Genomic DNA, 72,089 nt, shown 5'->3' on the forward strand with positions numbered 1-72,089 from the left:
ATGCTAATACAGTACATAGCCCGCAGATGTCATTTAGGCGCTGTTTCCACGTAGCTGGATATTTTTATATGTGGATATTTTTTTCTCCTGGTTGCATTGGTTTTGCATTGGTTTTGGCCTTCCGTTTCCACTAGCAGATATTTAAAATCCAGGAGAGAAAAAAAGCAGGAAAAAAAAAAATCCTGTTTAGGGGGCTGAAACGCATTTGTTACAATGGAGGATTTATTTTTATCCACAAGTTGCGTTTACACCTGAACAGGAGAAAAAAATACCCTGCTAAAAAAATATCCTGCTACGTGGAAACAGCACCTTAGTTAAGAAAATGAGCACTGCAGGCTCTAGACAGCTAATATTGTAGCATTACCTCACGGTTAACTTAACTTGGTTAACTACTGAGCCAGGTTCTTGGAATACCGTGCTTCCTTGGGAAGCAACCTTGCCAACAACAAATGTGACTAACCACAACATGGCATGTGATGATTGCAGATGTAGGCTACTGTATTGCTTAAGCTGTGAGTTACTGTGAGATTTGTATTGCTTTGCATCATCATTGTCGTGTTGACACTGCCACAAAGACGTCGCAGTTTATTTTTGTTTCGGTGAGGAGATTACTGTCAGTTGCTGTGATCACATAGCACACACAATACAATTCACTTCAGTCTGTTCAGAGTTCAGTCTACCTCAGTCAGAGATGAGAATGGAGAAGAGCTATAGATAGATTAGGCTATTTATTTGTTTTCATCAAGCATCACACTTGACACAGCCGAAAAGTATGGATACTGACAGACATCAAGACAACACCACCACTGAACAGCAATAACAAATAGCCTCCACATACGCTCAGACACCATCAGATAGCACAAACACAAGAATGTTGACAGCCAGACACCATTTACGCATTCCAGAAGAGGCCAATGCAACATTACTGGAGAAGGTTGTTCAGAGTAGGGCTGCACAATATATCGAAAATGTATCGAAATTGCGATATCAAGAGTGGCGATATGTGTAAAACATTTCTGAGCAGTCCAATCACTTGCTGAATGTCAACAAATGTGCAAGACGCCTGCCATGACCAAAGCCACGGCCCTCACACAGACTAACAAATTAGTGAGAAGAAAAACACTCGGCTATATTTCTAAATATTGTTTAACTATCATTATGGAGGTATTACATGCTGTTATCGAGTATCATTTTTTTTTCTGATATCGTGCAGCCCTAGTTCAGAGCATAGATGGCAGGCGGAACAAAGCTTTTTCTAATATGTGCCTGTTGCCAGAGCACTGGTAATGTGCCCCCTCCCCTCCCTTCCCCTACCCCCAGGGACTTGACCCCAATGATCCAACTCCTTAACCACAAGCACAGGGGTACAGTTAGGTTATGGTGTGTATGCAGTGACTTTATGAAGACAGTTAATGGCTCCTTATACATGTTTTTTTGTTCATAAACATGGTGTTGTGAGGAGGGGAAAGACACTAGCAGCCAACCATGTGAGCGATTTTTTTTGACCGACAGTGGTTTCCAACAATCAGAGGCTGAGTTGTGCGCAGCTAGTTTCGCGCAGTTAGGAGAAAACAAAAATGTAGAACCCATGTATATATTTATCAGGAATGCAACATCATGCTGTGATCCAGGGGTGTCAAACTCAGGCCAAGGGGCCAAATCGGGCCCACGGAGTCATTGTATTCGGCCTGCGAGATCATTTCAAGAGTGCATTATTGTTGACCCACATACACTATTAATGTATAGCCTAACAAGACTTGAACAGGAAATGTGGTGTGTCACAGGTATGTAAGTGGGCCCAGGCCAATGAAACAGCTCACACTCATGCAACACACTTTGTGCATCCCATAATGGGGAAGAGAGTGAAGTTGAACTACGAGTATAAGTGCATGCACACATAATTTTAATCCATTTCTTTAATGTATTTTATTTATTTTTTAAATGCATGTGAGTTTGACACCCCTGCTATAATCATTGTCTGGCAAGAGAAGGTAATGGTGGCATCACCATGTTGCCTCTCCACCTTATATGCAGAGATTCTTTAAGTATATAGTGATATGCCAATGTAATAGGTTGCTATGGGCACCTAACATGACCAGGTTCCGGTTTGCCTAAAGGGGCGTGTCATAATACTCCTAGCATTGAATAGAACAGTCCTTAGGTCTGCCTAGGTCTGCCTAAAGGGGGATTTCCCCCCCACTCCCCCTTGCAATAATAGAACCCGGAAACAATGGGCCAATGGAACCTCTCTCTACTCTCTGTTATATGTGCATCTCAGGTGCTGATTACACATAGCCGGCTATTTTGATAAACTAACCCCCGCCCCCCTCCTCTATCTACACTCTAATCTACACTTTTGCTGTGTCGCAGAGTTTTTTGGAAGATTCGTTTTCAGAGGAAAAAACTCCGTTTGTGTGTAAACATAAGGCACAAACGAATGGAAAAGTCTTTTCTTTTTAAAAACACCAGACAATGTGTAAACTGTATGTCAGTCATCAATCAGTAGGCCTAGTGTTAGTAGAACTTTTGGAAACAACCGACAGATGCTACCAAAAGTAAAGGTAAGTTAGATTAACACAGTTAGACACACACACACACACACACACACACACTCACATACACACACACACTCACATACACACACACTCACATACACACACACACATACACACACACACACACACACACACACACACACACACACAGACCATTTGAGCAGGATTATATTGCACAGTCCAGGAAAGCAGGGGTCACGTCACATTGATCACACTGGACAGACACCCCAGCCCACACACACACATACACACACACACCCATCCCACATAGCACGCACACACCCTGGAATGCACGCACGCGCACACAAACACGCACGCATGAAGGGCCTTCTTCAGTGTATGCAGGAAGTGTAGCCTTCTTGGCTATTGCCTATTGGCCCCTGACAGGTCCCGGCTGATGTGCACTCCCAGAAACCTGAGGCTCTGCACCACTTCCACTGACTCCCCTCCGATACGGACGGGCAGGGAAGCCGACAGGGGGGGGGGGGTCACAAAAGGGTCACTTGTCCCAGGCCCAGGGAGAGAGGGGGCCCAGAAATGGATCCTCATTATTACATTGTATTGATTGGGTTTGGGGCCCTTTCAGATGTCTTTGTCCCGGGCCCAGTTAAAGCTGTCAGCGGACGTGCTGATGGGTTGGTGGTGGTCTCCCTGGCCGTGCCGCCTGACGTCCAAGATCACCTACTTCATGTTCATGGTCACCGATTCCAGGAGGAGAGAAGTGCCGCACACTCTCCAGTTAAATAAACAGTTTTTAATGTGACAACGTTTCGGCCTGTCGGCCTTCCTCAGGTCACAAAACTGTTTATTTAACTTGAGAGTGTGCGGCACTTCTCTCCTCCTGCAATTGTATTTTCTGGTTGCCAGGACCTCTGTTTCTGGTGTGCGTTTTGCACCTCCACTCATCATGGTCACCGATTCACCATGTGATATCACTTTAAGACCCATCTACAGTACATAAGTGTTGCTGCTCTCATGGCGTGGCTGACTAGCAATGTACACACCAATATGGCATGGCTTTTCTTATGAAATAGGCTATAGGAAGCCTAGAGAGTTACAAAAAAACACCAGATGACATTGAACTTCAGTATGTTTTTCAACTCCATTTTCATTCCACAGAGTAAATGTGTCTGCGTTAATTCAACACTTAGAGAGTCAGGTTAACACCTTATAGATTGTATTGAGTCCCAGAGTAGGCTATACTCTCTTAGTGTTGATTGAATATGCATGCATGGTATGATATGACGCCCATGTCATTTTATGGCCCAGCTACCACCCTAATCAAATGCCAGTTTGATTTTCCCTGCGTCTCCATCCATACGGCAGCTGCCTGCCATATTCATTTCCCCAGATAAAGGCAGCGTTTCGGGTAAATGCCTCCTCCCCTCCCCTCGCCCCTCCCTATCCCTATTGGGCAGCATATGCTAGTGACTACTGAGACTTCGGCAGGTGGAATGGGAAATATCGGCAACAGTGGTGTATCAGTCTACTGTATGTGCTTGCGTGCGTTAGAGAGGGAGAAGATAAAAAAACAAAGACCATCCACAGTACTCGTGCGCAATCAACAGATCAAAGGCACGAGACGTCCGAATCTAAACAGCAATTAAGACCAGACCCAATAAGGATTAGACTTACTTGAGCTGCCAAAGGACCTTAGGTGAGCATGACAACCTACTACTGAGATACTTTCAATCAAGATCAGCCTGTGTTGCCTTCTGAATTGTTTTTGGTACGCTATTTGTGTTGTGCAACAGGTGGAAGTTGTTCTAACATTTCCACCTGGGAAGAACCTCTGCATCACTGCTCTTGCACCTACCAATAACAGGTGTGTTTGCTTGTAATAGGACTTGTTTAGCAAATATGTTTTCTGAGGGAAAAGTAGGATTGCGCTACTGTAGCCTATGTTAAGACCGCTCGAGACCTGTCAATTAAGCTCTGTCAGGTTTCTCCCGTGCGTATCGGCAGCGCATCAAGCAGTCTTCTTCATTCGATTGCACCCGTATTGTTTCACGGTGGCTACAGTTCGCCTATATAGATATATCAGACTATGGCTGTGTCTGAAGAAATAGGATGAGAAACGTTATAAGACAGGGCAGATATGCTAACTGTGAATTATGGGGTCACCGGCCAACGCAATAGTGTATATTTTGGCACACAGTGTAGAAGTCGCTTAGACGCAGCGATAAGGATTATTTTCAATTTGTATTTTTCCCCCTTCCAAACTGAGATTCTGGTAGGCTACCATATGCAGCTTGCTGGGGAGAAAGTGAACAAGCTACAGTTGTCTTGGAAACCGTCAGTGGCACGCAGTCATTGGCTTTTCCCCCCCAAGACCCAACCACCAGGCACCTGACCCGCTAGCCTAGTGACTTTCCCTCAAATTCATAATTTGTGTTTTTTAAAAGGGGCTTGTCTACATCTTTACTTATTACACATTATTTCTCAGTCGAGAATAATGCTTTACTATATTTTTTGTATAATATAGGATACCTTTGCGGCGCTTGTCTCAATCACCCCGCAATGCTGGCGAGGTCTTCACTGGAGAACGCTGCCATTTGGTAGAGCTGTTGTAAACATTGCCGAGACATGCGGCGTCCAATTGTAACATTGCCGTCAGGGGAGTCTGCACAGAGCGGCATTAGGCTGTATATCTCCATCTCAACTGTAGATCCATGGCGCAGATAAAAAGCTGCCAGATGTAGCTTTATCACCCGTGTCCACCCATATAAATGCCAACTTCCGTCTTTAGCTTGCAGAGGGGCCATTCTAAACTGATTTCTACATTATGCATTGACTTATGATAGCCACAATAAAGGAATTGGCACCACAAAACCTATATAGAAGATAAGAAATGAATTGGCACCACAAATGCCATAGAAGATAATATAATCATAGGAGAATAGAAATATTATAGAAATAGGCCTATAACAATATAATGTTAGTATAAGAAAAGTGTTTTTTTTGTTCTGTTTTTTTTTTAAATGCAATATAACCTTTATTAAATCTACTTAAAATGCTGACTGGTTTGCCCGCATTTAACCATAACAAATAAGCATTTCTATTTTTATTAATCTAAATTCAATTTAAAGAGGAGGGTATCCCAGAATGCTTCTAAGAAGGGCACATGATCAAGATAGGCTACCTCCACAACTATCATGACTAGGCCTATGTTATTTCATTACTATGTGTCTGGTAGTAGGAAATGGATTGCAGTCAATTTTTCTTCTTTCTTGTTGTTTTCTTTTTATTTTAACATTGCAGGGACTGACATGACAGACGTTTCGGCTGTCACACTGAAGAAGGCTCTGTGCAGCCGAAACGTCTGTCGTGTCAGTCCCTTCAATGTTAAAATGAAAAGAAAACAACAAGAAAGAAGAAAAATTGACTGCGATCCATTTCCTACTACTAGATTACTTCAGAGACGCACCAACAAGACGGGTGTGTTGAAGATAACCTTATTACTATGTGTCTGCAAATATTTTCCACATGGCACACATTCCACACAGAAAGATAAAAAAAATGTGATAAGGCCTTCTTTGTGGAATAGGCTGTCAATCACCTATTTAGAAAAACATAGCCCAACGTTGTTTCAACACACGCAAAGCAACATTGCTCTTTGTGTCAGTTGTTCCAGTGCTCCACCAAGGTCATCGTCAACATGTCAACGCTCTTGGGGGGGGGGGCTGAGTCATTAGTCATTAGTTTCACAAGTTTCACAAGTCATTAGTTTCCCTTTTTTCAGACATGTCAAGGTTTTTAGAGGGGGTTACTTCTGTCTTCATCATAGTGTCACCCTCTAATGATGATGGAAGTAGCAGCGTAGAAAAATGGCAGGCAATAGTAAAAAACGTAAACACTTCTGAAGCAAAAGAAATCGAATGACTTAATTCAACAAGAAGACATCGGTAATCCATCATGTGTTTCAGTGTTAGTCTTGAGTCGTGGTCATCACCATGTCTACGCTCCTGGGGCTGAAGAGCAGCGTGCTGAGGCAGGTTCAGAGGAGTCAATCCCTTTGGGAACGCCAGGAGCCCCCATCACCCACCTGCATCCCCGTGGCCAAGGCTGCCGAGGCCATCACCACTAATCCTGCTGCCACCACCCACAGGTGAGTCTGCTACTGTTATGGGGGGTGGGGGTTGCAAAGGGGTCAGTTGTCCTGGGCCCAGGGAGAAAGGGGGGCTACAATTGGGGCCTGACTGCTGCTACCACCCACAGGTGAATCAGCTACAGCCACTGTTACTGGTCTCGGGGAAGGCGATGGGAGGGGGTCAAAGGGGTCAGTTGTTCCGGGCCAAGGGAGATAGGGGGCCCAGAATTGAGGGGCTTTCAGATGAGTTTTTCCCGGGCCAAGCCACAGCTACCAGTGGCCCTGCCTGCTGCTCCCCATGGTGGAGCCTGCTACCACCGTTACTCAGTGGTGTAGTCTACTTTGTTATGGTGGGTATACTGTATATTTGAGCATTTTTTGAAGTGGGTATACTGTATATATTTGTGCCATTCAAAACAATGGATCAATCAATTTTAAGTGGGTATACTGAAATCCCTGAAATTTAGAAGTGGGTAGGCCTATACTCCGTATACCCGCGTTCTACGTAGACTACACCACTGCCGTTACTGCTACTACCCGTCGGTGAGTCTCAGGGGCGGAGCTATGGGGGGCAACAGGGCATTTGCCCCGGGGCCCAGTGCCCTCCCGTATTGGTAGTAGGGGGAGCCCTATTGACCATGGCAGGCTATATGAGGGGGGCTTGGGTATCGGTGGCTATCTGTGTTTTGCCCTGGGGCAGTGTGTGCAATTCTTCCGCCACTGGTGAGTCTGCTACCACCCCTTTCGCTGCTACCATCCATGGGGAAGGCTCACTCAGACTGTGCTTAGTGACCACTGTCAGCTGATGAAACGTGTTTGTGTTGGGCATGGCTCTTTGTGTAGTTTGTTCAACAGAATTATGATCTGTTGAAGAACCTCAGATTGCATTGGGTTGTTTTCCTTTGTAGAATTTCCGACAGAAAGGAGTTCTTCGTGCGAATGAATGAAATTCTTCTGAAGCAAGATCGCATACTTGACGACGGCCAGGTACATTCATATAGCCTATTATACCGCATTATATTTCGGTTATCAAAAAGCTGGAAGGTCCCAAGGCAACTCTGCGAAGTCCTTAGTTTGATTTGTGCAACACTTGGGACCTTCTCTGTTTCCGATGTCCTACATGCCCCTTTCCCCTTGAAGAGCACCAGTTTTTATTTGTTTGAGACCCAATGCAGTATATTTAGGTTTGCAGCATTTTTCTCTTAATTAAACAGTGATGCGCACAAATCACTTGCAAATCTTAGATTAGATTTGGTTTCACAAAATTAATTTTTCACTTTCGCTCTTCCTTTCTGCCCTTGGCAAGGGAGAGCATGTCCTGTTCCCCCCTGTCCTGGAGCATCCAGGCCCCGTGTTCCCTATCAGTAAAGCAAGCAGGCAAGAGGTGAGTGGACAGAATTGGAATTCACGTTTTTTTTTAAAGTATTGTTTCTTCAAACAGAACATGATGATACAAACATTTCAGCTACTTTGGACTGCATGTCCTTGTACTATATTAACTGTGGAAATATTGCTGCTTCGTGCCTGTTACTTGATTGACTGTACTGGAAAAACAGTTACCAACCCAAAGGTAAACATCTTAGCTCTGATTCAAACTGGGTTATTTATCTCTATGCACCAATGCTACTACCACTTTAGAATATCACACAATGTAAATATTGCACATTAGAAATTGCTTACTTTATATTTATTATTATTTCACAATGCTACTATCACTATGTCAGAATCGTCAGAAACAATAAATATCCGCAACTCTGTTCTGTGCTCCCAAATATTTAACGGTGCTCTACGCTCCTACATTTTTAATTCCACATAAATGGCATTAAATATTTGGGAGCATAGAGCAGGGTTGTGGATGTTTAATATTTCCTGTAAGTCTTAACTGCATGACAGAAAGTCAGCATTTACACAAGACATTTTCTTTACCATCTGTGTGTCCAGCTGGATCTTCTGTATGAGGAGGCAGTGTATACCATCCTGAATCAGGTCGGGCTTCCATCCCCAGACCACATCACCAGTGAACTAGACCTCTTCAACTATCTGCAGAAGGTAGGCACGTTTTAAACTCCACACTATTTTTGAACTTGAATGCTACAAGGTTTTTTTTGTCTTTAATGCAATTTTTCGGTTTTCATTATCTCACAGGAGCCTTAATACTGTACTGTATATACATAATATATCTGTTACATGTATGGTTAAGTTGTTCAAAAAGATTTCATGATTTTATTTAACCTGCCTGCCTTTTATCTATTTTCTCAATACACTTTAACCTTTCATCGCCTGTTTTCACCAAGGCCTAGGTTCCCAATCACCTTTTCCAACTTTCCATCTTTTTAAAGGTTTTTGATATTGGTCAGGAAGAACATGACATAATTCTACAAAAAGTCAAAGAGTCCAAGGTAAGGCCAGATCTCCATTTTAATCACAGCAGTATACTATACAGTATAGGCTACAGTACACCATGAGCTCAGTGCATGCCTTGTACAAGTCCTCTAGCTACAAGACAGAATTAGCCAAGGTTTGAGGTTGTATTTCATGAAGAATGAATGTCTTTTTTTGTCGACATTAGGCCATTAGGCCATTAGGCCAGCTTTTTTTACAGACTTGACTTTTGAAGGACAACCTTTCATGATCTGAACCACCGCATCAATAATTGGTTTTATAACATCTTTCTGTATTTCCAGAGACCAAGTTATGCACTCAGAGTTTCTGTCATGAAGGCGAAGAATTTGATGGCCAAGGATGCTAATGGTAAGGTTTTAAGTGAAAAAAGTTGTTGTTAGCATGTGGTTAATGCTGCATGCTTAGAAACGTGATAGACTCAGTTGCAGTCCTTTTGATAAAGGATTAACATTCTACAGTATGTATCCCATTGAATTGGATTCCATTGAAGCATAGAGTTTATGACATATTGCTCAGCACATTTCTGAAGGTTGTATAGGCACTGCGTGATTTGCTCAACTTACCAAAACCATTTCATTGGTTGGTGACCTTGTAAGAGAAACTTTTGAATTCCCATTCCCATGCTTCAATGAGCTGTCTCTCTGCAGCTCAAATCAGAAACTCCACTCCACCACCACCAACGTGTTGGACTCTTGAAAAATAAAAACTAGGCCTACAACAGTAGTTGTATGCATGCATGTTGCGGCCTCTTATACCGCTTCATGTAAACACCGAATGGCATGAGTGGTTATGAAAGCCATCATTACAGTTTGTTATAGCACCTCTATTAACTAGGCATCTGCTCTCCCCTGAAGTAGCTCCTGTGTTTTCATATTCCTGTTGCTCCAATGTCAGTAGTCATGGTTACCAATCAGCCTGTCAGGCATGTGTGGAGATATTGGTCAGTTTGTGGGGTAAAGGAACATGACACCTTCTTTTAAATAGAACATTGTGTGAGTCCAGGCTACTTTCCCTACTGTTATACATTGGCAAAGACTATTTGATCTCGGTGAACGTTTTATTCCAGTCTGGCAGCTCCTATCCTTAGCTTAATATCTTATTCTAGTCATTGGCCTGATGGGGGTGCCTGTCAGAGGAGCACAGTCTTTGAACACACTGCCAGCTCATGCTAGAAACTGTGACAACTACACCACCTTTAAAAAGACCCTGAAAGAGTGGTTAAATAAAACAAGTCAGACTTGCTCTCACGGAGGACGACCCGTTGCCGTTGGTGTTCATTTTATAATGTGAATCTAAATCTAAGACTTTTATTTTGTCGCTGGTAGGCAGAAACCCTTTGCCTCCCTTTGCAATGGTGGTATTGGTTTAGTATTGTCGGCATATTTTTTTCATTTCGATTTTAGGATTTAGTGACCCCTACTGCATGCTGGGGCTGCTGATCAGGCAGAGCCCTAAGGAGCCAGAGGACAGACGGGAGCGGCGGTTCAGCTTCCGTAAGCGGCGTGAGAAGCTAGACAAGTGTGGTAGTAGCTCCAAGGAGGTCCTGTCCACACAAATTCAAGCCACTGAAGTAAAACCCGAAACCCTTAACCCTGTATGGAATGAGCATTTTATTTTGTAAGTTTCTGGTTAATTTGCCATTTGCCTTAAAGGGGTATGCCACTATTTTGGGGCTTAATACCGTTAAAATCGTTGGCCAAGGTTTGTAAAGGTGGTAAAGTGTCTTATTTTTCATGTAAGCCGTAGTCTTGCTTTAAGACAAGTTAAAAGAGGGAGCATGTCGCTAAGCTAGTGAAAGTCAATGGATCCGTGTAGCATCCATTGACTTTCACTAGCTTAGCGACATACTCCCTCTTGTAGCCCCTTAATGCGCGCCGTACCTCCTGTGGCACGCTGTAATAGACATTGAGAGTTAACTACTATAGTACTACACTACTATGACAGTGCACAGGGCCTATAGTAATACATTACGACTTACTCATTCCCATTCCGGTAACAGATAATTTATAATGCTGTGCCTTAAGGGGTTAACTTGTCTTAAAGCAAGACAACGCTTAACATGAAAAATAAGACACTTTACCACCTTTACAAACCTTGGCCAACGATTTTAACTGTATTAAGCCCCAAAATAGTGGCATACCCCTTTAACATGTCCTATATTCTTTGATGATATGAATAACATACTTGACCCATTGTAATATGCTAATGTATGTATAACGACTACATTTCGTGCAGTGACATTAATGATGTATGTGGTGAGGTTCTTCATTTGGACATCTGGTAAGATGGAAACTCACTTATTTCTAAAATTAACATGGAGACACTTTATATGCACTACAGTACTTGAAACCTTTATGAATGACTGAGCCACTCATTAATCTTCCGCAGGGACCATGATGACGACGTGTCTGTAGTTGAGGCCTGCAAGAAGCTGAATGAGATCAGTGGCATCAGAGGAATGGGAAGGTGAGGCTGCTGGACAATAGAGCATTAGAATTAGCTTGGCCTTGCCATACGTACGTAAGCTCCAGTCCAAAAGGCTTTCTTCCCATCTTACATCTAGGCCGGGTGCACGTAAGCTCCAGTCCAAAAGGCTCTCCTCCCATCTTGCATCTAGGTGGGGTGTTCTTGTCTGGCTTTAGTCTTGATACCAGGCAACCGGCCAATCAGCCAACAGGGGTGGGAAGCGGGACGGGAGACGCACATTCCAAACTTCAACGGAGTTCACCCCACCCACCAGAAATCTTTCTTCGCTGTCATGACCAAATGTTAATGTATGGGTAAAATAAGACTCACATTTTAAATCTCGACAGAGTTCAACCCTCCCATCAGTAGTCGTTTCTCAATTCAGGCGTTCTAGGCCTTGTGTATGAGTTAAATTAGTATAAAGGTAAGGTAAGACCAGGCTACATTCAATTGACCATTCAATAAATGGGTTCACCATGTTTGTAAACACGATATTGTGAGGAGGGGCAAGACACTGGCAGCCAACCACATGAGCTAATTTTTTGAACGACAGCTTTTTCCAAAAATCAGAGGTTGAGTTGTGTGCAGTTAGTTTCGCGCAGTCAGGGGAAAACAAAAAATTAGAACCCATGTATAGCCTGGAACATTTTTACTGAAACAAGCTCATGTTTTCCTTTATTATTGAAGCAATTTGTTTTGTAACCAGTAACATTTGACGAAAGCAAGCAAATCCTTCCACAGATACTTTAAGCAGATTGCCAAATCTGTGCGGGCCAATGGTTCAGCCTCGTCAGGCAGTGAAGAGAATGCTGACGACTTCCTGGGCTGCCTCAACATCCATTTAAGCGTGCGTAACATGGTCACTGTTTTTCAAATTATGTTAATGCAACACTACTGACCTTTTTCTACTTTAGAATAATGTCTGTAGGCTATGTCTCTTTAGAGTATGCCACTATTTTGGGGCTTAATACAGTTAAAATCGTTGGCCGGGGTTCACAAAGGTGGTAAAGTGTCTTATTTTTCATTTTAGGCGTTGTCTTGCTTTAAGACAAGTTTAAAGAGGGAGTATGTAGCTAAGCTAGTGAAAGTCAAAAGCCTTTAAATTTAAATTGGATCACTGTAGCATGTGTGATTCATTGACTCTCACTAGCTTAGATACTTACTCCCTCCTTAAAACAAGCCAACGTCTAACATACAAAATAAGACACTTACCACCTTTATAAAACCAGGGCAACGATTTTAACCGTATTCAGCCCCAAAATAGTGCGTAGCAGAGGCCTATGCTACATTTACATGACGGTTTTAATTCAGAATTAACTCCATTTGATTCTGAATAAAGCTTGATTCCGCTTTGAAAACGTCATGTAAACACTTCTTAATTCAGAATTAAATGAAAGATCAAAGTAAATTCGACTGAACTATTTAATTCTGAATCATTAATTCGGAATTAAAACCGTCATGTAAACTTAGCAATAGTCACTGCTCTTCAAATGATGTTAATGCAGTACTACTCACTTTTTTTACTTTAAAATAATGTTTCAAATTGTAGCAACACATATATTAACACATACATTAGAAGGGTGAACTGCTAAATTCAGAGGAGCGCAGCGTCTGTCTGTATTTCTCTAAGTTTTCAGGTCACTCGGGATGGTGCCGGTGCCCATTCCGGTGCCGGTGCCCATGACAATAGCCTACAAATCATTTCTGCCCTGAGAGCAGGAGAGAGAAAGCATTTTGTTGAACTATGTTGCCCTGTGAACAGTGGAGTTATGACTCCTGCCCTGAGGGCAAGAGCAGTTTACCTGCCCTCACACAGGATGGTGGGAAACACTGGTCTCTGCCCTGGGACCAGATGAGAGTAAACAGTCATGACAATAGCCTACAACCCATTTCTGACCTGAGAGTAGGAGAGAGAAAGCATATTGTTCAGCTATGTTGAGAACAGTGGAATTATGACTTCTACCGTAAAGTGCTTACCTGCGAACCTCCTGCGTCCATAGGCCTACCTGTCTCTGAGCTTTTCCACATGTGACCATTTGTTACCTGGATTAACCTGCTAACGTCCATTTTGTTGTCACGGTTCGCAGACTAAAGCCAAGTATTTTTTGGTTTGCATCGTAGCCTAAACCAACCTTCTTGTTCCCGAACGCTCAGAATGGCGGCTTGAACACTCTGGCCGGATCAGGTGCGGGAACTGGCAATGGCACGGTTCTCTGTTGGCCTGAATGCGCCCTATGAGAGACAATTCCTTATAAAACCTAGGATAACTACGTACAGACATGTACAGACTACACCATGGCCAATGCATTTTCCAACCAGTAATCGTTCTTTTCCAATCTATGTTCTTTGGTAGTAATCCAGGTTAAATTAACCTCAAGGTTGTAGTTAATCATCTAATAGAAGAGTCTGACTACTGCAGGCTATCTATCATGAGGTTTACTACATCCTGTAGGATAACTTAGACAGGTTTATCACTTAACCATGTTCTTGGAATACCCCGTCCCTCAGTCTTAAAGGTTTCCCAGTCAATTATGGGTTAAACAGCAAAGAGTGAAATGTGTTTCTTTTCCAAGAAGTATTGGCAGCATATACCTTATAATTAAATAACGTGTGTTTCTCCTCTCCTTTCTAGGAAATCCCAGTAGGAGGACATAATGACTGGTTTAAGCTAGAGCCTCGCTCTACTGCCTCCAAAGTACAGGGAGACTGCCACCTCATCATGCGCCTTCTTACCAGTCAGGTAACGTGCATGCAGATCCTTATACAATTTACTGCTGCTGCAAGACCGTTCATTCTTTAAACCGTATACTGTAGGTTATCGTTCATGGCAGTCGGTGACAGCTCCCTCTACATGCCACTGCTGTCGGGAAAGAGCGCTTTTATTTCATTATTTTCCCTTTTAACCCATTGAAGCCTGATGCTACGTATATGCTGCATTGACCTAGGCGTCTGGAGCAACATACAGTAGAAGCTGCATTCAGGCTCTTGAGATTTGAGTTGTTTTCATTAAAATGTGGGTATGTTAGAGCTGAATGAACATATTCTAATGCAAGATGAGGGTCCTAGCTTTTAAATCCAACATATTTCATGTCTTATGTGCTGTAGAGGCTGAGATATTTAAGTTTTTATAGGCAGATGGCTCCTTTATGCAAAAAGGGCTTAAGCATTCAGCAAGCGTTTTTTGTTGGTGCCTTAGGCTTAAATGGGTTAAAACGTATAGGTTAGACTCCCTGTCAGCCTGTGACTTTTAGAGAGATTAAACAAGCAATCTACATGACCATGTGTCAAGACGTAATTACCAACTTTGACAACAACATGCTTAATTAAGAGAAAAAAACACCTGCATATTTTTTGTCAAATTGTGGAAAGCTTGTTTTGGACAGCTTGGTGTGACGTTTCCACCAGACAGCAAGCAATAGCTTCTTGCCACACTTGCTATAAAAATAAGCTACTGTGTCCTATGTTTCCACAGAGAGACACAGAGCTGAGTCGAACTGAGTCCAGCATGAACATCCACAAGAAGATGCTTTGTCAAATCCTGGACTATGAACACTCTCGTGCTCAGGTAATCCCAATCTATACGATCTACAGTATTGGTGGTATGTCTAATTCATTAGAACCTATTTGAAATACCATACATGCAGTAGTGGGTACGAAAGCATGCATGGATTCATCTGAAATTGTAACTGTACCCTGTGCACATCATGACAAAGATAAGAGTGTCAACTAAATGTAATGTAACATGATGTCATTTAATGTCATGTAATACAATAACTGGGTGTTGAGGCGCATTGCGGTAATGCACCATACCATGAACAGGGCTGCTTACCCATGGGGACCCAGGTTCGAATCCAGCCTAGGTCATTTCCCAACCCTACCCCACCTCTCTCCCACTTGCTTCCTGTCACTCACTCTTCTTCCTGTGTCTCTACATGAAATAAACCAACAGCAAAAAAACATATTTAATATAATTAAAGTAATAAAGTTCAAATTCCTTTTTCAGGTGGAGCCGTATAATTGGAATGGCAAGCTGAGTGCACCTGCAAGAACAGTCATCTGCCACCATGCTATGCAAGCAGACCTCTCTACACTACAGCAAACAATCATGTACATGTTTGTCATGGAATACGTGTTCTATTTTATTTCTATTTATAATGTAAAAATATATATAATAAGGCAAGGTGGCGAGGTGTAGACATTTTGGGGTGAGAAAGAAGTTTGCTCACTACTGTATTTTTTTTAATACCATGTTGGCTATGAAACCCAATTCAGATACCGTGATGTTGTGTTGTGTCACCTAATGGGAATGGGATATTCACTATTTCATGCATTCTCTATTTAAAAAAAGTCAAATGTTCAGCTTGTTCTGCTTGCTTTAAGCCGTGTGCTCTTATCTTCCAAGACACTGGGAATGCTACAGCAGCCACCACCGGTCCCAGAGGATGTGTTACTCCTCTCTACTGGAATTCCTCCAGACCATTGATATGGAATGGGACTATTCTGCTGTGCATGGGGACCTGGTAGGACAATGCATACATTTATTCATGTATTTATTTCTTTACTTTTTATTTACAATAGCAGTACGATTAAAAATCTGTACTGTATATATGTCAGTTCATCATACCACTTCCTGCCAGTCTTGTTTCGCACCCCTACAGTTCCGATGTTTGTGCAGTATGTGTGACAGTGTAGCCTGGGGGGACCACCAGGGGAATTTTTTGTGTTGCAGTGGATGTTCTGTTAATACGTGTCTACTCTGAGACTGGGGATGTTTACATGATGGTTTTTATTCTGAATTAATAATTCAGAATGAAATGCCTCGGTAATTTAATTCCAAATCAAGCAGGATTTGCATGAGGTATTCAAATGGAATTAAATTTTATTTAGAATCAAATGGAATTAATTCGGAATAAAATGCCCCATGTAACCGAGGCTATTATGTATCTTATATGTATCTAATCTACGCTGGCACTACTCCACTCTCCACTCCACTTTCTATATGAAGAGGTCTACACTCGCCTCCAAAAGAGTTGTCGCCTATCCATCTGTTTGGAATAACAGCTAATAACCTGACTTTCAATTAATCACTTGGCTTCAGAAGTCACTCAAATGAAAGCTACAATCCTCCCGAATGAAAATGTATGTACAAAAATAAATTTCATGCACCAAAGAAAGATTGACCCTTTATTGAACACAGATTTTCACAAATGTGAAATGTGAATATGTGGAGCTGCATGCATTCTGCTGGTGTGTGAGGGTTTTTATCATTGATTACATCATGAAGTTAAAAATGTATTGCTCTACGAATAGCAAATGTGTCACCATCTCTCATTGAACTCCATTGATTTTCATTGTGTTGCTTTCCATGATTACAATGACCCTAAACATACACCTAAGGCCAAAGTTGATTTTCTGGAGAGGTGTGAGTGAATCAGTGATTAAGTATGACACCCGATCTGCGTATTTGAAGTGTTTTGAAGTGACTTATCTGCTCATTTTCACATTATGTTCGATAGGCGACAAAACTTTTGTCTTGTCAAAATCTGCCCCGCCTGTGTTCATTAAAGGGTCAATCTTTCTTTGGTGCATGAAATTTATTTTTGTACATACATTTTCATTCGAGAGGGTTGTAGCTTTCATATGAGTGACTTCTGAAGCCAAGTGATTAATTGAAAGTCAGGTTATTAGCTGTTATTCCAAACAGATGGGTAGGCGACAACTCTTTTGGAGGCGAGTGTACATAACGGTGTCATGTAACTCTCGTAAGAATGACATGACACGTCAGGAACATTAATAACACATTGCTGATGTTAATGACTGCTGTCATAATTTGCCATTCATTTTTTTTATGGAATAGGATGACTCCCAAACAATGTCAACTTCATATTTCAAAAAACTGAATGACACATTATGTCAGCAGCCATACACATCAATAGTGTGTCATTGATGTTCCTGGTAGGCTCTGTGCAGGGCTGGACTGGCCATCTGGCATAGTGGGCATTTCCTGGAGGGCCCCACATCCTCGTGGGCCCCTATTTTCAGAATTTTCAGAATTTATTTATTTATTTATTTACATTTCTGGAAATAGGGGCCCACAAGGGTGCTGCAGGGCCCACTGGTGAGTCAGTTCTGCGCCGCTAATCATGAGGGAACCCTTTAAGCCATAAGTGCCTGGGCCCTATTTCTCCCCCAGCCCAGCCCTGGCTATGTGCCATGTCATTCCTTTGCAGGTGACATGACATCCATAAGGGGTCCCCTTCAAATAAAGTGTCACCACAAAAGGTGTTAGGGATATTGAAATGTGTGTTCATCCTGTGTATCTGATATGAAATGTGTATCTGATATAAACGTGACATGTTCAGTTTCTCCTGTACGGTAGATCTGATATGAAGTCTGTAATTTCAATAATTTGGATATGATTAGTCAGTAGTGTTGATCATCAGGATCTGATATAAAATATGCAATGTTTTAATCATATGGATCTGATAAGAAATGTACAATGTTGATCAATTGTACCTGATATTAAGTACGTAATGTTAATTTCATCTGGATGTGATGTAAAATCTCTAATGTTAATCGTTGGTGTTGTGCAGGAGGTGTTGCTGATAGATAGTTTGAGGCTGCATCGCGAGTACTGCCTCTTCCTCATAGAGAACCTGCATGAGGTCTTCCCCTGCGCCCATCCGCTGGCTGTCAATCACTGCGAGCTCATGCTGAGGTGAGACCTCATGCGGCGCCGCTCTGCACTGCACTACACCACTGCTTATGTAAAGGACACCTCTGTGATGTTCATTATAAATCATACATCAAAACAGTCATTTCCGAGCGTTGTTGTCATAGTGTGTCGTGTGTGACTTACTTGCCATTGACGAACAGCCTGCATTTCGCGCTGGAGTGTGACTAGTTTTATTAATCCAAAACAAGTCTGTGTCGCAGTCATGGCCATTTGACGGCAGTCAGACAGTATTCTTTGTCTTGTTTGATGACTGCATTTCAGTCTCAGTGGGCGGACTCAATTTCGACCAGTCAATAAATCCACACTATATAGCCATGCAACTACATATCTCAAAATAACATATAATATTGATTAATGTATATCAGTGCTGATGATATTGGTTTTAGTGGATTTCTGATACTCCTGCTGCTACAGTATATTCTGAATGGACAGTAAATATGGGACTAGTCTACACATACATTTCACTATTGCCACTTTTGACTTCTTGTAATGTTTTTAAACTGTCTCTCTGTGCAGAGGTCTGGGGTTCATGCAGACTATGGAAATATTCCATAAGGTGTTTCCTGCAACTCATGAAATACAACTGGAAATGGCGACATCCATAAAGGTACAGTGCACCTACAGTACAACAATATACTGTATTCTGGTTCGACGCCAGCACCAGGAGTTATCAAAATGGTTTTCATTTATCACAGGTTGTTTCAGTCTCATTTAAAAAAGATGGAAAATGCTGCTCATGCTGTATTATTGTTATATGTTTTGTTAGATATTTCAAGTCTGCCAAAGATATACTATACCATTTATCAAATGGTTCTGTTTTTTTTATAGAAAGGAACAATGAAATGGTATGACAGAATGGTTGCACAGTACAAGAATGAAGAAGTGGTGAGTAGGTGTACGCAATTCCATGAGGAAAAATATGTATGTTGTTGTTATATCCATATATTTTCTGTAATTCATATGAATAAAGTATTACTTAATTAGTATTACAGTGAAATGAATGTTACATAATGATATAATTATATTAACTTTGCAAGGAATTTAAACATCAACTGGCAAATAAAGGATAAAACTCAACCGCCACTTCACAGTAAATTATTATTCTTTGTTCTAAATACACCAGCCCCATTTCATATTTTACCAAAATGTGACTGTTAGCTTGAATATCCATCCTATGTATTGTCCATGAAGATTCGTCCAGGTCATCTTGGCCCAAAGAGCCTGCAGCTGAACTGATTAAACTTGATCATTGTATGTAGGCCTATTGTCCATGTTGTCTCCTGTGCTAGGCATTGGAGGAGGAGCTCCACCAGCTCATTAAGGTGGTGGACCATGTCTGTGCTGATGTACAGAGAGGGCAAAACATCTACAGCAAGCTCTTCCAAAGGTGGGTTACAGCTACACTGCAGAAGTCTGCACTCTGGTTGAGAGTTGCAGGTAATGTTTTATGTACAGTATGTGTTTGTTGTGATTGACAAGCTACTATTACTTACCTTTCTTTTTCTTTAACTGTACTACTGCATCTTGGCCCAGCACCATTAATGTGGACTTCTTTAACATCTCCTATCGCCAACTGGAGAGACTGGTGAGTGTTTGTCTATATACCTGTACAGTATATTACCGGTAGCTCATTTCAGCTCCTTCTTAGTCCTCATTTAAAAGTTAATACAAAAATTTGGATGATCAAGCTGCAATGAGTAGAACTGAAATTTTGTGCCGAACGATTACAAAGTCCTGAAAAGTCAATGGATGGTTGAGGGCAAAATATTGTGTTTTCCGGAATAACACTACCATCCTACTGTAATGTATTCAAACTATTCCAAATTACCTGGATTCACCTGCCCAGATGCTTTAATTGTTAAACCAGGTGATTTGGAGTATGTGGAACTGAATCCTACAGTAGTCCAGGTTCCTCATCACTGCACATACTGTACTTCTGACATGAACCATCAAATGATGTACTAGGTGACGGAGCATGTGAGCGTGGTGATGGAGAAGGTGTCTGGCACCTTGGAGCAGGAGACTACCAGACTGACCCAGGCCATGGGGGAAGCCCTCTTTGAACTCTACATATCCATGAAAATACTCAAACGATTTGGAGAATACCTGCCCCTGAAGTGAGGACCTTTTGACTTATTTATCAGATCAAATGTTTATCGGAACGTTCAGTTGTTTGTTGTGCTTTATATTTCCAAAATTAGAATAGCGTTTTAAAAAATCGTTTTAGTGGTCCGTGAACTAGTAGCAGGAGTTCAGGGTTGTTATCACAGTAAGCTTGTTTAGAAGGGTATCTGTCTAGAGTCCAAGTACTCATATTTACGACATGAACAAGTCAATTTGAGATTAGTTATGGGGACTGCCACCAGTGCAGTTCTCTACATGCTTTCATGAGTGACAATTCAACTTCCAACCTGTTGGGCTACCGAACACAAAACATCTGACTGCTTTTAGTTATCTGGTCATTGTTATACGCTGTACTCATTACTGTTTTGTGAAGGGATAAGAAGATGCTGGCGTTGAACGGCTTCCATAACTGCTTCAAGAGTGCCATCCACAAGTGGCTGCAGATTGTTCATGAGCAGTCATGTGACCGAATCCACCGAGCAGTGGAAGCGGACCAGGTGACCTGACTTGTTTAGAGTTGATTTAGAAAATAGAATGTCATCATCCCACACTGGTTGAACTTCTTCAAAATAGGGTTCAAATGTTAGCCTACATGTGCTTAATTACTGTCTGTATAAGTGACTACGGAGTGTAATTAACCCTTTCATGCCGAGCCTATGCTAGAAACTTATTGTCGCAAAAATAATCGTAATGACCACGTCACATAAGACTCTTGACAGTGTGATAGCAATGTTATCCTGATGTAGTTAAGCCTTTTCAGCAAATAGTGAATGGGATTGCCGGCGATCCCAACTGAATAAAAGGGCTGTAACCCTCTGTCCCCTATGTATGTCTACTGCAGCTTGTGGTTATTGAGGCCAAGGGTAAGCACAGCTCGTCGGCGGTGGATGTGACGGTGTGCTTCAGCCAGGTACAGGGCTTCTGGGCTCAGCTAGCCTGGCCCGACACCACAGGAGCCTTCATCTTCATCACCAGACTCACAGATGTAAGGATGGAGAGAGAGAGAGAGAGAGAGAGAGCGAGAGAGAGAGAGAGAGAGAGAGAGAGAGAGAGAGAGAGAGAGAGAGAGAGAGAGAGAGAGTGTGCCTGTACGTGTGCCTGTGCGTGTGCGTGTGCGTGCCTCTGGACGCAGCTAGCCTGGCCTGACACTACCAGAGACTTCATGTTCATCACAAGACTCACACAGACAGAAGGATGGACATGGGCAGAAATCACTCTTATGTGTGTGTGTGTGCATGTGTGTGTGTCTATGCCTGTGTCTGTGTCTGTGTCTGTGTATGTGTGTGAGAGTGTTTCACCCTTCCCTATGATGTTGATGATGCTTGGAAATAACATGAAACATGCAGTCAACAGATTTCACAGAATATTGAGAAAATAATCTTAAGAGTCTAGATAGATTGAAATATCGCAAGTTATCTGTGAAATATTGTGAATGTAGTATAAGCCTTTTGTCGGTGTCAAGTCAGACAAAAGCATATATGGGATTGAGTAAATCACACTTCAGTCCTTTCTCTTTTCTGATATTACAGAACATTTGCAATGAGGCTGTGTATTACTCAGAGCTTCTAAAACGGAAGATTGAAAGGAGCAATCAGGCACAACACCCGAAGAGCATAATTGTGGAGGTAAGGCCTCTCTGTCTGAGCTCTGTATGTGTCTGTGTATGTGTCTGTGTACGTGTCTGTGTATGCGGCTGTGTATGCGTGTATGCATTGTCGAGACTGTGGCGGTGCTTTGCTAGTTTCAATTATGAAAACATGGAGTGCTACAATACAATTTTCAGCATTGCCTCTAGTGTAACCTACAGTCGTGTTGTGTCATGTAATAGGCTATTATGTGCTTCGCACAGTTACGTAAATGTCTTTGTCTCTCTTTCCTTCTTTGTCGTCATCATCCCCTCCTGCCATAACAACCTCCCCTTCATGTGCGCACGCACGCACGCACACACACATGCACACACGCACACACGCACGGGTGTATGCACACACACACACACTGTTCCTGACACACACACAAACACAAACACACACACACGCACACACACACACACACACACACAAACACACGCACACGCACACGCACACACACACACACACACACCAAATATGAATTTCCGCCTCAAACAGACAGCTGCAAAACAAATACTCTCTAACTATTTTCCTGGTTCTGTGTCCGAGCAGTTTTGCGTGGCGCTGAACAACATAGCCCACGTGCACGCGTACCTGGGCGGCCTGCCTCACGAGCTGGACTGGAAGTGTCTTGAGCAGGCCATGGAGGAGTCGTGCGGGGACGAGGGACGCAGCCAGGCCACCAAGGCCCTCAACGGACAGCTGCAAAACGCTGTCACCGAACTGCACAGACAATCAGACCACCTAATCGCACTGCTGACCGAGAAGGTATTCACACTATATTACATTACGTTACATTACACTGCATTACATTACATTAGAGTTGTATAAAGTATAAAGTAGAAGTACTCCTACAGATGCTCACCGAGAAGGTATTCACACTGCATTACATAACATTACATTACATTACATTACACTGCATTACATTAATTCACAGCTGTATAAAGTATAAAGTAGAAGTACGAGAGGGTATTCACACTGCATTACATTACATTACACTGCATTACATTAAATCACAGTTGTATAAAGTAGAAGTACTCTTACAGATGCTCACCGAGAAGGTATTCACACTGCATTTACAATCCACTCTGCAAATGCTGTAGCTCCTTAATGCACTCCGTAACTCCTGTGGCATGCTTTAATAGTCATTAAAAAGTTAAGTACCATAGCACATAGGGGTGTAACGGTACACAAAAATCACAGTTCGGTACGTACATTGGTTTTAGGGGTCACGGTTCGGTACATTTTCGGTACAATGTATGGGAACAAAATAGAAAACCATTTTCTTCCTCAGCACGTTGTTAATTTCACCAAAATATTGTCAAAATACAAACGAAAAAAGGTAAATGCATTCAACCTGCTACTTTGGGTCGGCGATTTCATCAGTGTAAGAAATAGCACTTTCTCCTCAAGGTTTCACAAAGACCAAGCCTCTACACCTGTTTTTTTCTTGCATTCTCTCTCAGGGTTCTGCACGAGCCTCTGCATGTAGTAGCAGCATAATGTAAAAACATGAACAGAGTAGACTTTTACTCGACCTTTCGGTACTCGGTACAGCACTGTTCGATTCGGTGCAGGTCTTTTCGGTACGGTACGTCGGTTCGGTTCGATATCGTTACACCCCTAATAGCACATACTATGACATAACAAACAAACTACTTCTAACCCTAGTAATGCACTACAACTGGGTCATTGCCATTGTGGTAAATTTATAACAACGTGTCTTTACGAGTTAATCCAATACGAAGGACTTAATAGCAATTTACGAAAGGCATGAAAGCAATTCTTACTGGAAAGGTTTTTGTTTTAACCCCTTAGCGCAGCACTATGGCTCTCTGTAATGTCAATAGCAATAGCAATAGCAATGTTGTTATGATATATTTAAGCATTTTCAGCAAGTGAATAGGGTCGCCGGCGACCCCAGCTGCAGTAAGAGGCTACGCAAAAGTTGCTATTACCAAACCTGAATGCGACATTGCATATAGTGTACATGTAATCCATATTTTTCTGCTCTCACCAGATGCTGTATGAATTAAGGAAGTATATCCAGCACATCAGCCTTTCTCCAGATTCCATCCAGAATGACGATGTAAGACTACAAACACCACAGAATAAACGAGTCTCTGTAGTTTTATTTTGGCAGTAGTGCATCAACCTATGTTTACGACCAAACTTCAGCAACTAAAATGAAGTATTAGCCTACGTTACCACCAAACATCAGCAACGATGTTGAAAGCTTTTAAGGGTTAACTATGATCAGATTGCTTCAAACTTCAACAAGGTTACACCTCATATTGTCAATCAACTATGCAGGTCTAGACCTTCTTTATGAAGTGGGTTTGTAAGACCAAGGTAGTTCCAAAGTTCCTTCGTTTAGTTCCTATGTTTGTTTTTGTCAATCTAACTCTTAACTTGTTTTCCAGGCAGTAACTCCTCTAATGAAATACCTAAGTGACATGTTGGTCATACTGAGTGAAGCTCTCATCAAAGAAAATCTCAACAGGTAACTCTTCCATTACAAGATTCATGTCAAACCTCTGCTATTGTATGAGTTCCACAAGATTAATTACGTAATTAATTATTTTGATTACTATTACAGTTCCAATCGCATTGTCATCCTTGTTATCTGTTGTGTGCTCTGCCACAGGGTCCTCTTGGCTTTGTGGGAACTGCTCTTGAGACTGATTTTAGACACGGTGAAGGACAACAGAGGTGTCCAGATAGAGTTCTACGCCCGCTTCCAACACACTATGGAGGTCTGTATTCATATGAAGAGCTTTGTTGCAAAATGACTTTTATCCATTTTGGAACATTTTGGTAAATGGAAATGTTTGAAATTGCATTGCAAAATGCATTTTATATAGGTTTAAAAGTATGTTCTTAAAATCGTCGGTGAAATATATGACAAGAATTCACACATGCGTTGGCGTTTAAACTATTTTGCAATGAAACTCTACATTTCCATCCATCACATCAGACAATACATCAAGCAGATGATGTTCTTTATAGGTAGTATGGTTGTCCTGAACACTGCAACCTGAGGACTGAATTGACTGTGTCAACTCAGCAACTGTGGTTTGAGAGCAAGGCCTCAAATTAACTTAACTTTACAAGTTTAGCTACTTACTCAGTGGGTTGGATAATTGACCAATTACAATATATTAAGATACTTTGTGTTGCAGTTTGGCTAGTTGCAAGTGTCTCTTTCCTCAGTGATTGAACTCTTCCTCTCTTGTCAGTTGTTGCTGCAATTCTTCAATGCTGGAGGGGAAGGCATTGCCCTGGAGGACCTTAAAACTGAAGACTACAAGGTGTCTACGTTTAAGCCTTTACTGCCTTTCAAACCACATCCCATGTGTTCAATATGACTGTATACCTGCTAACATTTCGCCTTTTCGCAAATGTTGTCAAACAAATTCCGTTTTGAAGTGAAGCAGGTTTAAATGGCTGCTCGTTTCAAGGTCTTTGCACATCAAGCACGTTTTTTTTTTTTCACTCTAATAATTCGCCTGGTGTTTTATTCACAAAGTCGCATCGCATTTTTCGCATCGTGCCCTGTGTGCAAAGTCCTTCAGGCAGAAAACCACAGTGGCGTCTAATGTTTATGTCTGTTCCACTGTATGCAACTTCTGCCTGCTTCAAATGCTTTGAATCAAAGGTGTCTCACGTCACGAGAAAAAGGCCAATTTCTCTTTTCTTCTCCTAGGCTGTAGATGAAGAGCTGCGTCAAAATAAGTGTTCATCCTTTGAGTTGATTGAACAGTATTTTCTGGAGAAGATTTCACAACAGGTACAGTACGATTATTGTTGGTAGCACTTCATAGATGAGTAATACACAAAACGGGGCGGTTTTTAATGTAATATGGTGGAAACTTTGAAATAATTGACAAAATAATCAATGAATTGATTACAGTAATAACCTGCTCCTGTTTCCTAAACAGTAATTATGTATATGCATTTATTTGTTTACAAAGGGATATCTGGTCATTCATAATCCAAAGTTCTGTTAAAAAATAGATTACAAAGTTGCCTTGCATAGCATTTAACGGTTTTCTTCATCCAGACTGACTTGTATTGCATTGGGCAGTAGCATACTCTAATCTCTCTGAAATAAAGTGGAGGTTGATTCCTTCTTCACCTGGATAAATGTACAAGAGAGAGCTACGTTGCCTCAAAGAAAATGGTTGGCAATTAATGAAAAAAAAATGAAAAGACTGTTTTGCCTTCGCACCTCTTGATGAGTAGCAACTTGACAGTGGGTGTCCTCAGCATGGTGTGAGTGGGCGGGAGGGAGACTATGCAGTGCACTATGTAACACGCTCATTTTGCCAATTAGACTGCTACAGCTTTCTCTCTCAGAACTCTCTGTTTAACCAACACTTCTTTGGAGATGGTGGCGCATCCAAAATCTACTACCCATTGAAGCATCAGCTTATACACAATTCAGTTTGTTTGTTTTTTCAAACAGATTAAGATTCATATGTTTATTAGCTGGGCCTGGAATCAAAATGTCCATATTATGTCCATAATAAATTAATTAAATTATTATTTTAAATTGTTGGCAGACAAAAAAACACAGAAGAAGAATCCAGAATTGTGCTAGTGATAATTACAGTATGTCATGAAATAGCCTGTTAGGTTTCAGTTGGTATCTAGAGGGTCCAAGTGTGTGTGTGTGTGTGTGTGTGTGTGTGTGTGTGTGTGTGTGTGTGTGTGTGTGTGTGTGTGTGTGTGTGTGTGTGTGTGTGTGTGTGTGTGTGTGTGTGTGTGTGTGTGTGTCTGCTGTGTTAATTAACTGTGCTTTTTTTGACATTTCGTTTCTAGTTTTGGTCTCCGCTGGTCTCGTTCCTGTCCGCCATGTTGTGAGTGTCCTGTCAGATACAATAGTCTACTGTCTTGTGTCGGCCCCTGTCTTACTCTTTTGCCTTAATTTTCAGTCCTCTTTGTTCTTGTTTCCTTTTTTTGAGTTCACTTGGTCTTCGTGTCATCTTCGTGTTACTGGATCACTACATTATGAGAAAACACGGATAGGAGTCTGCAAGTTGGGGCCCTCCCTGTCATCTCCCTGTTTATTCAGAGTGAGGTGCCCTATGAACTGTAAGGCTATCTGGTTCTGTGAAGGGTGAGGGACCATTCTGAATCTCTCTCAGATACATTTTAGGGTTCTTTCTAATATGCGGACTCCCGTCCTCCCTTGCTCACGTGCCTCCTGATGACGTCACTGACAACAGAATTGTATTTCAATATCTCGCAAAAGCTCAATTCTAATGTAATTTTCTCATTTGCTATCGCGATGGTGAATGAAGAATAGTCCCCCAAAAGTTGTTGTGGCTAGGCTGACGGCAGGGAAACTTTATTGTTTTCTCCATGGAGGCGGGGCGTCGGTGAAAGGCGAGGCCACAAGCACAGGCTGAGGACGGGAGTCCGCATATTGGAAAGAACTTTTACTGTCATGGAGGAGGGCCTCTTTGGAGGTCCTGTGTGAAATGCATGATGGCCCACAGCATGGACGTCATCCACGCCCTAGACATGACTGACGTTGGAATTGAACCAGTCGGGATTTTCATACGGTCCTTGTCACTCACAGTGGGATTTTCATACTTGTCACTCAGAGTGGTACCCCACCATTTCTGGAAATAAGCTCATTTTACACCTCCCCTTCAGTTACATGATTGAGCTTTACTATGCTCTGAGTCTGGCAGCGCAAACGCTACTGCTAAGCTAGCATATATAATTGAATCATATGAGACCTGCTAGCAGCTAGCTAGTGGAGTAAAGTAGCCTTGAGTATCATTGCTCATGTATTAAACCCGAGGGAAATCAAGGCGTCCAGTAGCATTCATGTACTGTATAAATACAGAATACACAAGACATTACACACATCACTACACATGTATTTACCATATAGCTCACTCTTACATACATTCAGCTAAAAGCAGATCTCTCTCTTTCTCTCTCTCTCTCTCTCTCTCTCTCTCTCACACACACACACACACACACACACACACACACACACACACACACACACACACACACACACACACACACACACACACACACACACACACACACACACACACACACAGGGGTGTGGAAGGGGTGGAAGAACAAGTTAAGTAAAATTCCATTATTTAACTCTAGGCGAGGTGTAAAATTAGCATATTTCTAGAAATGGTGCGGTATCGCTGTAAGTCTCTCTCACACTACCATTCTCAACATCCCTTTTAATCTTCCCATGCCACTGTAATTCCCTTTACAAACGAAGCGGTAACCCTTTACTATACGTGCTGCTTTTATACATTCATAGGTTTAACACAAAAACAACAATGCTTTGCAACAGCTACTTTTATTTTGACAAGTTGTCGTTGTTAGGTCTTCCACAGAAATGAAATGTTGTTAATGCTTTAAAGGCTTTAAAGATACATACACCACCTGATATTATCCCATAATTTTCTCCTTTTAGTGTTTACAAAGTCACTTTCCTTGCCAAAACCAAAACAGGTTATTAAAACAAGTATAGATAAAATGGTCTATGGCAAAGGAATCCCCGGTAAATATCCATCTCAATATTGTTTATCCAAGCCCTTCTTTCAGCACCCCCCCCCCAATTACAATGAGAAAACAAAACCAATTTGAACATAGAGGGGAGTCTCAATGTAATGCTTATAAAAATGAAATAAAAAACATGCATACATACCATAGTATATATTCCAAGATGATGCCTCAAGCAAAATCTGATCTTAAACCCACTTGCTTAACATACCCAGTCCATCTCTTCAAAGATCCTCGAAAAGTCTCCTAATTTTGTTTTTAGAGAGTAGGTCAACTTTTCCACTGTATGTACGTCATGAATTACATCTAACTACTCTCCTATTGTAGGAGGGTTTGGCTTTAATGAAAGTTTGGTAACACTTTATTTTATGGATACATCTATTAGCACTAATACATACAATGTTCCTGTATAAGTAACTTGTAAGGCATGTACAAAGCAAAATCAAACATTTGTTAGGCATGTATTTGCAAATGTCTTGTTCATGCACAATAAGGGATGTATTACCAATTTAACCTTAGTAAGGACCTAGTAGGCCTTAGCATTTGCTTAGTACATGCCTTACAAGGTACTTATGCAGGCATTAACATTGTATGTATTAGTGCTAATAGATGTATCCCTAAAATAAAGTGAATTTGGAGGCATGTCTCATGAAACAATCATGAATGATTTATATGCTGTTGATAACAGCTGCTTGGCCTATGAAGGTATTATGAAGCAACACGTGTAGTAAAGTGTTGTTAGACTACATCTAGGCTTCTAAGTGAAATAAAACTGTAAAAAAAAAACATTTTGCATGCACTCTTCACTCTGCCTTGTGCATGAGAGAGGCCCTAAAGATTATGACTGTCAGGAGAGTAGTAGTATGTCCATTACCTCTTCAAAATGTTTTCCCATGAACAAGCCGTCTAATCACACTCACAGGTGTGCACCATTCTATTTACTCTCAATGGTGTGCACTCATGAAGAAAACAAACATGCACACACGCATACATACACATGCACGTACGTGCGCACGCGCACACACACACACACACACACACACACACACACACACACACACACACACACACACACACACACACACACACACACACACACACACACACTTTGTTTCTCTCTCTCTCTCTCTCTCTCTCTCTCTCTCTCTCTCTCTCTCTCTCACGCACATGCATATGCACACACACTCACACATGAGCGCGGGCACACACAGACGCTGACCCTATGCGTAATATCCTTCTATTCTTACTAACATTTCTGTTGTTGTTGCTTTCGCCCCTTGTATTGGTGATGGTACTCCTCTTTGGATACTCAATACAAACTCAGATGTCAATTTAATTGTATTCTGAAATTCATTTGAAAACCTTTGCATGAAAGCATCTGCAAGCACAATAGTTTATTTTCATACATAATTCTTAAATATATGTAAATAACCCAAAATATAAATTATTTTACTGATTAACCCATGTGTTTCAGAGAGTACTGAAACACACCAAGTTTGGCCGCATCAGTGTTAAGTGCTACTATGACGCACCTGAGCAGAGACTGACTGTGGAGATCCTTCACGGTGCTGACCTCATCGCCCTCGACACCAATGGTGAGATGATGTCTGCTTTGCCTCAGGGGACTTCTTTAGACGTGCAAAAGTTCAAGGTCATTCATGACGTCGGTGGTGAGAGGATGTTCACTTGGATACTCTAGTGGACTTTTTTAGACGTGTTGTCACAACCTGGCTCAAAGCCATGACACACACATTTTACTTGACTTGACTACTACAGTATCTATTTTAAAGGTACACTTTGTAAGATTTTTAGTTGTTTTTTTCTACACTTCATGCTACCCATTCACTAATGTTACCTTTTTCATGAATACTTACCACCATCATCAAATTCTAAGTATTCATTATGACTGGAAAAATTGCACTTTTCATACATGAAAAGGGGGATCTTCTCCATGGTCCGCCATTTTGAATTTCCAAAAATAGCCATTTTTTGCTGCAAAAATGACTGTACTTGGACCATAGTAGAAAATATTAGTTTATTACTTAGCAAACTTTCATGTAAAGATCAAATTTGGCAATAGGCATCCTAGTTTCAATGAGCAGCATAGTTGCAGTACCTTTTTTGACCATTTCCTGCACAGTGTCCCTTTAAAGGTACACTTTGTAAGATTTTTAGTTGTTTTTTTCTAGAATTCATGCTACCCATTCACTAATGTTACCTTTTTCGTGAATACTTACCACCACCATCAAATTCTAAGTATTCATTATGACTGGAAAAAATGCACTTTTCATACATGAAAAGGGGGATCTTCTCCATGGTCAGCCATTTTGAATTTCCAGGAATAGCCATTTTTAGCTACAAAAATGACTATACTTGGGTCATGCTAGAAAATATTAATTACTCAGTAAACTTTCATGAAAACATCAAATTTGGCAATAGGCTGCCCAGTTTCAATGAGCAGCATAGTTGCTGTACCTTTTTTGACAATTTCCTGCACAGTGTACCTTTAACGATGAGCTGATGTTTTTTTCAAAAGTGTAGAGAAATGCAAGGTCATTTTATATGCTCAGTACTTTTTGCAGTGTTAATTAAACACTTAAAGAGTCAACTTAAATGTTCTCCCAAGTGATCTTACTGTCTAAGAGTTGCATTTACACCTTTCAATATGCTGTGCACTTAAATATAGAACTGTAGGCTACAACTTGCAGTGAAATTGTAGAGTAGCGTTATTGGGTTTTTTTGGCGGGGGGTTATACCTTTGATAGGACAGTTTGAGATGGTGACAGGAAGTGAGTTGGAGAGAGAGATGGGGAAGGATTGGGAAAAGACTGTGGGCCAGAATTGAACCCGGGTCCCCGGCGTGACAGCACAGTGCCCTACCGTCTGAGCCACGGCAGGGTCATATAATTGTTTTAACTGTGTATGAAAAGCCTATAAATTCCTGACCGTGGTTTGTAACACGCAGGTTTGAGTGACCCCTTCGTGATAGTGGAGTTGTGCCCTCATCACCTCTTCCCCTTCGCCAAAAGTCAAAGAACTCAGGTCAAACTGAAGACTCTGCATCCAGTGTTTGATGAACTCTTCTATTTGTGAGTATGAAGCCAGTTTTCCTTACAGCAGCCTACAGAAGCAAACTGAATTGGCCAGGTCAATGCGAAGCAGGAAAGCGGTCCTAGACTTGCAGTCTGCATTTGACAGTTAGAAAACAGGTCTGTGTTGTTCAAAAGTAATGTAACTCTCAAACCAAAAATAGTAGGTTTTGATTGTTACAAAATTGACATGTAAATTAAATTCTTAAGTCTAAATTGAAACTACCAATTTAAAATTACTCATTTAGAAAAAAAAAAATGATTATTACTATTTTTTTCTCTCAGCCATGTCAGTCCGGAGCAGTATAGGCACAGATACGCCTGCATAACCTTCACGGTGATGGACTACGACTGGCTGTCCACCAACGACTTTGCTGGAGAGGCCGTTGCGCCGCTAAGCGACTTCTGCTGGCCTGGAAGAGCAACTGCGACTGCCACCGGGAAAACCCTGCAGCCCGTGGTCCTCCACCTGTCCCGGGAGAACCCATGCGGTATGAAAACTTCTCTCTACTCTACATTTACATTACACTATAACACTATGAAGAGCATCTTTCTGAAATGACATTAACGTCAATTGAAATCCAGAATAACCGTAACGGTACATGCACACTGCAAGCACGGGGCGTAGACGAAATGGGTCCAAATGTATCCGTGCTCAGTCTGAAACGGTTAGAAAACATGACAACAAATCATTCCTTGCACACCAAGGCGTGATATCAGCACGGTGCATGGACAGGCTCGTGAGCTGGAGCCCAGAGAAGTTCACATTGTAACTTGAAAGCAGAACTCAAGTCTACTTTCTGTATGGGCGTGCACAGGCTATGAACGGGGTCCTATTGAAATGAATGGCCCAAAACATGGGTGAAAGGCTGGGCTTCTTGCGAATGGAACGCGTACACAGACTGTACAGTGTGAAAAGGACCACTGTAGCCTAGGTACCTCTCGCACTTGCGCTGCCCCCGTCCCCGCCCGCCCCGTGCACGCAAACCCGCAGTATGCATGTACCGTAACCCTAAACCCTAGCCTAAAAATTGACATAATCCTAACATCAAACAAACATGTCCTCCACCTTTCCAGTATTTGTCTGTTTTTCTTTCCTTCAATAAATAATAGATACACTGTAAATATTTTTGTTATTGTTTTTATTGTTCCAGAAAAGCACATCATCAAGCTACTGGATGCCAGGAAAGGAGACCGGGAGGCTCAGGAGTTTGTCAAGAGGCTTAAGGAAATAGCGAAATGTATGGAGGAGGAATAGAGGATAGCCCACATTCCTGCTGAAGAAGTCAGTGTTGTGCGTTTTGTATGTTGTATTTGCGGAGTTTATGCCGAAATGTTTACACATGTTCGATCCGTTTGAGTAAATGCAGTACTAATTCAACTTTACAGTTGCATGTCATGCTATTGTTTTGTGTTATGATAAATTATAAATTATATTGATGAAAGGGAAACTTAAACTTTTGTGTTGTTATAAATTATAAATTATAAACTATATTGATGAAAGGAAAACTTAAACTTTTGTGTTGTTAACATTAGTGCCATGCTATCTCGTGTCAAAAAACACATGTTCCTATGTGGTTATACTGTAAATGGTCATTTGTTTGTCACATACAATTTCAATTTGGTTTCTTGTGAGCAAAACTTGTTGATTATTGTACTGTATTTTCAGTGTGATTTTCTTGTCGATTCTAAGTGGTTTTCAGTGTACATTTACGTCTCTTAAAAATAGTCTTTATACTGTACAGATTTGGAGAACCTTTGAAAAATATTTCCACTTTGGCATTAAAATTTGCTAAATCGATGTAGCAACCTGGAGCAGAGGTGTATACCGTAGATGTAGAAGTACTCTTACTGATGAAATGACAACACTAGTACACGAGCTAACATAGATTTCACACCAGTTATTCCCCTCTACCTAAACAGGTGGATACACTGTAAGAGTGCTTTTGCTTCTGCTTATTCACCTCTTTCCTGGAGTGGGTATTCTGAAGATGTGAAGCCAACAGAAGGAAAGCTATTGGGTAACATTCGTTATTAATAATAGGTGAACATTGTACTTGTTGTGCACTTACTGAGTTGCTGTGTTCACCTACTGTATACCGTAGTCATTGCTGCACTGGGGTGATTATTTGTCTTAAGTTGTTTGGTATTTGTCATCAGTAGCAGCATTTGCCAAGTGTGTGATCTGGGTTATGGAGTGGCTTTGGTGATTTCCTCAGTACGCTGCATCTCTTGATGGCTATTCACCACAGGTATCCCCAGAAATGTCAACCCTGGCAGATTCAGAAAGTTAAAAAAAAAACATTTTCTTCATTGTAGGCAGCTGGACCTCCTTGTAGCTTTAATTTGTTTAGAGAAAAGCTGCGCTCTCAATTGCAAATCTTATATCTATTCATCAGGATAGCATGACAGACTAGATCAGGGATGTCAAAGTCAGGCCCGGGGGCCAACTCTGGCCCGCAGAGTAATTTTATTCTGCCCGCAAGATTTCAAATCTGAAATACGTATTACAGTTGAAATTTGGTGTGCCAAAGGACTATGAGTGGTCCCAGGCTAATGAAATAGCTTACACTCATATACAACACAATATGAGCAGGCACATTTGAGCATATACTGTATGTATGATGGGAAAGAGTGTGTGTGAGTAGTTAGCTATGAGTATTAGGTGCATGCACGCACAATTTTAGTCCATTAAAAAACAACAACAAAAAAAACAGTTTAGCCCGCAAGTTCGTTCCAGATTTTGATTTTGCCCCCCAGTCAATTTGAGTTTGACACCCCTGAACAAGATTGACATTTTGGCCTAAATCATCTTCAGCATCTTTTTTGAAATGTGAAGAGACTTCTACTCCTTAGTCCTTAGTCATTCAACAAAACTTTCTTTTTTTAAATGGTGACCTGGGTGAATGAGCACCTTCACAGACTGCCACATTTTATTCTTTAACGAAGTGGTGACTTCACTCCACTGAGTAACTAATGGAGTGATTGATGGTCATTATGTAGGCTGTCCACTAACCCTTTTGAGTGGATAGATTATTTATTTGTCCTTTCGGAAATTTGTTCTGTGCCATTTTCAGTGCATCTGATACAATTACAAAGACATTACAATAAACAAGAACACAATAGACAAACACGACCCCCCCCCCCCCCCCCGCCGCCTCCCCTCCCTCTATAGGACAAAAAGACAGGTTGACAAAAAACCCAACATAAACACAGTAAAGTGCAGTATTCAGTACCAAAGTGCAGTGTGCTATTCAGTCTAACTTACAAGTGGGTTAATATTATCTGCTGATTCAGGGGCTGGCAGGATGAAATGTGCTAACTTTTAATTACTTTTTACTGTCATTTCTGAACCTGCTGGGGTTGACACTTCTGGTCTTTGGTTGCCTAGATACCACTTCAGTATACCCCTATAACCTCATGCAACTGAACACCGTCCAATGAAATGTTACCTGGAAGAGATTTGGTATTTAAGTGTCTTCGGTGGATATGTGCTGTACCTGCTGTAGCTTGTCCACAGACTAGTAGCCACAAATGTTTTGTTTTGTCTCACATTTTGTGTGGTTTACTTTTACTGTTGACAAAAATGAACCTGATATGTCTGCTGGAAGAAATAAATGGTGAAATGGAAATGTGTAGCTTGCAATAAATGTCCTCCATGACCGAGGTATCCCCGAGCATGGTTCCGTCCCGCCGCACTGTTCCTTTGGGGCGCCATTGGGGGGCTTCCCCCTCGCACGGGTGAGGCATGAATGCAATTTTGTTGTGTGCTGTGGAGTACTGGGTCAACAATGACAGTGGGAGTTGGAGTTTCCCAGGTAGACTTTTGCTTTCTCCCTGGCACTTCCAAACAACTTCCACAGCAAGTAATTAACCAATTAACCAATGATGAAAAATATTGCATGGGGCAATATGCTACCGGTGCATTAATTGCTTGTAAGCAAGTATGAGTCCATAGAGTCTCTGTAGGACTCTCGGCCCTGCCATGGCTCAAACGGTAGGGCACTGCACTGTTACACCGGGGACCCGGGCTCGAGTCCAGACCGAGGTCATTTCCCAATCTTCCCTCATCTCTTCCTCCCGCTGGCTTCCTGTCATCATCCCTCGCTATCCTCTCAATAAAGACATAAAAAGCCCCGTAGCCCCATAATGCACGCCGTACCTCCTGTGGCTCGCTGTAATAGTCATTGAAAAGTTAACAAACGTAGTACTACATTATTACTGTATGACATCACACAGGGCCTTTAGTAATGCACGAAAAATTGGTCATTGCCATCCTGGTAACAGCAAATTTATAACGCAGTGTCTTAACGAGTTAAAATATATATACCTGTATTTTTTTAAAAAGAAACAGGGCTCGACATAGGGTCCAGGGACCCCTATAGGCGAGTACATTTAGGGTTTAACCCCAAAAAAATTGATACAAAAGGTTTTTTTATGGATTCTATTACTATTGGACCTGCTAAATGACATACTAAAAATCTAGTAAAATCTGACTTTGGGAAATGAGTTTTTTTCAACATGGCTGCCATAGGCTTATTATAAGGGTCAAGAGACACTCCAGGTGAATAGGCCAAAAAATGTAGCTTGCCGATATCACCATGAAACTTAATCTGGTGATTACTCACATATTTGTGAGAAAAAAATGTATTGCAAGTTTTCTGAAATGTTATGTTTTAATATGGTAATTGGACTATATCTAATTAAATATGCATTAAATTTCAAAATGCAAAACCTCAAAATCTGAAAAAGCCAAGCTCAAAATTACTCTTTTATTTTGTTTCTAGTAAGCCAGAAGATATCTTCAGAAGAGATTATGGACATCTCTTTTTGTTTTGTAGTAAATCTAAAAATCTTTGTGCAGGCACCAGCTAGCATTTTTTTTTTTCAAAAAGATGATTATTTAACATCTCTCTTAGATAAATAATTTAGTTTTATGTGTCTCAAGTTCTTCCAGACATTCTTTGAGTCTGGTGGTATCATTCTTAGCATGTATCAAGGGCAAGGTCAGCTGTCCTCAAATCATAGCCTCTCCACAGAGGTGTCCTAAGGGCTGGTGCTGGGACTCCTATTTGCCATGTACACCACATCACTGGGCCATGTTATCTGTTCTCACAGCTTCTCATACTACTGTTACACCGATGAAGCACAGTTACTTTGTGCCAGATGACTCCACGGTCACACACATTTCCGCTTGCCTCTCTGAACTATCCACAAGTATGAAGGAATGCAACCTTCAGTTGAGCCTCACCCAAATGTACTGCTGGTGATCCCAGCCAAAGATTTAGGTTGCCATGATATCGAACTCAATATGGATTCTGCTACTGTTGCCTCAAATAAGGCCACAAGGAATCTAGGTGTCATTGTTGATGACCATCTATCGTTCTCTGACCACATAGCCTCAGTTTCCCAGTCATGTCTTCTTTTTCATGCCCTAATTGACCCATGTCCTCTTTTTCATGCCCTAATTGAATACAAGGCCCTGACCCTTGCCTATGAAGCTACAACAGGCCCTACTCTGGCTTACCCGAAAGCTATGCTAAAGCCCTATGTCCTTTCAGGACATTGTCTGTCTCCAGTACCAACCGTTTCACCTTGCCCTCTACTTACACATGTAGTGGCTCCTGTCTATTCAGTTCAGCTGCTGAAAGACCCAAAATACCTAGTGACACCATGATTCATCACTGATGATGTGCCCTGACAAACAGCACATGGATATTATCATAGCAGTAGTGTCTTTATCCACCCAAACAGCACTCCAAACAAACAGATCCTGAAAACATGTTAGTTCATGCCAATGTAATTATCATGTAGTAACCTTTATTTAAAAAAAACTTTGATCTTCAAAATGACACCTTTCCTGAAGTCAGATTTTCCTAGATTTTTAGTATGTTATTAAGGACACTTAGAGGTAACAAAATCAGTTGAAAAACCTTTTGTATCAATTTTTTTGGGGTTAGGTCTTTTTTTTGCATAGATGTACTCGCCTACTAGGGCTCTTCGGCACATTGCCAGAGGGCCTGTTGAAAAGGTTTGTTACAATTTAATTAAATTGGCACAAAGTAGGATTTTCAAGTGAATGAATCCCCTTTGTGAGTCAGTCGATGCTTACGAGTCATTCATTGGCGAACGGAGACTCTCCCCACCACTGTTGTTGTCCGCTGGGAGAGTTTAACACTTTTACTTTTGCCTAAAGGCTGCCTGGACGAGTCTTGTGAATAAAAAAAAAGCTATGAGAAAGACTCCCAACGTGATGTCATAATCAAATTATTTTAAGAATGTTGGTAAACCTGCAACCCCACCTTTAACATACTACAGGAGACATATTCACGTTTATCGACTGTTGGTACACTGGGATAAACAAAAGCAAAAAAAATCAAACTGTGAAGGGAGGAAAAACATTTTTGGTAACACTTAATAATAATGGATGCATACAAAGAGAAATGGTAAATAATTAACCAATGATGAACAATTTTGCATGGGGCAATATGCTACCGGTACATTAATTGCTTGTGGTGGACCTAATAACTTTGAAACATTTGGTGATACCAGGTGTGAAATTACTTCTTGCTTTCCGTCCTGAAAGGCAGAGGCGTAGAGGAACAGATTTGGGACGAGGAGTAAAGAGCATGAGTAAAATCATTTGGGGAAGGAAGAGAGGGGAGATGGAAAGAGGAGGGGATGTGACGAGAAAAGACTGGACTGGTAATGTGGCATACAGGGCTTTTTCCCGGTGGCCTGACAGCCCTTAGGGGCCGATGCTGATTGTTTTGTTGTTGTTTTTTCCCTATAGACTGGCCCACTATATAGATGGGGCAGCACATTGATCCAAATAGGCCGTGGTCTAACATAGAGAAGCGTAGGGGCTGTGTGCGGGACTGGTCTACACCAAATATACCCTGCAGGCTGCTGTTTGGCCCCTGTGCACAGCCATGGGAGGAGAGATGCGATTCAACAGGTTCACACGCTCACACGTCACACATGACATTTGTCACACTGTGAAGTAATCAGGCTCACTGCGCTGAAATTATTAGGCTATGAATAGACAACATCAAGGCAGATTGCCCTGCCTGGTCCACACAGCCAGAATATCTGATTGGTCACCCTAGATGTCAATCTACATTTTATCTTATTAAGGGCCATTACACATTCAGAAGGTGTGACCTTTTTATCTTATTTTATTTTTTTTATCTTAAATGACCTCAGTAATACTATAAATAGCCGTTCTCCATATGTTTTTAACCACACAGTAAGTTACCATTATAACGCAGGTGAAGTTATTTTTACACAGTTTTTAGCTGTTGCCAGGGTAACTTGTTGGTGTTTTGGTGTGTGGAACAAGCTAATAGTTCATTTACTTGTCTTGGAGGAAACGTATTATACTGTGCCAGTAGAGGGAGACACAAACACACTGTACTGTAAATAAAAGATATTTACAAGATACATTCAGTTCACAGCTCACTTGTTTGTGCTAAGCCCTCCAGATTCAAACAGGGGAAAAAAAACTCAGAAGGACTGACAAGAAAGGTCACTCCAAAGCCAATCCCTGGCAACCCAACCACCGCTATTTTTAGGATTCTTGCACCCCTCCTTAGGCCAGGTGCGTAGGCGTGGATCCACTGGGCCGCCATCGTTGAGACAAGAAAGCTCCCGCACACATGCAGCCTTCTTCAAGCAATTATTGCTTAAATGGACACTGTGCATGAAATGGCCAAAAAAGGTACTGCAACTATGCTGCTCATTGAAACTGGGCTGCCTACTGCCAAATTTGATCTTTTCATGAAAGTTTACTAAGTAATAAACATTTCTGGGAATTCAAAATGGCGGACCATGGAGAAGATCCCCCTTTTCATATATGAAAAGTGCCATTTTTCCAGTCATAATACATACTTAGAATTTGATGGTGGTGGTAAGTATTCATGAAAAAGGTAACATTAGTGAATGGGCAGCATGAATTCTAGAAATAAACAACAAAAAATCTTGCACAGTGTCCCTTTAAAGAAGGTCAATAGACCGAAATGTCACAAGTAAAACGCTACAAATGTGAACAGTGTACTGGAGCTTTCTTGTCTCAACCTGACCACCACTACCACCACACCTGCATGCTAAATCCATTGGCTGATTGTGGAAAGCAAGGTAAGATAACAGTAGTGGAGTTAGGCATTTCCAGGCAGGCCTCTGACAGTGGTATAGTTAAGACCGCCCTGTGTAGCAGAATAGTTAAGACCGCCCTGTGTAGCAGTATAGTTAAGACCTCCCAGTGTAGCAGAATAGTTAAGACCTCCCAGTGTAGCAGAATAGTTAAGACATCCCAGTGTAGCAGAATAGTTAAAGGCCAACTTCCGATAAAACACAGTTTTACTCACTCCTTTTGAAGATCGGACGGTCACCCCAAGTTAAACTCACTTGCAAGGCTCTCATAGCGGTGCGTCACCTCGCCTGGCTGTGTTTCCCGGTGTTTCCCAATTGACATAAATAATGCAGAGAAACGAGCGAATCACGAAAGCCTTTCTGTGTTTCGTCACGTCGAAAGAAGGCGTTGGCCACAAAGGTTTATGTCGACCCATTTTTCTAAAAACATGTCGAGTAATTTTTTTCTGCTTGTTTTCAATACAAGCAACGTCTGGTGGCCCGAAATCTAGCTTAGCTTAGCTATCAGCTGGTTGCTACTCTCAGGTACACACACAGCACAAAGCCTCATCCAGAGAGCAAGCCCACTCTGGTTGCTCTGTGCCTGCAGCTCGCCTAGGGGTCGCTGTCGAAAGAGCACAGCCCTGAATGGAGCATACACGCCTCCGTTGGCGCCCCTATAGTGCAGTACCACCCGGGGAAGTGGCGACTCTGTTTCCCATTACATTCTCTCCAAGAACAGGAGGACTGAGCCAATCAGAGACGCATTTCCACGAGAGCTGGAAGAGTCAGCCAATCAGAGACGCATTTCCACGAGAAACACGGAACACCCTCTCGTTTCTCCACAAGCCACCTTGCTGGCTTGCAAAAACGGCTTGAAACAAAGCAACCAGAACGTTTTTTAAAACAGGACCAACGCGTAACACATTCAATAACAATGGGGAACACAGCAATAATAATCAAATGACGTTGAGAGGCCATCTTTAAGACATCCCAGTGTAGCAGAATAGTTTAGACCTCCCAGTGTAGCAGAATAGTTAAGACATCCCAGTGTAGCAGAATAGTTTAGACCTCCCAGTGTAGCAGAATAGTTAAGACATTCCCGTGTAGACAGACGGTGTGGACTGTGGGATTAAGGGAGGTGTTGTCCTGTGTGTTTACTCTGCCAAAGCCAGAGCCACAAAGGCCCTCTCACACACACACATAAACACACACAGATACAGACACACATGCACGCACGCACGCACACATGCGCGCGCGCGTGTGTGTGCATACATGCGCGCACACACACACGCACGGGCGCGCGTGCGCACACACACACACACACACACACACACACACACACAGGGGCGTAGCACCAAATTTGGGGCCCTAGGAACAACCTCTTCCATGGGCCCCCCTACACACACCCCAAACTACTGTTTTCCTCTCCTTCACTTGAATCATTCTCATCTTCAATCATATGACATACAGTAATAGACATAATAAAAATATAAAATGTCTTAATCTTTCACATTACCAGTTATGAAAAGTAGGCGATCATAATCATAGGGATGACTTTTAATAACTTCATCACTATGGTGTGAGGGGGAGAAGAGAGACCTGTAAATCTCTCTTCACAATACTTTAGCCTACTATTTTGTGCACTATGGACGCATGAGACAATGACATTGATATGTTGAACTGAACTTTCTTCAATGTGCATCGCTGAACAGAAACACACGCGCTCGCGCACACATTCGTTCACTTGCACTGCCCCGCACGCACGTCACGTTTGCCCGTATCAGTGTTTGGGAGAGCAAGGAACAGAGAATCAGCTGTGATTTAGCCTAGGCTACTGGCAGAAGCTGACTTCGAAATGTCGCTTAAAACCTGCTGTAAAGCAGAGTAAATAGAACAAAAGTATCGCTGTTTGGATTTGATGTCGTTATTCTCAACCTTTTAAAGTCAGGGCACCCCGAACCTAGTTATATTATTTCTTTGAAATCATTATTTATTAGGCTACTGCACATCATTTCAGATTTAACTTGGCCAGTAACTTACAGTAGCCTACCTTGTACTAATTTTCATGAGAACTCAATGCAGATAGGCTACCTGCTCAGCACGGAGGTAGGCTACTCTGCCTTTTCTTGTGCTATGCAAACCGCTTTGCGCAGATAGAATGGCGTCAGCAGCATTCAAAACGCAGACTGGTGCCCCGTCAAAATCTCGTCATTATTTTACCACACTTCAGCTATAACGGGCGTTGTCAGATGGTCAGAGACATGGCCAAGTAACCAGAGCTTTCCTATTGAGAGTGTTGAGGCGGCAGAATAAAAGCAGAATGACGGTTCAAGACTGACAACTGTTCACACCGCCACCTTGACATTGGCAACTGATGAACATGACGTTGATTAATATTCATATCGTTACGAAGACAGAATCAATCTGCAAATTTGATGACCAGGGTGGGCAGCATTAACCTGACTCTCGCGCAGATGTAACGAAGATGCACGAAGCACTAGGGGTCTCGCGAGAGCCAGGCTAGGGCAGCATTGCACCCGGTTGAGAAACTGCTTTTCTTCGAGACTAGGATATTAGCTAAAATAGGCTCAACTTCTCTCAAGTTCACATTGCACCTGCTGTGACAGGGGGCATCTTCACGTTCGTGACATTTTCTGAAATTGAGTGGGATTCATTGCTATCATTTGGATATTTGAACCAACATCGACCCATGTTGGTCTTTTGGGACACTTGTTATGAATAGGCTATATCAAAGACAAATATGGGTTCTATCACAATGATAGCCAACATTGATTTCATTTGACTTCGGCTATCACAGAAGGCCACACGGAATGGGGATGGGATAACCAGTTATCCTATTGTGTAGGCTGCAATTTTGACATTTGGGCTCACCTTTCTTGCAAGAAATCAGCTGCAGTTGCTTTCCTTCATTTTGTTTCCCCTGTCTCTCTTGCCTTTCTATTCTTTTTGTGAAAGCCTGGTGTTTTAGACGTCTTTCATTGCTAACCGGCAGCTGCGTTTAATGCCTAATATTGAAGTGAGTGAGTGTTAATTCCGCATAGGCTATTGTACAATCAAAAGTCCGCGAGCGGACGGACTAAACCAATGCGTGATAATGGGGGTGTCTGATATAGAATATAGCCTATTTGCAGGCTAGTATATCCAATTCAACAGATGTATTTCCAGAGAACATTGGAATTACATAAGTTACCAACATGTATTGACATTATTTTTAAAATAATGTTTTAAAAAAACGAAAGAAGAAAAATATTTTCCATTGGAAGGTCCCCGGTGGGCCCCCCAGGTGGTCTGGGCCCTAAGAATGAGTCAGGGTTTTCCCCCCCTGTTCAACGCCGCTGATTGCAAGAATTCTTTTTTTTGTGCACACATTCGTTCACTTGCACTGCCCCGCACGCACGTCACGTTTGCCTGTATGTGTTTGGGAGAGCAAGGAATAGAGAATCAGCTGTGATTTAGCCTAGGCTACTGGTAGAAGCTGACTTCGAAATGTCGCTTAAAACCTGCTGTAAAGCAGAGTAAATAGAACAAAAGTAGGCTATCGCTGTTTGGATTTGATGTCGTTATTCTCAACCTTTTAAAGTCAGGGCACCCCGAAGTTATATTTATTTCTTTGAAATCATTATTTATTAGGCTACTGCATATAGTTTCAGATTTAAATTGGCCAGTAACTATTTCACAGTAGCCTACCTTGTAGTAATTTTCATGAGCACTCAATGCACTGAATGCAGATAGGCTACCTGCTCAGCACGGAGGTAGGCTACTCTGCCTGTCTTTTCTTGTGCTATGCAAACCGCTTTGCGCAGATAGAATGGCGTCAGCAGCATTCAAAACGCAGACTGGTCAAAATCTCGTCATTATTTTACCACACTTCAGCTATAACGGGCGTTGTCAGATGGTCAGAGACATGGCCAAGTAACCAGAGCTTTCCTATTGAGAGTGTTGAGACCGCAAAATAAAAGCAGAATGAAGGTTCAAGACTGACAGCTGTTCGCACCGCCACCTTGACATTGGCAACTGATGAATATGAGGTCGACTAATATCGACAGAATCAATCTGCACATTTTTGATGACCAGGGCGGGCAGCATTAACCTGACTCTCGCGCAGATGGCTCACGAAGTGTAACGAAGATGCACGAAGCACTGGGGGTCTCGCGAGAGCCAGGCTAGGGCAGCATTGCACCCGGTTGAGAAACTGCTTTTCTTCGAGACTAGGATATTAGCTAAAATCACAATGATAGCTAACATTTTTTCATTTGACTTCGGCTATCACAGAAGGCCACACGGAATGGGAATGGGATAACCAGTTATCCTACTGTGTAGGCTGTAATTTTGACATTTGGGCTCACCTTTCTTGCAAGAAATCAGCTGCAGTTGCTTTCCTTCATTTTGTTTCCCCTGTCTCTCTTGCCTTTCTATTCTTTTTGTGAAAGCCTGGTGTTTTAGACGTCTTTCATTGCTAACCGGCTGCTGCGTTTAATGCCTAATAATGAAGTGAGTGAGTGTTAATTCCGCATATTGTACAATGGAAAGTCCGCGAGCGGACGGACTAAACCAATGCATGATAATGGGGGTGTCTGATAGGCCTATAGAATATAGCCTATTTGCAGGCTAGTATATCCAATTCAACAGATGTATTTCCAGAGAACATTGGAATTACATAAATTACCAACATGTATTGACATTATTTTTAAAATAATGTTTAAAAAAAACGAAAGAAGAAAAATATTTTCCATTGGAGGATCCCCGGTGGCCCCCCCGGTTGGTCTGGGCCCTAAGAATGAGTCAGGGTTTTCCCCCCCTGTTCAACGCCGCTGATTGCAAGAATTATTTTTTGTGTGCATTGATTTGAAGGCTGATCAAGTTGTTGCAGTCGAAAATGTCTCTTTGAATCACATTTTTAGGCTAATATTGAACTGTATGAATCTGAAAACATAGTGCAGAATAATACTAGGCAAGCAAGAAATTTAAAAACAAACCGTCACTGAATGTGACCGTAGCTGTTGATGCTATTATGAACCTCTCCTGTATTGACTGGCAAAAGTGAATATGGAAGGCCTTTGCTGTGATATTCTTTCTTTTTGTCATTGTTTTTTTATTTAGGCACAAGAACATGTTAGTTGCATTACACATATCAGTCTTCCACTGAAGGCCTAAAGTTTTGTACAATTTTTACACATAATGGAAAATAAAAAAGAGAAATTTAAGGAACATGAACATGGGGAACCTACATTTTACATAGCAGTTCAATCAGTGCATTGTATATACAATTTTAGTATATTGAAATCAAACATCAAAAAGAAAAGACAGAGGATAAAATAATTTAGCTAACAAAAGTCCTCTCTTATGTGTGAAATATATCCAGTCCACTTGATCCAAATTCCAGAGAATTTTTCAATTTGGATTCTTAATGAGTATGTCATTTTTTCCATCACATATATGTCATGGATAACGTCTAACCAATCATTTAATTGAGGAGGATCTGTTTTCAACCATCTTCTAGTAATAGCCTTTTTACTTGCAATTAAAAGCATTAGTAATAGTCTTTTATCATTGTGATTCCAGTCCTCTAGGTCCATACTTCCTAAAAACATTGTGTCAAACCTGAATGGGATATTGACCTGAAAAACAGCTTCCAAGTGTGTGTGTATCTCTTGCCAGTATGATGCCAAGACAGGACATTCCCAAAAGACATGAAAATGGTTGGCCTCAATGAGGCCACAAGCTCTCCAGCATCTAATACCAGGTATTTGTTTACGCTGTTGTAAGGGGGTAATAAAGAATCTCGACAGATTTTTCCAACTAAATTCTCGCCAAGAATTAGAACAAGTGGTCTTCCATTGCTGAAAACAAAGACTTTCCCAGTTCTTGGCTGTAAGTTGAAACCCACTTTCTTTTTCCCATTTTACTTTAATATAAAGCGTATCATCTAACTTGGCTCTGCGGAGGCCACTATACACCCTAGAAACAACTTTGAAACACATCTGTAAAGTAGACGCTTTCTCAAACACTTCTAACACCCCCTTTCCCACAGCCTCATGAGTTATTGCTATATTTTGGTTGTAGTGGTGTCTGACTTGGAGGTATCTATAAAAGTCTTGACGTTGCAGACCATGGTCATTCTGCATTGCCTCAAAGCTTTTAAAATTCCCTCTCACTGCAAAGGTGGTGTATGTTGTTAACCCCTTTTCATTCCACATTTGGAATCTGGCGTCCAATTTTGCTGGGGGAAAGTCTGTGTCAAATGCGCACCATTTCAGCTTTCTGAGTGGCTTTTCAATGTCACAAGACTTTATTATCCTCTGCCAAATCTTCAAGCCTGCATTTATCCAGGGGTTGTTTAGATTTAGCACATTCTTTTGTAATTCACTATCTGCAATAATAGCAGCAAGGGGAATCTCACCAGATATATCATTTTCAATATCCTTCCACCTAGCAACATAATTGGAGCTGGACCAGCACACCAGGGGTCTTAACTGGGCTGCGTAGTAGTAGTCACGCAAGCAGGGAAGGTTTAGGCCTCCTTTTCCCTTATTTAACTGCAATGTTTTATATCTAGTCCTAGGTTTTTTGCCTTGCCACAGGAACCTTGAGATAAGTTTATCCCATTCAATAAACTGATGAGTAGGCACCTCCACTGGAAGTGCTTGAAAAAGGTACAATAATCTCGGGAGTATGTTCATTCTGATAGATTCAACTTTAGAATGTAAACTTAGGAAAGGAATAAGGGTCCACCTTTGCAAGTCCGCTCTAATATTGATGTTTAATGGAGTGTAATTTAAATCAACCAATTTTCTAATGTCCTTAGGGATATAGACTCCCAAATATTTAATGTAATCCGCGTCCCATCTCAGGTTATACTTCCTTGATATATGGTCGGGTGGGGTGTAGTTGCAGGAGAGGACTTGGGTTTTTTGCACATTCAGTTTGTACCCTGAAAATGTCCCGTATCTGTGTAGTGTATCCATCAATTTGGGGAATGTTAATGTGGGTTGCGTTAGATAAATTAAGACGTCGTCTGCGAATAGCGCAAGCTTATGTTCGCCAGCATTCATTCTTATCCCTTTAATATTACCATTTTGCCTAATCCACTGGCTAAGTGGTTCAATAAACAGGGCAAAGAGGAGGGGGGAGGCAGGGCATCCTTGTCTTGTTCCTCGTTCCAGAGTAATAGATCTGGATAGAGCGCCATTTACTTTAATTCTTGCAGTGGGACTATCATTGAGGGCTTGGAATATTGCTATGATGGATTTGTGAAAACCAAATTTTGCTAGCACCCTATACAGGAAGGATAAACGCACAGAATCGAACGCTTTCTCTGCGTCCAGGCTAACGAGAAGTGCTTCTGTATTCTGTTGAGTAATATGGCTAACAATATGTAGCGTTCGTCTCAGGTTGTCGTGTGTCTGTCTCTGTTTGATAAAACCTGTCTGGTCTGTATGGATAAGTCTGGGTAAAATCTTGTCTATCCTATGTGTCAATATTGAGGTGAACAATTTATAATCTACATTAAGGATACTAATGGGGCGATAACTGCCACATTCAAGTTTATCTTTTCCCTCCTTAGGAATCAAGGAAAGTATTGCTTCTCTCCAGGAGGGTGGGATTTTCTTTTCTTGTAGGATCCAATTATAAGTCCTCAATAATATTGGGGCTAGTTGCTCGCGTAGTGCTTTATACCATTAAGCAGTGAATCCATCTGTGCCTGGTGTTTTACTAGCCTTCAATCTGGAAATAGCAGAATTCAGTTCTTCAATTGTTATTTCTGATATTAAAGTTTTGTTTTCTTCCTCTGATACTGAGGGTAGATGCAATGAGGCAAGAAATGAGTCAGTTTCTGAAGCATTATCAATTTGCGGTTGAGAGTAGAGAGTCCTATAGTAATTTTCGAAATGTTTTTGAATGTCCTTCAATCCGTGATCTATTGTTCCTAACTCTGGATGTCTTATCTTGTGTATAGTATTATCTGCTTGCTGCTTCCTTAGTTTATATGCTAAAATTTTTGTGGCCTTTCCCCCTACCTCATAGTATCGCTGTTTAAGAAATGTCAACTTGTTTTGTATGTCTAATGTACTTATATCTTGTATCTGTTTTCTTAGTTTATCAATTTCTTGTTTAGTCTGATCGTCTGAAGTATGACTATGGACTCTTAATAACTGTTTTAGTTCACTTTCCAGGTCCTGTAACTTTTGTGTTCTGAGTTTTTTCGTATGTGATGTAATAGAGATAATTTTGCCTCTCATGACTGCCTTCAGTGTATCCCAGAGAATATCTGGCGTAACTTCCCCATTATCATTGATTTCTAAATAGGTGTTAATCTCCATCTTCAGACTTTCTTTTATGCCCACATTGTTCAAAATGGATGAATTTAGTCTCCACAGTGTTTCTCTTCGTTCTCCGTTGAGGTTTAAAGTCAAATAAATAGGGCTATGATCAGACAGAGTCATAGAGCCAATGCTACATTGTTCTATCATGTGTAAGTCCCTACTAAAAGTAAAAAAGTAATAAATTCTGGTGTAGACGGCATGTGGTGTGGAGTAGTATGAGTAGTCACGCCTAGTGGGGAAAAGCTCTCTCCAGACATCCACTATTCCCATTTCTTTCATTAATGCATTTATTTTCTTACTTATAAGATTTGAGTCTGAATTGCCCCGTGACACATCTAATTTAGGAATTAAATGCACATTGAGATCCCCTCCGCAGATAACCAGTCCTTGTGATTTTGTAGTCATTAAGTCAAATATTTTCCTGTAGAATTCCCAATTGCTGCCTGGGGGGGAGTATACATTTAGGAGAGTAATAAGTGTTCCCTCCAGTTTTCCTATTATCATGACAAACCTGCCCTCTGTATCTGAAATCCTTGATAAATGCTCATAATTCAGCCCCCCTGCCAATAATATTGCCACACCCCTTCTACGTCCCGACACATGGGATGAAGAGTACACCTGTTTAAATCCCATTTTGTTTAACTTAGCATGTTCTGGAGTATTCAGGTGAGTTTCCTGAAGGAACGCTATATGTACTTTATCTTTCTTCAATTGTGACAAAATTTTCCCCCTCTTAATAGGACTATGCATACCATTAACATTGTAAGAGGCTATTCGAATACTCTGCATTTAAGTTATATCCACTAGCATTTCTTCTGTAAAATAGAAAGACTTCCCCTTTACAGTTAAGAACGACTGTAAACAAACTAAAAAATAAACCTTTGAAAAATTATCAATAAAGAAAAAATAATAGCAACTCAATATCAGGTCTTCCACAGTATGGGTCTGTCTCCTGACCCTCCACCAGATGATAGTAGGTGGTTCGAAGGGTAAGCCCCCCTCTCCGTGGAGAGAAGGAGGGCCCTCGCGAATGGTAGTGCAAGAAGAGTCCAGTACGTGTCCAAGGTTGGCCCGGATAATCATTTTTAAATTCAACAGTCATTAAGCAGTCCCTTGAATAAACGTCCTTGCATGTTTATCAGCATCATTGTCTATTAATCAAATATAAACTCACCGGTTCAGCATGATGAATAGATAATCTTGTTACTCATCTGCGTTTGTGGGAGGGGATTCCCTCCTGAACACTTGTAGTTTCGCCCTGTATGTAGAGGTTCTGTCGGTCGCCCGTCGTTTCTTCTGCCAGGACAGCTGCCGTAGTCGCCCCATCAGTGTCTCGGGTGGTTTGATAACCTCGACTGGGAAGCCCCTCTCGTGCATGTCGCGTGTAGCCTCCTCGACGGTCTCGTAGGTCACGGGTCCATCTGTATACTTAACATGGAGCCTGGCCGGGAACACCGTGTTGAATTTAATATCTCTGCCTTTCAAAATTCTCCTGGCCTCGGCGTATTCTTTCCTCTTTTGGATTATGCGTGGCGGGTAGTCGTTGTCGGCATTTACTTTATGTCCTTCCCAGTCCAGCCCCTTCTTTCGCCATATATCGCGCAGAGTGGAATCTTTGACTCTGAAACTGGCAAACTTCACCACAATGGATCTCAGCTGAGCAGTAGGTGGGGGTTTAGTTCCGAGCGACCGGTGTGCCCTCTCGATACGGAAGTTTTGTAAGCCGAGAAATCGTTACGCGCTGGATAGAAGCATATAATTCGGTACACGTGTTCCTTGACTGATTTGAAGACATCCTAGAAGGGGTGCCCCTTGAAAAAAAAAAGTCTACCATGTCATATACAATATGTCATGTTGGTAACGCATTACATTGTTATTACATGACATTATACTTAGCTGACAATGTTAATATAGATGTAGTCCTCAGAAGAGATGAAGCAAGGCTAGCCTGCTAGACCAGATTGATAAAACTACAAAATGTACGTAGAGTGAAAGTATGGGTGAGTCTGTGCTTACGTGCTTGACAGCATGTAACATTGTGAACGATTTGAGAAGATTCTTGGTCTGAATTAAAATGAGCATTGCCAACACTAAAACTATGGTGAGAATAGACTGCTGCTAATGCTCGATTTGAATGGGATAGTGTCAGTGCAAGATGCCCTAGGTAGCAGGTTCCCCATCCTCTAATTTCCATAACAGATATACGTATTTTATTTGTATAAGAGAGGGTAAAGGACAGGACCTTTCCATATGTATGAAGAACCCCATAAGATCACCTAATTCTATATTTTTACAAGTGCATATTGTGAGAGCATTTCAGTCATCTTTAGAATGGCATTACAGATTACTCAATATAGGCCTACATGTAGGCCACAGTATGGCTTCAGTTCAAATTAAATGGGAATGATTTCTTAGTGTATGTTGAGTAAGAAGACAGAGATAAAAAAAAATGTTTATTTGCAGACAAGTCCTCACCTAGTACTTGTGTCAAAAGTTGTATTAGTTAGCTCAGTAATCATTGAGTACTTAAACTGCTGTCAAAACTGACAGCTGATGGACAACATGTACTGTAGGTCTTTTGCCACCCTTACCCATAGGAGAAATATCTATATAGAACAACACTTCTCATATGGTATATACTATGAAAGTAAATCATTACCTGGACTCATTTTCTTGATATGCAAGGCACATAAATAGTCTGGGCAGAAGAATAGTCGATCATACCCCGCCCCCCCAAACAAAATGCCACACAACTTTTTTTAACCTTCAAGATTTTGAGTGGTAACAGTAACATAACTCATTCCCACTACACCGTTTTGCATAATATTGTACATGTCCTCAGAATGCTCTACATCAGTGGTTCTCAAACCTTTTGTGTGAAGTACCCCCTGAGAAAATATTGAGCTCTCCGAGTACCACCTTGACAACCAACATTAGAATATCGCAGTAAAGGCCTTCCATATTCACTTTTGCCAGTCAGTACAGGAGAGGTTCATAATGGTATTCCAAGTACCACCAGAGATGTCTCAAGTACCACCAGTGGTACGCGTACCACAGTTTGAGCACCACCGCTCTACATGTTTAAGTTCTATAGTTGTACTGTACAGTACAGTGCAGTGCAGTGGAGTGCAGTACAGTACAGTAGCATACAGAATGGTGCAGTATAATAAAGTACAGTAGAGTATAGTACAGTACAGTACAGTAGCATACAGTACGGTGCAGTACAGTACAGTAGCATACAGTACGGTGCAGTACAGTAAAGTACAGTACAGTAGCATAAAGTACGGTGGAGTCTAGTTAAGTACAGTACAGTAGCATACAGTACAGTGCAGTCTAATACAGTACAGTACAGTACAGTACAGTACAGTATCATACTGCACGGTGCAGTAGAGTACAGTACGGTATATCACAGTACAGTACAGTACAGTACAGTATAGTAGAGTACAGTACAGTGCAATACAGTAGAGTACAGTATAGTCTTATAGACGTTAGCCCTCCAAAGCCAATAGGATTTCCACATGCTGTTGTTTTAAGTTTTTGAAAGACTATTTTAGTAGCCTATGTGAGAGAGGGAAGGCAGGCAGACATGTTTTAAACAAAGGACCACACCCACAAATAAAAAATAACGAGCAAACAATAAATTAAGTAGTTAGGTAGCCAACATGTCATCTAGATTAAAGCCAAAAGTAGATGGAAAAACAGACATGTTACCATTTTGCTCTTTTAAAACAAAGTATCTGTCAATATACTGTATGTATGGTGTATTGCATATTGGTTATTCATAATTTCCTAAGCATAAATGCCCCTATCACTCCATAGTGCACTTAGGACTACAAGATATACATACTGTATCTGAACGTTAATCAGCATACATTTGTCCTTTGACAGCTGTCACTGACACTTGATATGTACATGTATTATTGACTTGATTGATATGAATATATTTCAGTTGGACTCCTAGGGTTAAATCATTGAGGGGGTCCTAAGGAAGTAGTAGTAGTTTGTGTGTGTGCGCGCATGTGTAAGTGGGATTAAAATTATTGTTTGCCATCTTTATCTGAAGAGCAGACTGAGGCTGAATCTCAAATGGTGCACTTGTGCACTTTAGTGTTCATGTTTCAGTGCGCATGCCGTATTAGTTACGCACTGAAACATAGTGCCTGAAGTGCACAAGTGTGCCATTTGAGATCCAGCCTGAGTGTCTGAACCTGCTAATGCTAGCATGCTAACATTGGGACAGATATGTGTGGCCCAGTTCAAGGGTTTATCTCTTCTCCCCTAAATTTTCTAATCACAATTTTCTTTTTGGATGTTATAGATATGACCCACTGCACATTTTTAAAACTCTTAATGAATGTTGGTTCAATAGCTAAATGCCCAGAAATGAGCTCTCAATTGTAGAGTGATCTCATTCTGACCATGGTTTTTATGATTTTCCTGTTTTTGAATCTAAATAAGACATATATAACATTGTTTTTATGGTAAGTTTTGCACATATTTTCAAAGTTCAGTTTGTATACATCACACACAAATAGGTGGATTGGCCCATAACACCATTATGTCCAGGCAGTACAGCATTTTACTACTATTGGCTTGTTTTGGGCAGCCATCTTGGATTTACCCCATAAAAATGACCTTAATGACATTGAAATTTGGGGCACCCCTTCTGAAATGATGGAGAACACCCTAAGGAAGGTCTACACCGATTTTGGTGCTTCTATCCAGCGCGTAACGATTAGGCCCTTTTTGGACGCTAAGAGACCAGTTTTCGACAAACTCGATCACAGACGGGGATTCATCCTCGGCTCCCTCTGGTATCCCGTAAAAGCGGATATTCTCTCGCCTGGAACGGCTCTCTTGATCTGTTATCTTAGCTTCCAAATGCTCTTGGAGTTTTATCACTTCTGCGACTATGTCCTCCATATTTTGAATTCTGTCCTCAGTTTTACCGATTCTTTCTTCTGCCTCGTCTAGTCTGGTGTTCGTCTTGGTTATTTCTTCCTTTATGTCGTCTAGTTGCGTTTTATTGTCCCGGCGAAAATCTCGCAATTCTTGCAGGATCATGCTAGTGGTGTCATCCTGTTGGTTAGCCTCAGCTTCGGCCATGCTGGTAGTCCGATTTTGTAACGTTGCTGGACGTAGACCAAACTTAATCTTATCTTTTTTTTGTTTGTTTGACATAATCGTCCCTTTCATGCAATGACGTATCTCTCAAGTATAATTCTCATATTAAGGGTGCATATTTCAATTATTTATCCGGGAGCTGGTTCCTCATGCTGCCATCCTGTCAGCGTCTCGGCCGGAAGCGCTGCGATAATTCTACTGTTGGTTGTCAAGTTGGTACTCGGAGAGCTCAATAATTTCTTGGATGGTACGTCACACAAAAAGTTTGAGGACCACTGCAGTAGAGGGTTAAGGCCCCTACTTGTCACAATATCCAACCTAATATCAAGGCTGTGAAGGCCTTTTTCTCAGTTTCAGTGTTAGCATAGTTACTGCACTTTGGCCTTGTAGGGCAGAATACTCAAGGTATTAGCATTTTTTTTTCTTAATGTGTATGCAGATGACGAGATGAGTTTGATAATGCAAAAGTATTTTTGTTGTTGTTAGGTATTTGTTTTTGTTTTTTTAAACTCATGACATGCTACCACAAATGGGTGCCTTTGTTAAATGGAATACAAGTCTGTGTGTGTGTGAGAGAGACAGAAAGAGAGTATGTGTGTGATCCAGACTTAAAACAGTGAGTAATGCTTCATGCCCTTTATTCATGGTTGGTTACATCTCATATCAGAACCAGTTTACTTGGCAGAGATTTAAAAAACGACAATGAATCAGGCCACTACTCATTTACAAACCCCAAATTGTTGCGAGATGTTCCTTCAGTGAACACAACACCACTGTATATGGACTCATTCACAACATCTGAAACGGACGTCGTTGAGAGCCGTGTCATCATCCCACCCCTGTGGTGCTTCCACCCTGGTCTGGAGGCCACAGATACCCTTTGCACAGTTACTGCTGTACGTCATGCTCCAACTCCCCCAGGTCATGCCATACCCCGTCAACTCTCCCACACCGCTGTTGGTGCAACGGAACTTGATATTGTTGGCAGCCGTGTCATCCGTCTCTACTAGGGGATGTTCGACACGGAGACTGAAGGACTTGAGGTATCCTTTACTGCCACAATCCAAGGATTTTGTCCAGGTTCCCCATCTTTAAAAACATACCAGAGGATTAGGTAAAGTACGTGTAGGATTGAGTAGTGTTTTTGTGTCTTCACCCAACAGGTTAGACAGAATTGAGTAACACTTAAGTTAAATAGGGTCTAAATATAGGATTTCATATTGGCATGATTGGATTAATGCACAGATATGGCTAGATATGGCCAGGGGGCCACCAGGTTGCCAAAGGGGAAAAACATCAAACACAAGCAGGTAATTGGAGTGATTCTGGGTCTTCGCCTTTCCCCCTTGGTGCTCAACAGTGTAGGGGCTCTCAAACTTGGTCCAGGTAGATAGATGTTGAGGCACTCAAGGTTGCATTTTTTAAACTTTTTTATTTGGCTACAATGCCAACATTGTAGCCAAATAAAAAAGTTAAAAAAAAGCAACCTTGAGTGCCTCAGCATCTGTCTACCTGGGGAAAACATAAATATAATTGGAGAAATGTAACAAGATGTGGTATTGATAACTGAGTCTGCTGGGTAGAGTTTTAGTCCTCCTGGGTTGGAATCATAATGCAGTCTTTTGCATTCCGTGGGGGCCTACCGCCACCTGTAGCATAGGGGCCCCGGGCCATCTTAATCCGGCCCTGCCAAAGAGAGACTTTGATGTCTATGACAGCTTAATCAACATCTGGCTGGGAATGATATCTTGGAAAAATTCCAATCAGGCTTTAGAGCCAACCATAGCACCGAAACAGCACTAACCAAAATAATAAGTGATCTTAGGCTCAACACTGCCGCAAACAAAGTTTCAGCACTTATCCTCCTCGACCTCAGTGCCGCCTTTGACACGATAGACCACAACATACTAATTGACCGCCTTGAATCTTGGGTAGGCTTGTCCGGTCACGTCTTAGAGTGGTTCAAAACATATATTACAGGAAGACAGTTTTTTGTCACCATCGGAGAAAACGTCTCCAACAAGTATGATGTGCCTTTTGGAGTTGCTCAGGGTAGTTGCTTGGGCCCTCTCCTCTTCTCTCTCTATATGTTGCCCCTGGGCTCCATCATCAGAGAGCACAATGTTGATTTTCATAGCTATGCCGATGACACTCAACTATATATCTCTGTCGAGCCTAGCCAAACCACTGCCATTCATGCCTTGACTAAATGCATGTCTGCCATTACAGATTGGATGAACAGTAACTTCCTAAAATTAAATGAAGATAAAACTGAAGTGTTGCTCATTGGGCCTAAGAAAAAACGTGCAAAACTCCACTCAAGCCTAGGTGACCTAAGCATACACATTAAAGATAAGGTTACTAGCCTAGGTGTGGTCATAGACTCGGATTTGAGCTTTGAGCCTCACATCAACAAGATAACAAAATCTGCTTTTTTCCATCTTAGAAATGTCAACAAAGTGCGCGGCTTGCCCCCCCGACAAGACGCTGAGAAACTTATTCATGCCTTTGTCACCAGTAGGATAGACTACTGCAATGCTCTTTTCTCTGGTCTCCAAAAAAAAATTAATTGACAAATTGCAACTCATTCAAAATTCTGCGGCAAGAATCCTAACAAGAACCAGAATGAGAGAGCACATCTCTCCTGTCTTGGCAGACCTGCACTGGTTACCTGTCTCATACAGAATCGACTTTAAGATTCTGCTCACAGTATTTAAAGCATTAAATGGACTTGCTAGGGGCTATATCTCAGACATGCTCTCTTTTTATGCCCCTGCTCGAGCTCTCAGGTCCACTGATGCCAAGCTGCTAAGGACCCCCACCCCCCCGCAGAAGAAGATCGGCGACGCCGCGTTTGCCTGCTATGCGCCCAAGAGATGGAACGCCCTCCCCATCGAGATCCGATCAGCCACCTCCGTCGACTCCTTTAAGAAGCAGCTGAAGACCCACCTCTTCATCCTTGCCAACTCCTAGCTACCAAGGCGTCATAGTGTCCCAGCCGCCGCAGCGCCCTTACTACTCGCAATCCAGCCCTGGCAGGGGGCTCCCCTAGGTGGCCGCTGGTCTCTGCCTGAGGTTTCTTCCTGACTACAGGGGGTCTTTTTTCTCAGACCTCACTGAGCTTTTTTTCCCCCTCACAAACTATGAATCAAGCGAAAGGGAGTTTTTCCTCACCCCTGATGCCACCAGGGGCCGCACCTGAGCGCCCAATCTCTGTGTGACTATCTATGACTTATGATAGGCCCAGCCACTATGGACCTTACACATCTAAGAATCCTGGTCCTAACCTACGTTGACCTTATGACTCTACATTCTCTGTCTATCTCTTCTTCCTCTGCCTTCCTGCTTTTTCTGCCTCTCCTCTATACCTCTCCTTTTAAATCTATCTCTAACAATGTTTTTTCCCATTTGTTAAGCACTTTGAGTTACATGCCTTGTATGACACAGTGCTATACAAATACAATTATTATTATTATTATTATTATGACTGGTTTGTCACAATATATAATTCAGATTTTGGAATGTCATGACACCCAATGTCCATTTTACATTTCATAAACCTAATGTCAGCTTATAGCAATAGTCATAATAGTGTGTAATGTCATTCTTGTGACAGTTACATGACCAGCCTTATGAGTAGACCCCTTCAGATAAAGTATTACCCCCAGAATAGCCCATGATGACTGCACTGTTACCACTGTATTAACACTACATGTTTCCACTGTATTGAATTTTGAACCATTATTGGGAGTCAGTGGGGAATCACTTAGTGATTGTCTTAGTGTAGGCAATGTATTCTGGACTTCAAATGTTGATGTTTTTGACCAGTCTCGTCACCTTATACAGTATATGGGACTCATGGTCCAAAACCTACTCTGCTGTAGAAGATGTGATGGTTGTCTGGTCGTCGAAGTTGTCAACGTGTCTGCAGATAAGTCGGATGCCATTGAGTGCTGTATCATCTCCTATTCCCTGACTTTCTTCCACCTGTGCCAACAACCATGAAAAGCCAATATTATATGTACGTCGTCTTGGAATAGAATACAATAGAATTGAATGCCTTTTATTGTTATTATTCACATGTACAATTTACTCTGAACACATGCACAATAACATGATATTATTTTACAACACAACATAGAAAAATAAAATAAATAAGTACTATTGTATCACCAATACAATGTACAGTAGCTCACCTTCAGACTGAAGCCAAATGCCCTGTAGTCTTTAGGACACATGACCATCGTGCCCCAATCGCCCCATGTGCCCCCATTGGAGACAGTCAGATCCTTATTTGAGACAGTGAAATCTCCCCCATTGGAGATCCCCTCAGCAGGGAAGGCCAATGGGACAATCACCAGCAAAACGAAAATCTGTGACATCCTTCCTCAGCTAGCAAAAAATGAACCTGAAATGGACACAAATTCACATGCATGTGAATAAAGCTGATAAAGCAGCCATACGATTACAAAGCAATAGAAAGATTCTTTTGACATCCTTCCTCCACAAGCAAACTATGAACGCAGAGAAGACACATAATCACTTGCGTTTCATTACAAATGTTGCATTACATACACACTCCTGATAAAACATCCATAGGAATTCATATATTGAACAGGTTTTTTTGATCAAACTGTGACAAATACCAATACAGAGTTTTTAACTGGCAGTTACCTTCCTCCACAAGCAAAGTATGAATTTTGAATGATGAAGTCCTCTTCAACTTCTTAAGATCTTTGACAAAAGATGGCAGCGACATTACCTTTATATCCCTTGGTCGGGCACACAAAACTTGTTTAAGTAAATGCAGCTACTTCCAAGGAAAAGAATTGACAATGATCATATTATGTTGATCATGTTGTGGCTCGCCCCAGGGGTGTGTGTTAAGGCCACACTTCTCTACTCACTCTACACGTTCGACTGCGGCCCCACCCAAGCCGTGTTTACACTAGTCACTTGAGGTGACTCATATCCGATCTGACCCATCTGTCAGTTTCGTTTCGAAATGTGGACTTTAATCAATGAATCAGATCAGGGGCGTAGCACCAAATTTGGGGCCCTAGGAACAACATCTTCCATGGGCCCCCCCTACACACACCCCAAACTACTGTTTTCCTCTCCTTCACTTGAATCATCCTCATCTTCAATCATATGACATACAGTAATAGACATAATAAAAATATAAAATGTTTTAATCTTTCACATTATGAAAAGTAGACTATCATATTCATAGGGATGACTTTTAATCACTTCATCACTATGGTGTGACGGGGAGGAGAGAGACCGCACGCACGTCACATTTGCCTGTATGTGTTTGGGAGAGCAAGGAACAGAGAATCAGCTGTGATTTAGCCTAGGCTACTGGCAGAAGCTGACGTCGAAATGACGCTTAAAACCTGTAAAGCAGAGTAAATAGAACAAAAGTAGGTTGTCGCTGTTTGGATTTGATGTCATTATTCTCAACCTTTTAAAGTCAGGGCACCCCAAAGTTATATTTATTTCTTTTAAATCATTATTTATTAGGCTACTGCATATAATTTCAGAATTAAATTGGCCAGGAACTATTTCACAGTAGCCTACCTTGTAGTAGCCTAATTTCCATGAGCACTCAATGCAGATAGGCTAGGCCTACTCTGCCTGTTTTTTCTTGTGCTATGCAAACCGCTTTGCGCAGATAGAATGGCGTCAGCAACATCACCGTCAAAATCTCGTCATTCATTTACCACACGTCAGCTATAACGGGCGGTCAGATGGTCAGATGGCCAAGTAACCAGAGCTTTCCTATTGAGAGTGTTGAGACCGCACAATAAAAGCAGAATGAAGGTTCAAGGTTTCAGTCTCGAAGAAAAGCAGTTTCTCAACCGGGTGCAATGCTGCCCGCCCTGGTCATCAAATTTGCAGATTGATTCTCGTAACGATATGAATATTAATCGACGTCATGTTCATCAGTTGCCAATGTCAAGGTGGCCGTGCGAACAGCTGTCAGTCTTGGACCTTCATTCTGCTTTTATTTTGCGGTCTCAACACTCTCAATAGGAAAGCTCTGGTTACTTGGCCATGTCTCTGACCATCTGACAACGCCCGTTATAGCTGAAGTGTGGTAAAATAATGACGAGATTTTGACGGGGCACCAGTCTGCGTTTTGAATGCTGCTGACGCCATTTGCATAGCACAAGAAAAGACAGGCAGAGTAGCCTACCTCCGTGCTGAGCAGGTAGCCTATCTGCATTGAGTGCTCATGAAAATTACTACATAGGCTACTGTGAAATAGTTCCTGGCCAATTTAATTCTGAAATTATATGCACTAATAAATAATGATTTCAAAGAAATAAATATAACTTTGGGGTTCCCTGACTTTAAAAGGTTGAGAATAACGATCAAATAACGATAACATCAAATCCAAAGAGCGATAGCCTACTTTTGTTCTATTTACTCTGCTTTACAGCAGGTTTTAAGCGACATTTCGAAGTCAGCTTCTGCCAGTAGCCTAGGCTAAATCACAGCTGATTCTCTGTTCCTTGCTCTCCCAAACACTGATACAGGCAAACGTGACGTGCGTGCGGGGCAGTGCAAGTGAACGAATGTGTGCGCGAGCGCGTGTGTTTCTGTTCAGCGATGCACATTGAAGAAAGTTCAGTTCAACATATCAATGTCTCATGTGTCCATAGTGCACAAAATAGTAGGCTAAAAGCATTGTGAAGGGAGATTTACCAGTCTCTCTCCTCCCCTTCACACCATAGTGATGAAGTGATTAAAAGTCATCCCTATGAATATGATAGCCTACTTTTCATAACTGGTAATGTGAAAGATTAAGACATTTTATATTTGTATTATGTCTATTATGTCATATGCTTGAAGATGAGGATGATTCAAGTGAAGGAGAGGAAAACAGTAGTTTGGAGTGTGTGTAGGGGGGGCCCATGGAAGATGTTGTTCCTAGGGCCCCAAATTTGGTGCTACGCCCCTGATCTGATTCATTGATTAAAGTCCACATTTCGAAACGAAACTGACAGATGGGTCAGATCGGATATGAGTCACCTCAAGTGACTAGTGTAAACACGGCTTGGGTGGGGCCGCAGTCGAACGTGTAGAGTGAGTAGAGAAGTGTGGCCTTAACGCACCCCTGGGGCGAGCCACAACATGATCAACATAATATGATCATTGTCAATTCTTTTCCTTGGAAGTAGCTGCATTTACTTAAACAAGTTTTGTGTGCCCGACCAAGGGATATAAAGGTAATGTCGCTGCCATCTTTTGTCAAAGATCTTAAGAAGTTGAAGAGGACTTCATCATTCAAAATTCATACTTTGCTTGTGGAGGAAGGTAACTGCCAGTTAAAAACTCTGTATTGGTATTTGTCACAGTTTGATCAAAAAAACCTGTTCAATATATGAATTCCTATGGATGTTTTATCAGGAGTGTGTATGTAATGCAACATTTGTAATGAAACGCAAGTGATTATGTGTCTTCTCTGCGTTCATAGTTTGCTTGTGGAGGAAGGATGTCAAAAGAATCTTTCTATTGCTTTGTAATCGTATGGCTGCTTTATCAGCTTTATTCACATGTATGTGAATTTGTGTCCATTTCAGGTTCATTTTTTGCTAGCTGAGGAAGGATGTCACAGATTTTCGTTTTGCTGGTGATTGTCCCATTGGCCTTCCCTGCTGAGGGGATCTCCAATGGGGGAGATTTCACTGTCTCAAATAAGGATCTGACTGTCTCCAATGGGGGCACATGGGGCGATTGGGGCACGATGGTCATGTGTCCTAAAGACTACAGGGCATTTGGCTTCAGTCTGAAGGTGAGCTACTGTACATTGTATTGGTGATACAATAGTACTTATTTATTTTATTTTTCTATGTTGTGTTGTAAAATGCTACGATATCATCGTGCATGTGTTCAGAGTATATTGTACATGTGAATAATAACAATAAAAGGCATTCAATTCTATTGTATTCTATTCCAAGACGACGTACATATAATATTGGCTTTTCATGGTTGTTGGCACAGGTGGAAGAAAGTCAGGGAATAGGAGATGATACAGCACTCAATGGCATCCGACTTATCTGCAGACACGTTGACAACTTCGACGACCAGACAACCATCACATCTTCTACAGCAGAGTAGGTTTTGGACCACGAGTCCCATATACTGTATAAGGTGACGAGACTGGTCAAAAACATCAACATTTGAAGTCCAGAATACATTGCCTACACTAAGACAATCACTAAGTGATTCCCCACTGACTCCCAATAATGGTTCAAAATTCAATACAGTGGAAATAGGTAGTGTTAATAACAGTGCAGTCATCATGGGCTATTCTGGGGGTAATACTTTATCTGAAGGGGTCTACTCATAAGGCTGGACATGTAACTGTCACAAGAATGACATTACACACTATTATGACTATTGCTATAAGCTGACATTAGGTTTATGAAATGTCAAGTGGACATTGGGTGTCATGACATTCCAAAATCTGAATTATATATTGTGACAAAACAGTCATAGACATCAAAGTCTCTCTTTGGCAGGGCCGGAATAAGATGGCCCGGCGCCCCTATGCTACAGGTTGCTGTAGGCCCCCACGGAATTACATAGACTGCATTATAATTCCAACCCAGGAGGACTAAAACTCTACCCAGCAGACTCAGTTATCAATACCACATCTTGTTACATTTCTCCAATTATATTTATGTTTTCCCCAGGTAGATAAATGCTGAGGCACTCAAGGTTGCAGTTTTTTTTTAAACTTTTTTATTTGGCTACAATGTTGTCATTGTAGCCAAATAAAAAAGTAAAAAATTGTAAACTTGAGTGCCTCAAAATGTCTCTACCTGCACCAAGTTCGAGAGCCACTACACAGGTGATTACCAAGGAAAAAAGATGAAGACCCAGAAGCACTCCAATTTCCTGTTTGTGTTTGATGCTTTTCCCTTTGGGCAATCTGGGGGCCCCCTGGCCATATCTAGCCATATCTGTACATTAATCCAGTCATGCCAATATGAAATCCTATATTTAGACCCTATTTAACTTAAGTGTTACTCAATTCTGTCTAACCTGTTGGGTGAAGACACAAAAACACTACTCAATCCTACACGTACTTTACCTAATCCTCTGGTATGTTTTTAAAGATGGGGAACCTGGACAAAATCCTTGGATTGTGGCAGTAAAGGATACCTCAAGTCCTTCAGTCTCCGTGTCGAACATCCCCTAGTAGAGACGGAAGACACGGCTGCCAACAATATCAAGTTCCGTTGCACCAACAGCGGTGTGGGAGAGTTGACGGGGTATGGCATGACCTGGGGGAGTTGGAGCATGACGTACAGCAGTAACTGTGCAAAGGGTATCTGTGGCCTCCAGACCAGGGTGGAAGCACCACAGGGGTGGGATGATGACACGGCTCTCAACGACGTCCGTTTCAGTTGTTGTGAATGAGTCCATATACAGTGGTGTTGTGTTCACTGAAGGAACATCTCGCAACAATTTGGGGTTTGTAAATGAGTAGTGGCCTGATTCATTGTCGTTTTTTAAATCTCTGACAAGGAAACTGGTTCAATCTATGATTGTGGACTTTAGAAAGAAGCAGCCGAAGCATCACAAACCCCTCTCCATCGGGTCAGAGGAGGTGGAGAGAGTCAGGACTTTTAAATTCCTGGGAGTGACCCTGGCGGAGGACCTGTCCTGGGGCACCCACATCGCCTCTGCTGTTGGGAAGGCCCAGCAGCGCCTTTTCTACCTGAGGAAGCTGAGGAGCTACCACATCCCCAGACCACTGCTGGTGAACTTTTACAACTGTGCCATCAGCAGTGTTCTGACCTATGGGTTCCTAGTGTGGTTCTCCAGCTCCTCCAAAGCAGATCAGCAGGCACTCCAGCGTGTGGTGAAAACAGCAGGGAAAATCACTGGAATGCCTCTCCCAGAGATTAGTACCATCTACACCACACGCTGTCTACGGAGAGTGCATAACATCCTGCGTGACAGCCACCATCCTGCCTACCATCTGTTCCAACAGCTACCCTCAGGTAGAAGGTACAGGTCCCTTCAGAGCCGCACCGAAAGACTGGCCAAGAGCGTTTACCACCAGGCCATTAGACTTTTGAATTTGCAGGACTGCTGAGGAACATTACTGTCTTAAATGTTATCCATCTATCCTTTGGACATTCTGTGTGTGTGTGTGTGTGTGTGTGTGTGTGTGTGTGTGTGTGTGTGTGTGTGTGTGTGTGTGTGTGTGTGCGTGTGTGCGTGTGTGCGCGCGTGCATGTGTGAGAGAGGGGGGGGGTGTTGTATTATGCACTTAATCTCTGCTGCACTTTAAGTGGGATGGGGGGGGGCTGGGGGGGGTCAAGCACTGGTGTCACTTTTACCTCGTTTTGCACTTTACTTGGAAACCTGCTACTACTAAGTATTGTACCCCAAACACAATTTCGTTGCCTTTTTGACAATGACAATAAATTCTTGAATCTTGAATCTTGAATCTTGAATCTCTTGAATCTTCTGATATGAGATGTAACCAACCATGAATGAAGAGCACGAAGCATTACTCACTGTCTTGAGTTTGCTTTGCATCACACACATACCCTCTTTCTATCTCACACACACATACACACAGACTTGTATTCCATTTAACAAAGGCACCCATTTGTGGTAGCATGTCATGAATTTGAATTAAATAAAAAAACTAACAACAAAAATACTTTTGCATTATCAAACTCATCTCGTCATCTGCATACACATTAAGAAAAAAAAATGCTAATACCTTGAGTATTCTGCCCTACAAGGCCAAAGTGCAGTAACTATGCTAACACTGAAACTGAGAAAAAGGCCTTCACAGCCTTGATATTAGGTTGGATATTGTGACAAGTAGGGGCGTAGCACCAAATTTGGGGCCCTAGGAACAACATCTTCCATGGGCCTCCCTGTTTTCCTCTCCTTCACTTGAATCATCCTCATCTTCAATCATATGACATAATAGACATAATAAAAATATAAAATGTCTTAATCTTTCACATTACTGTACCAGTTATGAAAAGTAGGCTATCATAGGCCTATTCATAGGGATTACTTTTAATCACTTCATCACTATGGTGTGAGGGGGAGAGACTGGTAGGCCTACATCTCTCTTCTCAATGCTTTTAGCCTACTATTTCGTGCACTATGGACACATGAGACATTGATATGTTGAACTGAACTTTCTTCAATGTGCATCGCTGAACAGAAACACACGCGCTCGCGCACACATTCGTTCACTTGCACTGCCCCGCACGCACGTCACGTTTGCCCGTATCAGTGTTTGGGAGAGCAAGGAACAGAGAATCAGCTGTGATTTAGCCTAGGCTACTGGCAGAAGCTGACTTCGAAATGTCGCTTAAAACCTGCTGTAAAGCAGAGTAAAGAACAAAAGTAGGCTATCGCTGTTTGGATTTGATGTCGTTATTCTCAACCTTTTAAAGTCAGGGCACCCCGAAGTTATATTTATTTCTTTGAAATCATTATTTATTAGGCTACTGCATATAATTTCAGAATTAAATTGGCCAGGAACTATTTCACAGTAGCCTACCTTGTAGTAATTTTCATGAGCACTCAATGCAGATAGGCTACCTGCTCACGGAGGTAGGCTACTCTGTGTTTTCTTGTGCTATGCAAATGTTAGGTTCAAACCCTAAACATTTGTAATATGAAACACCTGAAAACAGAATAGACACAGAGAATCGTTATTTAAGTTTCAAGCGCTCGGAGAGCGAGTAGAGAGGACTGTCAGTACAATCTTCCCTAGTCACTCTGACAGGCCTCCCTCTCCCCAGCCATTTTATTAAGGAATTTCCCTCATTACAATGCCGCAGGCCCATTTGTTACCAAGGCATAATGTTTGCTCTACTATAGGATAACATGTAAAATACAGTTCCAACAGCAAACCGCTTTGCGCAGATAGAATGGCGTCAGCAGCATTCAAAACGCAGACTGGTGCCCCGTCAAAATCTCGTCATTCATTTACCACACGTCAGCTATAACGGGCGGTCAGATGGTCAGATGGCCAAGTAACCAGAGCTTTCCTATTGAGAGTGTTGAGACCGCAAAATAAAAGCAGAATGAAGGTTCAAGACTGACAGCTGTTCGCATCGCCACCTTGACATTGGCAACTGATCAACATGACGTCGATTGATATTCATATCGTTACGAGGACAGAATCAATCTGCAAATTTGATGACCAGGGCAGATTGAACCCGGTTGAGAAACTGCTTTTCTCCAAGACTAGGAAATTAGCTAAAATAGGCTAACCTTCTCTCAAGTTCACATTTGCACCTGCTGCGACAGGGGGCCTCTTCAAGTTTGTGACATTTTCTGAAATTGAGTTGGATTCATTGCTATCATTTGGATAGCCTATTTGAACCAACATCAAAGCATGTTGGACTTTTGGGACACTTGTTATGAATATATCAAAGACAACTATGGGTTCTATCACAATGATGGCCAACAAAATTAGATTTTTCATTTGACTTCGGCTTTCACAGAAGACCACACGGAATGGGAATGGGATAATAACCAGTTATCCTACTGTGTAGGCTGCAATTTTGACATTTGGGCTCACCTTTTCTGCAAGAAATCAGCTGCAGTTGCTTTCCTTCATTTGGTTTCCCCTGTCTCTCTTGCCTTTCTATTCTTTTTGTGAAAGCCTGGTGTTTTAGACGTCTTTCATTGCTAACCGGCTGCTGCGTTAAATGCCTAATATTGAAGTGAGTGAGGGTTGATTCCGCATATTGTACAATCAAAAGTCCGCGAGAGGGCGGACTAAACCAATGCTTACTGATTATGGGGGAGTCTGATATGGAATAGCCTATTTGCAGGTTAGGATATCCAATTCAACAGATGTATTTCCAGAAAACATTGGAATTAGGCTACATGAATTACCAACATGTATTAACATTATTTTAAAAATAATGTTTAAAAAAAAACAAAAGAAGAATACTTTCCATTGGAGGGCCCCCGGTGGGCCCCCCAGGTGGGCTGGGCCCTAAGAATGAGTCAGGGTTCCCCCCCCCCTGTTCGACGCTGCTGCACACACACACACACACACACACACACACACACACACACACACACACGCACACACACAAGGCCACACAATATGCTTCTCTGCAGATCTTCAATGGTAGTTTTTGTTTCCGGTGATGATGATGATGATGATGATGATGATGATGATGATGATAGTGTACGAATCTCATCTTAGATCTGTTTTCAGTCCTGCCTGAGACAGACCATCCAGAACAACCCAAATCCATCAACACCACTCAGTAATCATTACTAATGGCTAACACAACTCTTCAGTGGTCCCCTCCACATCAGCCTAATCTTATATCGTTCACAATCCATGCTCATTCACAACTACACACATTTTTACCACGTGTCTGTTGAAGAATTAAAAAAGTGTGAACGTGACTTACTTGGCTTATTCCAATTTGCTTCATATTAAATATAGCTGCTGACAGGTGTTCAACATGTCATGCATGCCTTCAATGTGCAAATGCAATTACAGGGCCCTAATGTCATTCCCCTTCCCCTATTGTGGTACTTAAGGTTATTCATTAAGTCTCTGGCAGGTTAAGTAGCATCCAGCAGCTGTCATGTGCCAACTGCTGTAATGACTTGTGTCTTGTGTAGTGACAGAGCACCGCAGATCTGGGGCCTAGGTCCTAGGACTCCAGGCTCTTCTATTAGATGATTTACCTCTTAACCACTTAACCTGGTTTACTCCTGAACCAGCTTCTTAATATACCCCTCTAGCGTAGTGTCGTGTAGTGTAATATCTGTGCTCGCTGGTATAGACATGGCAATAGGGATAGTGTTGCACGTTATCAACTAGATCAACTATATTGTAAATACCCCTCTGCTATCCCATGCTCTCTGTGCCAGTACCAAGTACAATTCAAGCCATACATAAAGAAGAGAAATTGCTGATTTCCATTTACGTCACCACAAACAGTGGCACTTCTATTCATGTTGGGGCCCTAGGCAAAATATTTTTTGCCCGCATTTTGCATGGCTTGGGTGACTGTTTGGTGGACTCTATGGTGGACAGTTTTGGTGGAGCCCTAATTGTCTGCGATGCCTATTGATAAAACAGACTCTGACCTCAAGAAATTCGAGCAAGATCCAAATCGCTTCATCTATAGCTGAATGTGATATCCATTTCCATTTTCTGTGTCTTCCTTTGACAACAAACTTCTGAGAGCTTGAGCTTAATTTATAAATATATTTTACACATGAAATTTACATTAACATTTAACAAATACAGGTATTTGGACTACTGTTGTGTGAACATTGTGCTCATTATAACTTTCTTTTTCTTTAAAAAAGTATAGTATTTATAGTAGTATAATTTTCACTATACAGTATATCCATCGTTTTACCTTTTATATTTTAAATACCCTACAAGTGTGAATCACTTATTATCTGTCACCTTAAATCTATTAAATATTCTCAGATAAGAGAGCTGCTATCAACGTCAGACCACATTAAATACTGTACAATTTCAGGCCCCAATCCCAATCATATCCTTTTACGCCCCCTGAAGATCTGGGACCGTGACACGGGAGCCGGACTAAAGTAACAATAAAAAATATCCAACTTTTTTTGCTTTAACTAGCCGTACTGTGTACCGCTGTGTACCGCACTGCTTTGAGTGAGTCACCTTGAAGCTGAGAGTCAGTGTTCTGAGGAAGGGTCCATTGACAATGCCTTGGCTGAAGCTGACTGTGTGTCCTATCCTTTATATTGCGCAGTGCACACCTATACTATACTCCTCTGTGCCCCCCTCATGCTGCTCTAGGCCCCCCAAATCACCTTACGGTACGCATCTTAGCAACGCCCCTGTTATCAATCACCCTGACCTACTACACCATCTTAGCAACGCCCCTTGTCAGTCTGTGTGGCTGTCATAACAGAATTTGTATGCATGAATACTCACAGGGAAACAAAGACATTATGAAAGTGAAGATGGTGACTTAAATAAATGAATAATAATAAAAAAAAAACATCAGAAACCAAGATTGGTTTCCCAGAGAGATTTAACACATCAGCACCTGCACCACAAGCAGAATCTGAGCAGGGTTATTGTTGTTTTGTTGTTTTGAAGTGTTTGCACGCATGTCTGTGCTTTTCTTAGCGATTATCAAAACATTGGTCAGCGCTCGTTTCCCAGGCTGGTTGCTCCCAGCTGGACAAACAGATCTGGCGTAAGTAGCCTACCGCATTTCCCATACACAGCAGGACGCGCAGCCGTTTACACAAACATCTCACACGACACCAGCATCACTAGCCAACATCAAGTTTATAATCATCCATCTTTTGGACAACCATGCAGTCAAACTAGTCTCAATGTTAGTTCATTGAACGGCTTTTCAAGGGTGTTCATTGAATTTTGTAAACATAGCCTACTGTTTATGTGTATAACAGTGGGCAGTGAATGCGTATACTGTGTAATTCTAGTATTGTTCTGACAGTAGACTGGTGAGTGCTTAATTTATTGTGTTATGTTTTAACATACAAGTAGCAGAAATTGACTGGACACCAAGGCATTGTAACTAGTATTTACTCAATTAAAATCGTTAATTTATTTATGGTCTGGTGTCTATATCATTAACCTTTGTTACCTGAACTCTGGTCTGAAATAGCCTAGAAATATCCCGAAGTTCTAATGTACTTTGCACATGGCCCCTGATTAAATAAATCAAATAAAGCACATAAGTGACAGGGCACATCATATGAACTTAATCAATAAATAATACAATACCGTACATATTTAGTATTGTGTAACGAGATCTGAACATGTAATAGGCCTACGCAGTTTGTAGTGGAAAGACGTGAAGTGAATGGAAATCCCTGTGAGTCATCTCTGAATGACATATTTCCTCTTCTCTTATTCCTTTATTGCCACCTGCCCCTTCTTCAACTCACATACACTCTCTCATTTGTTTTCTTCATTTAAAGTTCCCATGTGTAGCATTTTTAGGTGATAGCAAAATTAAATTTTCAATTATCATTTGCCAAACGCCATTTGGCCCATTCCAATTACCTTTTAAATGTTGCATTTGTGCATGGGTCCCAATCTCCATATTCAAGCTCCATCCTGAACGGACTATAATCAGGGACCAAACAGTTTAGCTGTAGTCAGGGTCATACACAGTTCAGAAAGTCACTCACTCTGATGTGATAACCTCACAAAACCAATGGCTATCCTATAATCTCTGGGCTAGCTAAAACAAAATGTAAAGCTAAAACTTATTTTAAAAGAGGAGTTATACTGTACGTAGCTACTGTATGGATACATACCCTTCGCCATACCCTTTGTATCATTTGTCTGGATATTATAGGCGTTGATATGTTTGTATGAAATGTTGTGCACAGTACATAACGTAAGTGGACAGTGGAAAACTATCCTTGTCTTTATATAAGTTTGACATGCACACAGATTTCACACAGTCCAACACAGTTCAACCATAAAATAGTTTTTTTCTTTTTTTTTTGGTAAAAGATCCCCTCAGGGCAGTCATAGGTACAGTAAGCGATTAGAACAGGCCTATTCAACTTGCAGCCCATGGGCCAGAAACGGCCTGTTTAAATTTTCTTGCAGCCCAGAAACTGACTTCAAATTGATTGTACTTCAGTGAACTTTTTGTGTTGTCACCAGAGATTTTTCCATTTGGCCCTCTGGGTGCATAGGTTGAATAGCACTGGGGTGGAGAATCCGGTTTGTAGCCGAGGGTTGCCTGTTCGACTCCTGACACATCAAGTGGGTGGGGGGGGGAGTGAATAATCCATCCTCCTCCGTGAGGTATCGTGAGCATGGTAACACTGTACCCCCCACCTCATTACTCCAGGCCACTAGGGTGTACAGTGTCCATCACGGTATGCATTTTGTGCTGTGTCCCAATGACCATGGAGACTTTCACTCTTGCTCATGAGTAGAAAATTAAAAAAATCAAATGTGCTAGACTTCAGATACCGTGGCGCTCCCCACCAAGATGTTCAGGTGTCCTTGGTACCATCCCCACCCCACCTTCTCCCTTACTGTGCTTGCTTGATTGCGCGTGGTGTGCACTGTGATGATGTGTCACAATGACAATGGCACTTCCCAATGGGACTTCTTGTTCATGAACAGACTTCAGGCACGTCGGTGCTCCTGAAAGGAATATGCAAGTTGAGCATGAGGTGGTAGAGCCAAGGACAGAAAGCACCAGTTGGCCTTCTGCTTGATGAAGAGTCACAGCTTGTACCGAAAGGTCTCCCTGAGGAAACTGTGGTATCTGATGGGGAATGTACTGTGTGCTGTGTCACAATGACAATGGGGACTTTCACTCTTGCTCATGAGTAGTTTACGTAAAAAAAATGAGAACATGCTAGACCTCAGACACCTCCGCGCTCCGGACAGGTATGTGCAGGTCGAGCGTCAGATGACAGAGCCGGTACAGCACGGACCAGTTGGCCTTCTGCTTGATGAAGAGGCGCAGCTTGTCCCGAAAGGTCTCCCCGAGGAAGCTGTAGATGATGGGGTTGAGGCAACTGTTGGAGAAGGCGGCCAGGTTGACGATGTGGCCCGTCAGAGGGTAGTCGTGCCACAGCGTGATGGCGCTGCGCTTGGCCGGGTTGGCCGTGCCCTGCAGCAGCTGGATGCTGATGAAGACGTTCTCCGGAAGCCAGCAGATGAAGAACACCAGCACCTGGATCAATGCAGCAACAAGGAAGAGGACTTATGTATGTTACGACAATAAGGAAGAGGACTTATGTACTGTATGTTATGAGAACACCAGCACCTGGAGCAATCCAGCAAAAAGGAAAAAGACCTATGTATGTTATGACAATATTGATCAATATGTACAACTTATGACAATAATGATCAATATGTACAACTTATGACAATATGGAATGGATCAATATTGACATTACAGACAATGTATATACATGACAATCACAGACAATCAGTCAATCTGTGCATCTATACTTATTTTTTCCCCCTTTTAAATGTTATTCATTCATGTATTTATTTATTGATTGTTTCATTGTGAGTATATCTATACTTCATTTTCTGAAGAAGACCAGCACCTAAACAATGCAGCAAAAGGAAGGATTTAATATGATGATGATAGACAGGGCGACGTTTTGGGCAATGTGCAGGGCCGGCGCTAGACATAAGCAAAGTATGCAGAGTGCTTAGGGAACCAACCACTGCCTGGGGCACCAACCACTTTGCCCCCAAAAGTGGGGCGTCTTAAGTTGAAATTGAAAAATATTGAATTACATTGGATATTTTGATCAATAAAATAAGAATAAATAAAAAAGAAGAAGACCAGCACCACCACCACGATCATGCGCAGCGCCTTCTGACGGCGTGCCCAAAGGCTGCGGTGCTTCTGCGAGCGCATCAGGATGCGCACGATGAGCGAGTAGCACAGGCCGATCACGCTGAAGGGCACCACAAAGCCAATGGTAACCTCCAGCCACTGGATCTCAAACACGTTGGCGAAGCAGAAGTGCACCTACAAGTACAACAAAGACGAGACGGACACCCAGGTAAGTATATACGTTAATAATTTACCAGGAATGTATATCCACCTTATTACCCATTAACCCTGCCCATTTTGGCATTTTTCATGCTCCCACAGCATTTCCTGTCTGCTAGTTCTGGTTAGGCTGCCCATAGCCCTTCTGAATGATTTAGCATTAGCAACCGCTATGTTGACGAAGCAGAAGTGCACCTTGGACAACACAGACAAGATGGACACCCAGGTAATCTAAGTATATACCATGTAATGAACTGTTTACTGAGGATAACCTGCACCTTGTCTCTCAA

The 72,089-nt window shown here is 41.8% G+C and overlaps 4 protein-coding genes across 4 annotated transcripts in view; 2 read left to right on the plus strand and 2 right to left on the minus strand.

Annotated features, from left to right (window-relative positions):
* The first annotated feature begins 4,069 nt into the window (after positions 1-4,069).
* Positions 4,070-34,774, plus strand: baiap3 (BAI1 associated protein 3). The gene is made up of 34 exons (XM_063217512.1): positions 4,070-4,212; positions 6,482-6,663; positions 7,554-7,632; positions 7,952-8,029; positions 8,587-8,694; positions 8,985-9,044; positions 9,330-9,396; positions 10,452-10,665; positions 11,284-11,328; positions 11,437-11,514; positions 12,256-12,361; positions 14,147-14,254; positions 14,987-15,079; positions 15,518-15,621; positions 15,917-16,034; positions 18,108-18,232; positions 18,767-18,857; positions 19,079-19,135; positions 19,540-19,637; positions 19,784-19,835; positions 20,216-20,367; positions 20,748-20,871; positions 21,216-21,359; positions 21,904-21,999; positions 22,555-22,770; positions 24,023-24,091; positions 24,426-24,505; positions 24,650-24,758; positions 25,242-25,313; positions 25,709-25,792; positions 30,029-30,149; positions 31,520-31,643; positions 31,929-32,134; positions 32,798-34,774. Exons 2-34 carry the CDS (start codon positions 6,509-6,511, stop codon positions 32,899-32,901), a joined length of 3,537 nt encoding a protein of 1,178 aa, XP_063073582.1. The 5' UTR covers positions 4,070-4,212; positions 6,482-6,508; the 3' UTR covers positions 32,902-34,774.
* A 19,109-nt stretch (positions 34,775-53,883) lies between these two features.
* On the minus strand, positions 53,884-58,087 carry LOC134461771 (vitelline membrane outer layer protein 1-like). The gene is made up of 4 exons (XM_063214633.1): positions 57,920-58,087; positions 57,442-57,653; positions 57,120-57,232; positions 53,884-54,334 (listed from the first exon to the last, which is right to left on the minus strand). Exons 2-4 carry the CDS (start codon positions 57,625-57,627, stop codon positions 54,031-54,033), a joined length of 603 nt encoding a protein of 200 aa, XP_063070703.1. The 5' UTR covers positions 57,628-57,653; positions 57,920-58,087; the 3' UTR covers positions 53,884-54,030.
* Positions 58,088-60,489: 2,402 nt separating this feature from the next.
* On the plus strand, positions 60,490-62,680 carry LOC134464079 (vitelline membrane outer layer protein 1-like). The gene is made up of 4 exons (XM_063217523.1): positions 60,490-60,568; positions 60,835-61,046; positions 61,256-61,368; positions 62,377-62,680. Exons 2-4 carry the CDS (start codon positions 60,861-60,863, stop codon positions 62,678-62,680), a joined length of 603 nt encoding a protein of 200 aa, XP_063073593.1. The 5' UTR covers positions 60,490-60,568; positions 60,835-60,860.
* A 7,890-nt stretch (positions 62,681-70,570) lies between these two features.
* gper1 (G protein-coupled estrogen receptor 1) overlaps positions 70,571-72,089 on the minus strand; it is a 5,607-nt gene continuing 4,088 nt past the window's right edge. Inside the window, exons 3-4 of the mRNA XM_063214636.1 lie at positions 71,593-71,775; positions 70,571-70,959 (exon numbers count right to left, since the gene is read on the minus strand). Coding sequence (XP_063070706.1) covers positions 70,639-70,959; positions 71,593-71,775 — 504 coding nt within the window. The 3' untranslated portion in view covers positions 70,571-70,638. The remainder of the gene's footprint in view (positions 70,960-71,592; positions 71,776-72,089) is intronic.

Source organism: Engraulis encrasicolus, chromosome 2, assembly GCF_034702125.1.
Source record: "Engraulis encrasicolus isolate BLACKSEA-1 chromosome 2, IST_EnEncr_1.0, whole genome shotgun sequence".
Lineage (NCBI taxonomy): Eukaryota > Metazoa > Chordata > Actinopteri > Clupeiformes > Engraulidae > Engraulis > Engraulis encrasicolus.

Excerpts from the sequence above, each read along its gene's own strand:
- baiap3 (XM_063217512.1), top strand. The coding sequence starts at position 6,509 with ATGTCTACGCTCCTGGGGCTGAAGAGCAGCGTGCTGAGGCAGGTTCAG. Across the intron at positions 11,515-12,255 it reads GGCATCAGAGGAATGGGAAG|ATACTTTAAGCAGATTGCCA; the intron begins GTGAGGCTGCTG and ends ATCCTTCCACAG. Across the intron at positions 12,362-14,146 it reads GCCTCAACATCCATTTAAGC|GAAATCCCAGTAGGAGGACA; the intron begins GTGCGTAACATG and ends TCTCCTTTCTAG.
- LOC134461771 (XM_063214633.1), bottom strand. The coding sequence starts at position 57,627 with ATGTCACAGATTTTCGTTTTGCTGGTGATTGTCCCATTGGCCTTCCCT. Across the intron at positions 57,233-57,441 it reads CATTTGGCTTCAGTCTGAAG|GTGGAAGAAAGTCAGGGAAT; the intron begins GTGAGCTACTGT and ends TTGTTGGCACAG. Across the intron at positions 54,335-57,119 it reads ATCACATCTTCTACAGCAGA|ATGGGGAACCTGGACAAAAT; the intron begins GTAGGTTTTGGA and ends ATGTTTTTAAAG.
- LOC134464079 (XM_063217523.1), top strand. The coding sequence starts at position 60,861 with ATGTCACAGATTTTCGTTTTGCTGGTGATTGTCCCATTGGCCTTCCCT. Across the intron at positions 61,047-61,255 it reads CATTTGGCTTCAGTCTGAAG|GTGGAAGAAAGTCAGGGAAT; the intron begins GTGAGCTACTGT and ends TTGTTGGCACAG. Across the intron at positions 61,369-62,376 it reads ATCACATCTTCTACAGCAGA|ATGGGGAACCTGGACAAAAT; the intron begins GTAGGTTTTGGA and ends ATGTTTTTAAAG.